Here is a 67,835-nt window from a genome sequence, read left to right as displayed (position 1 = left end):
ATAAAGCTTGCAAAACCCTAATCTAAACATGAAAATAATAAGAAAATTATGCAAATAATATCACAAAATTGTATTTGATGATTGAATGACCAAACTAAACATTAATATGATAAAAAAAATAGGGAATACATGGTTAGAATTTGATTTAGCCTTCGAAAAGAGAGATTTGACCCATTTAACAGGTGAATCTCATCTTTTAATGGGTTTAAATAGAAAAAACAGTATTTCCGCCGATTTGAATGGATTGGAATCATGAAGAATACCCTCAAACGGCGTTAGATCACTTTCTTGAATTGATTTTATGGTTCTTGATTGAAAACTATGCTTGAATCCAACAAATAAGGGGCGACTATGGTGAAAACTATAAAAAAAAAGCATGAAGAACTAATAAAATTGATGAAATAAGTTAAGTAAAACTCACCTTGGAGGTTGCTGCAATGGAGGAGGGCTTGAAGGTTGCTAGAGGAAAGAGAGAGAGCAAGAAAAGAAGAGAGAAAAGCCTAGGGGTCGACCCCCCCTTTTGCCCCTTTTTATAGTTTTTTGAAAAAGCTATTAATTAGGGCTAATTAATGCTATTTTGTCTTTTCAAAGTTTTATCTAAATCCACTAAGGGGGGAGGGGGGCAATTTTTATGAGGAATCCTAACCTAATCTAACTCTCATTAATTAACTTAACTCACCTAATTCAACTTAGAACAGTCACAAATCTGGTGCCACCTAGGCGGGCCCACACTTGTTTTTTTTTTAACTTTATATAAAACAAGTCTAAAACACTAAAATAAAGATGGATTTTTAAAATCGATTTTGACTCTTCTAACTCCTAACCTAATTAGGACATGGACTAACCCTAAGCTAACCCAAACACTTTCAAATGTGGCACCACCCAGAGTGAGCCCCACTTGATTTTTCAAAGACGCTTTTAAAACTTGAAAATAAAGGTTTTCAAAAGAGATTTAGATTGAGAATTGAAATTAAAAGTTTTTGAACCAAATAGAGTTCTGACTGGATCGAGACTCCACCAGATATGGCACCAACTATGTGGGTCCCACATCAGAGTTTTGAAAAAGTTGGAATAAAGATCAGAAATGGTTTTAAAACAGAGTTAAAATTACTGAATGAAAATCAGAGGTTTTGAAAATAGAGTCCTAAGCAAAATGAAACTTTAGACCAGAGTCCTAAACCAACTGAAACTCTAAAATTTAGATTTTTGAAAGCCAAATGAAGAAGTTTTTGAAGGATTTTCTCAAAACTAGTGAAAATAAGTCAAAAAATGCAGTCAAAGTTAGAGTCCTAAATCAACCAAAACTCCAAATAAGTCCTGAATCAACTGAAACTCTACGAAATGGACTAATTTTTGAAAACCAAGTGAAGAGAATGAAAATGGAAGTAAAAACAAAAATCAGAATGGAGTCCTAACTAGATTAGGACTCTTGGATAGAGTTATAATTGGACTGAAACTCTAGAATTTTGCTTTTTTTGAAAAACAGATGAAAGGATTTTCGAAAATAAATGAAAATAGAGACAAGCAGTGAAATCAGAATAGAGTTATGATCCGATCGAAACTCTAGGGACAGAGTCCTAATTCGACTAAAACTCTAGAATTTTGGCATTTTTGAAAGATAAATAAAAGAATTTTTAAAAAGTTTTCTCAGAATTTGATAAAATGAGCTGAAAATTGAAGTTAGGGTCAGATTCCTAGTTCAACTGAAACTCTTGAAATAGAGTCCTAAGTTATCTGAAACTCTACAAAATTAGACTTTTTTCGAGAAACAGGCGAAAAGGTTTTAAAAACAAGTGAAATGGGAGTTAAAGTAGAAATCAGAACAGAGTTCTGATCCGATTAGGACTCTGAGATAGAGTCCTAATTCGACTAAAATTCTAAGATTTTTTATTTTTCTGAAAACAGACAAGATTTTAAGTGTTTTTTGCAAAAATAGGTAAGAACAAGATGAAAACCGAAATTAGAATTAGAGTCCTGATTCAACTGCGATTCTAGGACAGAGTCCTAATTCGACTAAAACTCTTAAAATTTAGGGTTTTCTAAAAAACAAATGTGAGAATTTTAGAAAATAGATGAAAATAAGATAAAAATTAAAGTCAGGTTCAGAATCTTGATCCGACTAGGACTCTAGGGAAGAGTCCTAATTTGACTAGAACTCTAAAAAAAAATTGGTTTTCTGAGAAGCAAATGACCAGATTTTAAAAAAGACTTTTGAAAACAAGTGAAAATGAAGTAAAAAAATGAAATCAAGATAGAGTCCTGATTTAATTAGGACTCTGGGGCAGAGTCCTAGTCCAACTGAAACTCTAAAATTTTCACCAAAATGAAAGGTTTTCAAAGGTTTTCTCGAAAAGAGATAAAAATAGAAGTGAAAAATAGAGTCTTGATCCGACTGAAACTCTAAAAAAGAGTCCTAATCCGACTGAGACTCTGAAATTTTGGTCAAATTGACAAAAATGGACAATGGATAAGACTACCTCTGATTTAAAACCAAAATAAAATTTTCAAAAAGGTTTAAAAGGTAAAAAGATAGAGTCCTGATCTGAATTGGACTTTGAAAATTTAAGAAATCTGAATAATGAAGGAATCGAGAAGTGACACCACCTAGATGGGTTTCATCTAAGAACTAAGATTAGTTAAAAATTGATTTTAAAATGAATCCAGATTATTTTGTAAAGAAAATATTTTAAAATAAAAGAATATAAGATCCTGGGGGTTAACAAATGGCAAAATGTTAATTTTAAAACCCAGGTATTTGGAATTGATTTTGAAAGAAAAGTTTTAAAACTCGAATCTGGATTGAAAGATTTTGAAAAACTAGAGTGTTGGATCTCAAGAATGAGATGCAATGCAATGAAATCACATGCAATGACATACAATGACGTGAGATGATATGAAATGATATGCAATGAGATACAAAAGGCAAACCCTGGATAAGGAATTTGAAATTCCGGACCCCTGGCAGAGATAAGGATTTAAACATTTTTGTTCGCAAGGCAAGAATTGATGATTGAAATTAAGCCAAAATAGATATTAAATCTTGATTGCAAGATAAAGTATTGAAATTTATTGTAAAATTTGGGCTATGAACAGCCCTGGCTCAGATATTTGACCAATTGTTTCCCTGAAGGTTATAGAGAATGGGTCCCAGTGGCAAAGGAAAAGGCTTATGAATGAAGATGGAAATTTTGAGGTGTTTACAGATGCCCCTCTTTGCTACTAAGCCAGTTGAAAACCGAGCTTAGTGGCAAAGAAAAATACATGAAATTTAGGCTATAAAAATGCCTCAATTAGAAGATTTGACTAGATATGAAAGAATTTGTTCTGATGATAATGGCAGATATGAAATGGAGAATGGAAAAGAAAATTCACCTCATCGAGACGAGGCTTAGGCTTAGCCCTTAACCTGGATAGGATGAAAGGTACCTCATGAAAGAACGATGCTCAGGCTGGACCCTTGACCTGAACGAGAGAAAATAGAATGAAAAAGAAAATTCACCTCATCGGAATGAGGCTTAGGCTTAGCCCTTAACCTGAATGGGTAAAAAAAGAATGGAGAAGAAAATTCACCTCATCGGAATGAGGCTCAGACTTAGCCCTTAACCTGGATGAGATGAAAAATACCTAGTGGAAGAACAAGGTTCAGGTTTGACCCTTATTCTGAGAGGAAAAAAAATACCTTGCAGAAGAACGAGGTTCAGGTTTTGACCCTTGACCTGAACGAAAAAACAAAATTCTCGAAAGGAGAAACCATGATGAAACCTTCAGATTTTGCACAATAAATCCAAGAGGGGTTTGCAAAAAGAAGAAAATGGGGATCCCTAAAGTTTGAAAAGGGATTGATCTTGGGCGTCTCATTGTTGAGACTGAATGACTTTTAAAACAGATGACCTTTCGTGAAAAAAATTAGGTTTAACCCTTACCCTAAACGGGAACTGTCTATGGTGGGACAGTGGGGAACACGGGGAAGTGTGTGAATCTGAGAGCCCAGGCGCTCAGATTAAAACAATAAGGGAATGATCTTGAAAATTTCCGTTATCAAGACCTAAAGAGGGATAATAACAATGCCAAAATATATCAAAATAGACTTCAAGCTCTCACTTCATGTTGGAATAACTTAAAAATATTGTCAATAAGATAGAAATTATAGTTCAATGAAAATAATTGAAATGTAAGCACATTTGTTTAAAATATATTCTCTCTTCTACCTAGAGTACTAGCTCCAGCTGGGCTAACTTTGTAGAATCCAGAATCAAAATCAAATTTATTGTCGTTGGGTTTCTTCAAGGAAGCTATCTATTTCCTTGATATGAAAAGAAAGGAAATTGTTCTCAGTATCATAAAAGCAATTAATGAAAGGCTATTGATAACAGAATTTTACATGAATAAAGATAATTCTTGGCAGTTTGATATCTGGGGTTTACCCATGATGATCTTTTTGCACTCTTTTTAAGATATAAAAGTTGAGCTTTCCTGAGATTTGGCGAGAATTTTATCGCATCAGCCTTCAACTTGGTAATGTTCTGATTTTCTTTAGAAGAACATGTCACAAACTTCTTCAACTTAGAGATGATCTGAGTCTTCTTTGGTCCCAAGAATTGAATTGATAATATTGTCTCTTTATAAATCTCTTGATAATCTTTTGCGCTCTTTTAAGACATGAAAAGTAAGTTCTCTTGAGATTTGGCGAGAATTTCATCACATCAACCTTCAACTTGGTGATGTTCTAATTTTCCCTGGAAGGGCACGTCACACACTCCTTCAACTTGGAGATGATCTACGTATTCTTTAGTCCCAAGAATTATACTGATAAAATTGTCTCATTGAATTGAAAATCTCTTTATGATAATAGTGATCAAATATATTTTAGGGATTGGTGGGAGGTTTATCACATCAGCCTTCAACTTGACGATGATTTGAACTTTCTCCTGGAAGGACACGTTACATACTACTTCAACTTTGAGATGATCTGAGTCTTCTTTAGCCCCGGGGGTCTGACTCATCCATCAGTCTTCATCTTGACGGTGATTGAGAGACCCCTTTTACAAATAGTAGATTCTAGCTTTATTGATTGGAGAGATATTGAAATTGAGATTGAGTGAATTCTTTTATATTACCTAGGATGTTTTCACTGCCTTATTACCAAAAGAATGATTTTTAAAAATGTGTCATAGCTATGATCAATATCAATTCACTTATGACTTTTCAACATCATTGAATTTTTCCTTGGCCTGTCATACTGAGGATTTTTCTTCATCCTTTTGGTTGACCAACATACAAAGCCTGAATTTTCTTCTTTCTTCGCAAAAGTTTTGTCCTTTTGGAAGGAATACTGAAGATAATTTGAGGTAATTTTTTGTGCAATAAAGTTTTGAGATCAACAACTATTTTTCTTGACAAATTGGTAAAATATTCTTGAAATCCTTGGTGAAAGAAATTGCTTGAGGTCTAAATGACACATTCGTGGCTAAATTCTTCTCTTCTTTCTCCAAAGGAGAGACTCAGGCTTGACCCTTACCTGAATGGGTAATAAAAAAAAATACTCCTCTCTTCCCTGAAGAGAAGGTGTTTGCAAAATGAACTTTCGAAGAGAAATAAAGTTTGCTTCAAAACTCCCTATCTCTAGGCTTCTCTTATGGAAAGGTGACCGATAATAAAGATCAAAACAAATATCATAGAGGAGCAAGTCCATCACACTATCCCTGAAAAAGGGTCCTCGATGACGGGATGGCCTAACAAAAAATATTAAGGGCCATAAGGAGAACGAGCTTTCATCGAAGCTCTCCCTAGAAATAGGGTTCCTTGTGTGATAATAAAAAATTGTTTTGCAAACTGTTCACGAAACACGAGTTCCTTCAAACTCTCTTTAAAAGGGGTTCAATGAACCAACAAAAATGCATGCGAAAAGAATGAGCTTCTTCGAACTCTTCCTATAAGAAAGGGTCCCTCGCAAGAGAAATGATTGATAATTGATTTTGAGCCAATTGGCAGACGAGTTCAACACGAAAGTCAAATCTTGGATGACCATGATTGGCGGATGCAACCCGAATGTTGAAAAATAATGATTGACTTTGATAAAATTGATAACTCAAAAGTTTGCTTGATAAAAATTGATGACCAGAAGTCTGATTGACAAAATTGATGGAATGGGCGACCCACAGGTTTGATTAATAAACATTGGGTTGAGAAAAATCAATTGATGAAAATTGATTGATCCGAAGGTCTGAAAATGATTGATTTTGACAAAATTGGTGACCAGAGGTCTGATTGATAGACTGGAGTGACCCAAAGGTTTGATAAAGATTTCTTGGCTCGCAAATCTGAAGATTGGCATTGAGCCTGAACCCTAATGTGAAACTAGTGTTTGGATTGAATTTTAGAAGAGCAACCAGTATGAAAAATCAGATTTTGAAGAAGCGCCAGCATGAACACTGGGTTTTGAAAGAGTACCAGCACAAACACTGGATTTTGAAAAAGTATCAGCACAAACACTGGATTTTGAAAAAGGTACCAGCACGAACACTGGGTTTTGAGAATGTACTAGCACGAACACTAGATTTTGAAAGAGTACCAGCACGAACACTAAATTTTGAAAAAGGTATCAGCACAAACATTGGGTTTTAAAAAAATACCAGCACGAATACTAGGTTTTGAAAAAGTATCAGCACGAACACTAGGTTTTGAAAATATACCAGCACAAACACTGGATTTTGAAAAGATGCTAACATGAACACTGAATTTTGGAAAAGTACCAGCACGAACACTGGGTTTTGAAAAAGGTATCGGCACGAGCACTGGGTTTTGAAAAAGTACATGTTGATTGTGATGGGAGACTTTCAATCTTCACCATTACAATGACTTGGACAACTGTTGGGAGTTTCAGGATTTGTCCCTTATCTTGAATGGGTAAAAATTTGATGCAAATGTGCATGGATGCAAATAAATGCAAATAAGCGTAAGTAGATGTAAATGAATGATGAAAGATTTCATTTGATTCTGTCTGCATACAGGGTATTCCAAATAAAAGGCAAGTCTCATAACAAAAGATGCCCGAGTGTAGTCTGGGAGAAAGATGTTCAAATAAAAGAATAGTTGATCATTATTGAAGGAAATTTATTGAGGAACACAAAAGATAGAATAGAAGTTTTCTAAGTGTAGAATTTCTTCAAATGACGGACATTGATAGGATCGGGTAATTCTACCCCATCTGTATTAATTAAACGATATGAATTGTGTGGTAATGCTTCTTTGACCACGTAGGGACCTTCCCAGTTTGGTGATCATTTGCCACGTGGGCGATGCTTGAGATGAGTCATAAATCTAAGGACCAGATCGTTAACTCGAAATCTTCTTTCGATGACTGACTTGGCATATTTTCTAGCTATCCTCTGACGATAAGATTGAGCGTGCTCTGCAGCCTTGAGTCTTCTCTCATCGAGTAGATCAAGTTGTATCAACCTTTGTTGCTGATACTGGTCGAGTGGTAGCTCTAATAATGATGTGAACTTAAGAGTGGGTTTCTGAACATAAAGAGGCAGTACCACCTCGGTTCCATAAACAAGCTCTGAAGGAGTTGCATTAGTTGGGGTTCGAATGGTGGCTCGATATACCCATAGTGCATTATGGATTTTCTCATACCAATCACGACCTGTTTCAATGATTCTTTCCAAGATGCGAATCAGAATTTTATTTGTAGCTTTCGCCTGACCGTTCCCTTGGGGATAGTAAGGAGCTAAGAAATGATAATGAATTCTAAATTTCAAACAAAAGATCTTCATTCTCTCGTTCTTGAAGTGAGTATCATTATCTAAAACAATGTCATGTGGTATGCCAAAACGATAAAGAATATTCTTGTGGATGAACGAGACCACATGTTGGCCTTCCACTGTATGCAGAGTGATAGCCTCAACCTACTTGGTGAAGTACTCTGTTGCGGCAAGGAAATATTTGTGTTCGTTGGAAGCAGAAGGAGTAATTGGGCCTACAACGTCGAAGACCCACATTGAGAATAGCCATGGAGATACGATTGATTCTTAATATGTGGTTGGCGTATGAATGGAAGGTGCGTGCATCTGACATTGAACACACTTCTTTATGAAATGATAGCAGTCTTGTTGCATGGTTTTCTAATAATACTTTGTCTGAATGATCTGCTTAACAAGAGTTTGATGACCAACATGGCCACCACAAATACCTTCGTGCGCTTCTCGTACGACTTCCTTGGCTTCTTCTTCGTCTAAGCATTTGAAATACTCAGTACTGAATTCGTGACGATAAAACACATTGTCAAGAATAAAGTATTGAGCAGACATATGTTGAATCACTTTCTGCTCCCTCTTTGACAATTCTGGTGGAAGCTCACTGGTTTAGATGAAATTTTAGATATCATGGTACCAAGGCTTCTTCTTTTGCTCCACCTGATTGATTTGCATAAGTGGAATGAAGGCGGGCTGATCGAGTCTACCGATTTTAAAAGAGCGACAGGATTTCTCGTCTTTAAAAGACATAATGGAGCCTAGGGTGGCCAAGCCATCAGCTATTTGATTGAATTCTCTTTTGATATGATAAAGCTAACATTCATCAAAATTATCGATGAGGGCTAAAACGATCTTCTGGTAAGGGAGTAGCTTCTGATCTTTCACCTGCCATTCAGCTTTGACCTGGTTGATGATAAGCAATGAGTCATCGAAAGCATGCACTCTCTTGACATTGAAATCTTGCAGAATTCTCAGACCTTGTATTAAAGCTTCATACTCGACCATGTTATGAGTGTATTGAAAATCAAGTTTGAGGGAGAAGGGAATCATCTTCTTCTCAGGTGCGATCAATAAGATTTTGATCCCTATGTTGGCCATGTTCTTGGAACCATTGGAGAATAAACTTCAAATTGAAGACTTATGAATGTTATGGATGCGCTCATCAAGGAAATCATCACCGACCTTTACATCTTCTGACAAAGGAAAATCGGTTAGCTGGTTAGTGATGGCTTGACCTTTGATTGACTTCTGAGAGACATACTCTAAGTCATATTGCATTAACAAAACTTGTCACTTGGTGATCCGCCCACTAAGAAATGGTTGTTCAAGAATATACTTGAGAGGATTAAGCTTTGACAAAATCTTAACTTCTGATGCTAACAAGTAATGTCTCAATTTTTGACACATGACCAGTGCTAGGCATGTCTTCTCTATCTAGGAATACTTTTTCTCGTAATCAATGAAGGTCTTACTCACATAGTAAATGAAATGCTCTATCCGACTACCTTCTTCATATTGTGCCAAGAATCTACCACAAGCGATTTAATTGACCGAGACATATAACAAAAGAGGTTTTCCTAATTCTGGCAGGTCCAGAACAGGAGGATTGAGAAGATACTTCTTAATGCGTTCGAACGACTGCTGACACTCTGGTTTCCATTCGAACTTCACTCCTTTTCTGAGTAGATGATTGAAAGGTTCATACCTCATAGCCAAATTGGATATGAATCGTCGAATTGACTGCATACGTCCTTGAAGACTACAAAATTCTTTAAGATTGGTCGGAGGTGGCATTTTAATGATAGCCTTTGCCTTAGCGGGATCTACTTCTATCCCCCTTTTGCTGGCCATGAAACCAAGTAACTTGCTTGACTCTACCCCGAAAACACATTTATGAGGATTCAGCCTTAACTTGAATAAAATGAGTCGCTTGAAGACTTGACCAAGAGCATCAATGTTGTCTTCTTCTACCTTGGATTTGACCAGGATATCATCGACATATGCATCCATAATCTTATGCATCTGGTCATGAAAAATGACTGTCATTGCACGCTGATAAGTTGCCCCAGCATTCTTAAGCCCAAATGGCATGACTGTGTAACAGAAAGTGCCCCACGATGTGGTGAAGGACGTCTTGGACTGGTCATGAGTGGCCAACTTGATCTGATTATATCTGGAATATCCATCCATAAAGGAGAACATGGCATGACCATTCGTGTTGTCGATCAAGAGATCGATGTTGGGAAGTAGATAGTCATCCTTTGGAGTAGCTTTGTTGAGATCACAAAAGTCAATACAAATTCAAACTTTATTGTTCTTCTTGGGAACTGCTACAATGTTTGCTAACCAATCTGGACAATCAATTGCTCGAATGAACGCAACTTTGAGCAAATCTTTAAGTCCTTTCTTGACCTGTTGCTCGATTCAAGGATCCATTTTTCTCAACTTTTGCTTAACCAGTTTGACATACGGCTTTAAAACGAGGCGATGTTCAACCAAATTGAGATCTAAACCCAGCATATCCTTGTAAGTCCATGTGAACACATCTTGATATTGCTTGAGAAAGTCGATGAGTCTTTCCTTCTCATCTATGCTCGGACTGGTACCAATCTTGAGAATCTTCAGACTATCCTCTGAACCAATATTGATGTCTTGAGTTGGATCCTGAACTAGGGACAATGGCTCATCTTGCTTCTGAATTGTTGTGAATTTTGGCAATTCTTGAAGAGATGAATCAAATTCTGTGAGTTTTTCTGACTGCTTTGTTGTCATAATGTCTTATGTTCTTGCCTTGATCTGATAGATCTTTGTGGGCTTTGACACAATTGAAGGATTGACGACTAGTCTCCTTATTGATTGGGAAGACATTCTAAAATTTTGGGAAAGGAACAATATTTAGAGAAATTTGTCCATTATAAAACAAATTGCGCAAAGTAGAGAAAATAATAACAACGAATTTCAAAGATAAATTGTAGGGAAAGAAGAGAAGGATGGCATCCAGATAGATGAGAAAATTCGATAACTTTATTGGAGACTTGAATAAAATAATAACATTAAAGGAAATGAAATGAGATGGGACATCGTCTCTACAAAATGCAAAAATCAAAGAAATGAAGTAAAAAAAAAGAATGATGGCAGATGCTTTTAATGGATCCCCTTGACGAAGAAGAGTATTCTTATGATATCTCCTTCCTGTGAATCCCAATCCTGCTTTGCGTGGGTAATGATCAGTGATTACTGGCTCTAGCTGGTCATCTTCATTCTTGCCCAAGCCTTTGAAAGGTTGATAACCATGCTTCAATAAAAGTTTAAATCCTTTCTTGGCTTTTATGAATTGCGGGAATAAAGGATGATCTTTGAGAGTATTGTAATCAAGACGACCTCTGATCTTAAAAAAAATATGGTCCTTGCCATTGGACCATTGTTGCGGTATGCTCTGTCGATTGTGCTTCCTCGAGCTTTAAGATTTTGAGGCTTTCACTAAGAATGACCTCATCACTTTTCCTGATGATAGGGATATATGTTGTGTAGGTTGGCCTGAGAATCATAGGTTGTGGCAGCCTTTCTTCTGGATCTTCTCCCAAGATCGTGGTGATCATGCCACCTTTCGACCATTTAATACACTGATAAAGGGTAGACAGTACTGTATTTTCATTATCAATCTATGTTCGTCCCAATAAAAGATTATATGTTGGTGGCACATTGACGACATGAAAAAGAACTGTATGGACCGAATAATTGATGAATATTTCTAGAAAAATCTTTCCCTTAGAGGTCTGTCCATGGTTGTCAAAACCGTAAATAGTGATGGGATCAGGGAGATATTCTTCTTCCTTTAACCTCAAAGCTTTAATAGTCATCTCCGAACAAATGTTAAGGCTACTACCTCTATCAATGAGTACGTGGGGGACAATCATTCTCCTGGTCCGCACCACAATATATAATACATTATTGTGGAATGCATGAGGCTTAGGCAGATCCTCGCCTGAAAAAGTGATCAGAGAGTTGGTCATGGTCTGATTGACGATCATCTAGGCCATGTCTTCGGGAGTTGTGCTCAGTTTTACTTTGATTTTCTGCAACAAATCATCTAAGACCTGCTGGTGCTCAGAAGAGGCATGCGCCAACTCGAGGATTGATACATTTGAAAGAGCAGTGACTGATTGCTGGACTGAATTGGTGTTTTCTTTGACTATCTGTCCCTATCTTGAATAGTCTTGATGAAACACTTAGGAAATCTTGGAATCCTTCTGGCCACTTCAGGGGATGCCTTGGCAGGCTCCCTTGAGACATTCGGCTTACTGAAAGCTGAGACGAGGTCCATCTTTTGGGCACTGGATTGGGCCCACTATAGCACCAGGACCTAATGTTGAACATGGATATCATCCTTGGGACAAGACTGAATATGATTATGTGGCTGAAATGGATAGTCAGATATCACTGTTGTCGAGTGCTGAAGGAAGGGATGATTTAAGATAGTCATCTTTTCATCGTCGCCACCTTCTATTAAAAGGTTCTTGTCAATGTAATCTTGAATTATGTTTTTTATAATGAAGCAGTTCTCAGTGTCATGCCTCACTGTCCGGTGAAACTTACAAAATCTGTCTTTCATTTTTTCATGACAATGGGTGGATCGGCTACCTTTGAAAGCTTGATCATCTCACTGGTAAGCATATATTCGAGCATTGTTTCAAGTGATTGATCCAAGGGGTGAATTTATGGTTATAGCTCCACCCTTCATGCTTCACCTTTTGTTGTGATTTCGGTGCATGTTCATTGGCTGGCAGAGGTGGCTTGTTGTTCTGTGGGAATGATTTACCCTTCGGCTCATTCTTGCTAGGATTTGAGCCTGCATAACTGAATGATTTTTCCTCATTCTTACGATGATTCTTGCCACGACTCGCATCAGTGGAGTAAGTGAAATGAGACTTCTTCTTTTACTCTTGTTGGTTGTTGTTCTTGGTGAGGGTGATGCCCTCATATACTCTATTTTCATGCCCAGCTCAAGCCATTCAGCTCGCTCTGTCAATTCAATAAAGGTCTTTGATGGAGAGGTGGAAATCAGGCCCATTAGGGGTTATGAAAAAATATTCAGGATTAGCGACAATGCGTGTCCTTCTGATATTGAATCCCTCATTTTATTACAGGCAGACCTCCACCTGTGAATGAAATCCCGAGCCTTCTCATTTTCCTTCTGCTTGACGCTGCAGAGATGACTGAGGGTTGGTAGCACCTCTGTGTTAAATAGGAACCGCTCCATAAACAGATTGACCACCTTGTCAAATTTCTTCAACTCAAAGAGATTAATGTGTTATGAATACCACTTAGCTGTTGTTCCCTTCAGACTGCGAGGAAAACAAAGGAACAGAGCCCGGTTGTCTCTCTTGAACTTGGCACATTCAGCGAAAAACATGGCGAGATGCACTTTAGGGTTGCCAGAACCATCAAACTTGATAAACTTCTTGGGGAAATTATCGAGACTGCCATCTCTGTCTAAACCATCATAACAGTCTTCACTTGTGAAGACCTTCTTTCCCTAGTCATGGGCATGCAGATCCTTGACCATTTTGACCACGTCTTTGAGCTATGGCTTATCAGAGTCATTAACAGACTGATCCTTGGACTTATAGGCCCACCCTTGCCCCTGAGTTGACTTTCAAAGTGCATGTTGAATCTTATACTCTTCATCGGTGTCACCCATTGATTCAGCTTCGTCAGGGGTATCTTCGTGGTGATTCTGCTTTTTTGAGATCTTAATATGCTTTTTCATTACCCGACCCTTAGCCTTTTTCTTGGCTTTGCCTGAACTAGCCCCTGTTTGCTGAGTCAACATCTTTTTCATCATCTTCTTGAATAAAGCATACATCTGAGGATCAACATCATCATTGTACTGCTGGCTCTGACCCCTGGGAGATCGCGGAGATGACATTTCTTGTTCAGATGCAGATGACTGATCAATATGCTTGATGGATGTGGTTTTCTTGTCGGACCTTGTCTGAACCATGTAGGATTGCAAATGCTCTCTATAGAATAAAATGGGCAATTAGATTTGAAGAATAGTTTTTAGGACACGACAAATAGGGGAAAAATATTTGATGAGAGTTAGGTTAACAATTTGAAATATATCCCATTACCATAGATCGGGTTGTCGCTGGAATCATAACAATTGCATTGATATTCTTTATAAAAGAGATAAACAACTAAAATATGCCTTGTTACCTAGGCGAGGTCATAAAACCATAATAGAATGAGAAATGCTCGAGAAAAATAATTTTATTAATAATAAACTTGAGAAAGAGGGGGCAGACAAACAATTTGCCACCACTCATGGTAATCAGAAGACACTCGAAGACCAGGAAAAAGAGTGAGGGTAACAAAAGAATCACAACTATGCTTGGCATAATGGTATGTTCCAGACCACTGAGTAGACTTTAGATCAAATTATGGCACAATGCCTGACAATAATCGAGCTTCAATGCGCTTCTGTCTCTGTGAGAATTGTCTGACATATCGCTTTGGTTGGTAATAAACGGAAAAGAAAGGTCTGAGTAACTTGAATCTTTTGCCATATACATAGGTGTATCGAGGGAGTGACTCCTAACGGTCGAAGTAGTCCCACACGATTTTCTCTTCATGAAGGTTCTCGATCAAAAATTTATACCAAGAAGTAGGTAGTGACTTCTTGCTATTATATTTGAATGAGTTGGTGCGAGATGACACTTACCAAAGGAACCAAGACTGTAGCGCATAGATGCGCCCTTCTACTAAGATAGAATCTTTAAGCACGAAACAGGTCAATCTATGGTATAAGAAGGCAAGTGTGGCCATGGCGATAGATAGATGATTGGTCTGTCGATTTTCTCATCTTCTCAAAAGTTGTACTATTCTGATATCTGTATAGTTTTGTCCGTCCTGGAAGAAGGCTAGCCCTACGATACACAAGATCATTGCATGTTGAATCCTTTCTCACGCTACTTGGGATAAGGAGTCAACTTCTTTAAATGCTCCATAGTGTTGGTATAACTCAAACAAGTCAACATATTGGATCTCATATGCCTCTATCAGTGGCCAAGATTTGCGTCCAGTCATCCAGGCTAGAGCGCCTCGAGAGTCAAGTCCCTTGACGTTGATCAGAAACTACTATTCTATCGGATCCTCTGGCTGACTAGTTGGCTCAGGTAGACCCATAATATCTGAAAATTTGTCCAGTAGTAGAGTCATCTCTCCCCATAGAAACCAGAAGGTACAGATGTGCAGATTCTACCACTCTGCTAAGGCTTGAATCAAATTGCCATTGGCGATCTGTTCTCCCACTGCTGATGTCAGTTCCAATCCGCAGTCACTCAGATGGTCCGAGAACATATGAGAGAAGTTCTTGAGCAAAGAATAGTACCATCAGGGAATGAAAGGTCCGGTGATCTGAGTTCGATGATAGAAGAGACCTTGCCGCACCTCATAGGAGATATGGTTCTCAGAAAAGACTCAATCAAGCTGACTAGATGCCATCAAAATAGACTGAAAAATAAAGAAGAGATAAGGACAAAACTTTAAGAGTATGTGCGATTTTTTTGAAAAAGTTGCAAGCAGGATAAAAATAAAGCTGAAAATTCAAGATCCAGAGGAACGGAAGGATAGGAAATCACCAAGAGTTTTAAAGAAAATAGATGATTTGGGAAAATCGTCCAGGGTTTGATAAAATAAAAGGGAATGCTAGAAAATAAAAAAATAGGGTATTTTGAAAATCATCCAGTATTTTTAGAAAAATTATGAAAAATATGAGAAAATAAAGAGAATAAAGAGACATAACCAAAGTACATTCAATGACATCTTGTACGAACAAGTATGCACATACAACATTCCCTAAAAAGCTCACTCTAGATGCACAAATTTTAAAATAGTTGTAGGCCCCTAATCCTAACTCTAAGGCTCAGATCATCTGTGTCCAATCATGTTATGTCGTTATACTCAAGTCGAGGCTCGATGTACATGGCATAAAAGAATTTCTCTAGTTCTAGGCTCATGTTTTCCAACATCCTTGAGCGCCTGTCGATATACTTTGGACTATGGCCCTTGGTACGTGGCAGGGGGGATCAACCCAAATAGGTGGCCCAGTTGTGAGGCTTTGTCCCGAACTATGGTTCCAGAAGAAAACCCAACAACGTGGTGGCCAGGTAAAAGTAGGTTGGGTTATTTTTGAAATATGATCAACATGCAAGAAAACACTAATGACCTAAAGAAGTAAAATTTTGAAAAATTTATAAGTGGCAAATATTGTTTTTAATCAAATCCTAGATTGATGAGGATTTTATTAGACCTAAGTCTAAGTGAGCATGAATAATACCTCCTCAATTGGTCCTACCAAACCATGCCAAAGACTATATGAAATCCATGTCAACTGGGTTTGATTCTAAGCTTCTAAGTTCACAAAATATAGAGTTGACATTGTAGAGCACAATTTTGACAAGTTGAATAGAGCAAAGCACAAGATTGATCAGACGAAGATAGGTCCCATCACGGTCGCCAAACCTGTTATCATTGCAAAATTTTACTTTCGCAAGTCAAACTGACCTTTGAAAAAGATTTTGAAAATAACTCACCTCCGTTTTAAAATACAAGATAATTCTGAAGAATGGGACTCGCTTGTCGATACTAGATTCAACCATTTTTGGTACCATAACTAGAGGTAATTGAACCAAGGATCAATCTGGTGCTTTGCTTTATTCAACTTGTCTAAATCGATGTTCTATTCTCTAAATGCATAAAGAATCAGGCATGTGCTATGAATTTCAGAAAATGTTGATCAAAAATATGATATATGCTTCAAAGATTTGGACATACTTGTAAATATTTGCAGATGAAGACATCTTGAAAATCGTGAATCATGTTTGAGAAGCCTCTTTGAAAGTTGATTTCTGAAGAAATGATCAAATTTTGAGAAAACTTTGAAGATTTTTTTGAGAAAATCGATTTTTCTAAGTTCTGAACCCTTGAATTGATCAAAAGAATGGGTATATAGCCCTGTAAAAATCATTCATGATGCAATCTAAACTTAGATGAATGAATAAACGTAACTTGCAAAAATATTTTTTGAAGAATTCGAAAAAATCATTTAAAAAAGAAATTTATGTGCCTTATAGAATTTTGATGAAATAAATTCTCTACATATCCCTGATTATGGCCATGAATATGTATTGAATAATACCTCATTTGGTTTTAAAATGAAAAAATACTTGAAAAAACTTTGAAATATGCAATGATTTTTTAAGATGCTTAAGAGTGTAGGTTGATTGTGGCTTGGAAAAAGATGATAAATCTGAGTTTTATTCATATTCTGACTATAGCCACAAATACGAAACCCACCAAGTTTATCAACTCCTTAGAAGCTGGTGCATGTGCCATTCATGTAGACCATTATGAGTTCGAATATGCATGAATCATCATCCATTACACATTAACATTATTGAAAAATAAAACTATATGCAATGCAATCCTATTCTAAGTAGGAAAAGTAAATTCTTATTCTAAAGTTTGCATTTAATTTACATCACTAATTGAATTTAAAAAAAAAAAAAAAAGAAATACAGTCTTGAATATCCCTGCAAAACTAGAAAACTTTTTAGTGAAAATATGTCAGCTTTTCTGGATTTATCCAATAATATCTAGAAATTACTGGATTTATCCAGATATAAGCCTTTTTCTATGTTTCTCTGAGATAAACATAATAAAATATGATATGAAATTGAAGAAATAATAAATATAAATAAATTTTAAATTCGAAATTTAGAGAAAATGATAAAAATACCCCTAAAAACAAGACTATGGCTTTGAAATCAAGGTTTCCAGAAAAGATTTTGGTAAAACTTTGGATTTAGGACTCAAATGGATTCAAATCAAAGGCAAATCGGGTATGAAGTACCATAGCATGAATATAAACATGATCAAACATTAAAAACATCAAACTTTTTATAAAAAAATCAAAATATCACAAAAATAGTGATTTTCGCATGGGCTTTACTCCAATCGGGACTCCGTGGGCACCCTATTTTCATGAGTTAATAAAAAAATATATCAAATGAATTCAAAAATCAATAAAAATCAACATGGATGGTTTTGATAACCCTGAAAATAAATTTCATTCAAAAAAATATATTTTTGACATTATTTTAATGTAAAAATTAAATAAAACCCTAGAATACACGATTTTGCTTGTGGGCATGTACCTATCATAGTGTTGGACCCAAATTAGGAACTAAATCACCATGAAAATTTATAAAAATTTATAAAGAGATACTAGACAGAAAAATAGAGATTTTCTTTTTTACAAATCTAAAAAATCATCTTCGTTTAGAGAGATATCATTCCAACAATATATGCTCAATTCCGACTAATATATAACGAGTTAAAATAAGTACATCCGATTTCGGGTAGAAAAAAAATTAGCAAATCATATTAAAAAATCATAAAATTTTAGCAATGAACAACATATACATAAAGGAAGAGTTTTTATTTTACGGATCATCGATCGGATCTTCGGTGAGGAAGATACAATTGACACAAGTCAATCTAGGGTTTAGACAACGTATAACAGACTCTGTAAAATCGATTCTACTTTCTGATAAAGGAAAAATAGCAAACAGATGCATACAAATATGAAAAATTTATAGTAAATATTAGACATTAAGACAAAACCACTGCAACTTATGGATCGTCAATCGTATCTTTGGCGAAGCAGATATCGCCTCAGCAAGTTGTTCTCGAATCTATATAGCGATTTCACAGTTTAAAAAATAAGTTTCAGCTTTCTATTTTTTTGACAGAGTTTCAGAATCTAAAATAATCCAATTTTTTTATGGGAAGTCACTGACAAACCTATAGACCAACCCTAAAAAAATTGTATTTTTTTTACAGAAACTTAAACATGAAATAATGTGATTTCCGCGTGCCTAGGATTGAAAATCGCATATTGTTGATAAAACTTGCAAAACCCTAATCTAAACATGAAAATAATAAGAAAATCATGCAAATAATATCATGAAATTAGATTTGATGCTTGAATGACCAAAATAAATATTAATATAATAAAAATTAAAAAAATAGGGAATACACAGTTAGAATTTGATTTAGCCTTCGAAAAGAGAGATTTGACCCATTTAATGGGTGAATCTCATCTTTTAATGGGCTTAAATATAAAAAACAGCATTTCCAATTATTTGAATGAATTGGAATCATGTAAAATGCCCTCAAACAGTGTTAGATCGCTTTCTTGAATCGATTTTATGTTTTTTGATTGAAAACTAAGCTTGAATCCAACAAATAAGGGGCGACTATGGTGAAAACCATAAAAAAAAAGCATGAAGAACTAATAAAATTAATGAAATAAGTTAAGTAAAACTCACCTCGGAGGTTGCTGCAATGGAGGAGGGCTTGAAGGTTGCTGGAGGAGAGAGAGAGAGCATGAAAAGGAGAGAGAAAAGCCTATAGGTCGACCCCCCATTTTGCCCCTTTTTTATAGTTTTTTGAAAAAGCTATTAATTAGGGCTAATTAATGTGCTTTTGACTTTTCAAAGTTTTATCTAAATCCACTAAGGGGGGGGGGGGGTTATGAGGACTCCTAACCTAATATAACTCTAGTTAATTAACCTAATTCAACTAAGAAAGGTCTCAAATGTGGCGCCACCTAGGTGGGCACACACTTGGTTTTTTTAAAACTTTATATAAAACAAGGCTAAAACACTAAAATAAAGATGGATTTTTAAAATCGATTTTGACTCTTCTAACTCCTAACCTAATTAGGACATAGACTAACCCTAAGCTAACCCAAACACTTTCAAATGTGGCACCACCCAAAGTGAGCTCCACTTGATTTTTCAAAAACGCTTTTAAAACTTGAAAATGAAGGTTTTCAAAAAAGATTTAGAATGAGAATTGAAATTAAAAGTTTTTGAACCAAATAGAGTTCTGACTGGATCGAGACACCACCAGATATGGCACCAACTGTGTGGGTCCCACATCAGAGTTTTGAAAAAGTTGTAATAAAGAGAAGAAATGGTTTTAAAACAAAGTCAAAATCACTAAATGAAAATCAGTGGTTTTGAAAATAGAGTCCTAAGCGAACTGAAACTCTAGACCAGAGTCCTAAACCAACTGAAACTCTAAAATTTAGATTTTTGAAAGCCAAGCGAATTTTTTTTGAAGGATTTTCTCAAAACTAGTGAAAATAAGTCAGAAAATGCAGTCAGAGTTAGAGTCCTAAATCAACCAAAACTCATAAATACAGTCATGAATCAACTGAAACTCTGCGAAATAGACTAATTTTTGGAAAACAAGTGAAGAGAATGAAAATGAAAGTAGAAACAGAAATCAGAATAGAGTCCGAACCTCATTAGGACTCTGGGACAGAGTCCTGATCAGACTGAAACTCTAGAATTTTGCTTCTTTTGGAAAACAGATGAAAGGATTTTAAAAAATAAGTAAAAATAGAGACAAGCAGTGAAATCAGAATAGAGTTCTGACCCGACCGGAACTCTAGGGAAAGAGTCCTAATTCGACAAAAACTCTAGAATTTTGGCATTTTTGAAAGATAGATAAAGGAGTTATTAAAAGGTTTTCTCAGAATTTGATAAAATGAGCTGAAAACTGAAGTTAGGGTCAGAGTTCTAGTCCAACTGAAATTCTTGAAATAGAGTCCTAAGTTGTTTGAAACTCTACAAAATTGGACTTTTTTCGAAAAACAGGCGAAAAGGTTTTAAAAACAAGTGAAAATGGGAGTTAAAGCAGAAACTCTAAGAATTTTGATTTTTCTAAAAACAGAGAAGAAGATTTTAAGGGCTTTTCGCGAAAATAAGTAAGAACAAGATAAAAACTGAAATCAAAATTAGAGTCCTAATCCAACTGAGACTCTGAGATAGAGCCCTAATTCGAATAAAACTCTTAAAATTTAGGGTTTTCTAGAAAACAAATGAGAGGATTTTAGAAAATAGATGAAAATAAGATAAAAATTGAAGTCAGGTTCAGAGTTCTGATCCGATTAGGACTCTAGGGAAGAGTCCTAATTTGACTAGAACTCTAAGATTTTTTTGGTTTTCTGAGAAGTAAATGATGAGATTTTAAAAAAGACTTGAAAACAAGTGAAAATAATGTAAAAAAATGAAATTAGGATAGAGTCCTGATTCGATTAGGACTCTGGGGCGAAGTCCTATTCCAACTGAAACTCTAAAATTTTGGTCAAAATGAAAAGTTTTGAAAGGTTTTCTCGAAAAGAAATAAAAATAAAACTGAAAAGTAGAGTCCTGATCCAACTGAAACTCTGAAAAAAAGTCTTAATCTGACTAGGACTCTGAGATTTTGGCCAAAATGACAGAAATGGACAATGGATAAGACTACCTCTGATTTAAAACCAAAATAGAATTTTGAAAAAGGTTTAAAAGGTAAAAAGATAGAGTCCTGATCCGACTAGGACTCTAAAAATTTGAGAAATTTGAAGAATGAAGGAATCGAGAAGCGACACCACCTAGATGAGTCTCATCTGAGAACTGAGATCAGTTAAAAATTGATTTTAAAATGAATCCAGATAGTTTTGTAAAGAAAATATTTTGAAGTAAAAAAATATAAGATCTTGGGGGTTAACTAATGGCAAAATGTTGATTTTAAAACCCAAGTATTTGGAATTGATTTCGAAAGAAAAGTTTTAAAACTCTAATTTGGATTGAAAGATTTTGAAAAACTAGAGTGCTGGAACTCGAGAATGAGATGCAATGCAATGAAATCACATGCAATGACATACAATGATGTGAGATGATATGCAAAAGGCAAACCTTGGATAAGGGATTTGAAATCCCTGACCCCTAGCAGAGATAAAGATTTGAACATTTTTGTTCGCAAGGCAAGAATTGATGATTGAAATCGAGCCAAAATAGATATTAAATCTTTATTGCAAGATGAAGTAATGAAATTTATTGTAAAATTTAGGCTATGAACAACCCTGGCTCAAATATTCGACCGGTTGGTCCCCTGAAGGTTGCAGAGAATGGGTCCCAGTAGCAAAGGAAAGGGCTTGTGAATGAAGATGGAAAATTTGGGGTGTTTACACCCTACAAATCTCTTTAGTGCATTTCTAGCTAAAATTTAGAATTTGTAATTTATCACATAATAATTCAAATGCCAAGATTCAAGAAAACCTTAAAAAAATTTGGGTATTACAATATTACTAATTATTAAGTTAAGATTGTGACAACCACACGATGTGTAAAATGTCCTAGAATTCAAACCTAGTATTCTTTTTCGCTTACCTTGATGTTTTCTCTTCATATTAGATCTATTTTCATAATGTTGTCCTCTTACAATATTAATATCAAGTCCAAGACAGTTTATTGCATTTATTAGTTCATTAAAAAAACCTTGTCCAGATGTGTCCTCAATATCTAAAAAATCTAAAATGAACTCTTCTGTTTATATTGGAATAGTGGAAACATCAACACATCTTAAAATAAGTGTTAGTTGTTCTTGATGACTTGCATCGGGTGTACAATAAAGTATTATTGAAAATTATTTTGCTTCTTTAAATTTTAAAATAATAACATTTTTAACATTATTAGCTAACAATAATATCAATTCATTTTGTATTGTTATGTTCAAGATTATAGTGTTAAAATTGTTATTATTTCAAAATTTTGGTAAGGGTTGAGTCAATTTTTTTATTGATATATCTTCTTATTCCGTCCACGAAATGCTAGGTTATTTTTTGCAAGTCTTAAGAATGACATTAATCCTTACCAAATTTTTTTCTAATGTTCTTTATCTCTATTAATTTTTTCTTGAGTACTTTTGTCAATTGTCTTTTTTTCTAATAATCTTTTATGTACCTCAAACCAAGCATTCATGTTAGTAATATGTTCACTTGTGTTTCATGACTTTTTAATATTCTACTAAGTTTCTTTCAATCTTCACTTCCTTCATTAACTAATTGAATTTTATCAAGTTTCAATATAAATAACTTATAACAAAAACAAAACACTTAATCAACATCTTTTGAATAAATTAACTATTTTTTATCATGTTTTTATCTATTTGGTAATTCTCAATAATAATGAAACATAGAAAAATGTCTAGAGTCTTTATCAAGAGAAAATTTTCTTTTATTTTCTATAATTGGGCCTCTTTCAACTAATAAATCCCATAATTTTATATCTATATTTGGCCAATGTCCTCAATCATAAATATTGATAGAATAATTAGCTATTATTTGTGGTTTCCCTTCTAAATATTCTTAAATTTTCTCATTTACTTTTTCATGCTTTTTCTCTATATTTTCATGAATTTCTTATGGTATTATTCTCCGTTCTTCTAAATTATTGACAATTTTCTCACTTTCTTTGGTTTCAACATCTTTTAAATTTTTCTCATTGTGGGTAATAGTATCATCATTCAAGTAATTTATATTTTTTTTATTAACAACAAACTTATCAAGAGCACCCTTTAGAGAAGTAACTAAATTTTTAGTTTTTTTTTCACATGTTTTTGTCCAAATTCAAATTTTATAAAGGACATAATAATTTTAACATGGTAAAAATAAAAGAATAATAAAACTTAATAATTTTTTGAGAATGGATCAAATAGTTGTTAGGCACACCACACACATGAGACCTAGTAAACCTGAACATGGAGGATATAAGATTAAAAAATTTATTTTTAGCATGAGCATCAAATTAAAAAAAAAAACACTTGCGTATACATAAACTAATGAACAAAAATTTTGTACACTATTAAATATGAATCATCTAAAACTAAAAATAGAGGAGAATATATTGCAAAAAGATTATTGGACCAATATTTAGGATGAGTGTTATAATTCAATTAAAGGTCATGCGAGTGATCATATTGAAACTTGAAAGATGTAAAAAAAAAAACACATACTAATTAGTAATTATTATGATACTATAATGTCAATGAACATAAAACAAACAAAAAAAAACATAAGAAAATAACTTGCAAGATTAAAGTTGGAGATGTTGATCGTTGAGAGAGAGAGAGAGAGAGAGATGTTTGAATCAGATTTTGAATAATTATTTAGGAATGTTGATCATTTAGATAGAGATATGCTTTAGTTTAGGCTCTTTAGGTTACCGATTTTGGTTAGGTTAGAACTTTTAGTGAGTCTAATTAGCTGTAAAAAGTTAATAAATTATGTAAAAAAATATTACTATTACTTTAAAGGTTTGAAATTTTGAGGATTAAAAAAAATTATTACTAGGTTTAGATAATTAATAAAATTGCCTAAATTATAGTTTCTGGATAATTAATAAATTATAATTTAATAATTACCTAAATATTTCTATTAACCTTATTTAGACACCAAATTTTGTAAGCCCTCGATATGTGTCATGTGTCTATCGTATGTGAACACCAAATTTTGAAGGCCCTTCTAAAATAAGAGGCCCTAAGCGGTGACCTAAAATCTCAAAGTGGCTAGCCGACCGAGGCGGAAGGGGAAGATGATGCCCTAACCCATTGAGTCCTCAACAGTCGACCCCCTCTTTTCACTTTTTGGGTAAAATTTCACCAGGGTGGGCACCATCTTTTTCTCCCATGCTTTTGGGAATAAGTTCTCCACGAATTTTGGGGAGAACTCCTGTGTTTGATTAAGACATGGGCCCAACACAAAACTGGAGGAAAATTCTCAGCGGGAGAAATTCTCCCCCACTATCAAACACTCCCTTAATATATGGAAAAGATTTACCCATACCACATAGCTTGCATGCCAACCTATTGATCTGTCACAAGAAATAGGTGCTTTGTTGTTACGTGTATAAGTCCAAATTCATAAACATATCTATTTATAGCATATTTATTGCGGTAAATATGCTTTTGGTGTTGAACCTATATATTTCCTAAAAAATCTACTAAAAATAGGTATTGTGATTTTGAGCAAATACCATATTATTTTACCTTTTTATTCCATTTTTTTCCCAAATTTCAACATATGGATTAAGCAAGAGGCCATTTTTTTAGGGATTCATTTTTTCACTTTGTTATCTTGTTTTTTTTTTTAGTTTTACATTTTAATTTGTGAACTGGTCCTTCTTGACTGCTTGGAGAAGCCCACACCTTCAGCCTTCTTCAACTTCTCACCAAAAGTTAACCAAGATCTCAATCATTTTTTAGATTGATTTAGAAACGATCAACGCTCTTAAGAACCATCCTCTTTAAAAAACAAATTCTAAGAACCATTTTTTTTTTACAGGACTTGTGACTTACAAACCAACAAACTTACATCCTAGAAGCAAAATTCAAAAAGAAAAAGAAAAGAAAAGAGAACACTTGTGAAAATGTGAAATCAAAAACATGGTTTTCTATAAATAAAACAAAAACTCGCAATGTAAAAGAACTAGATAAATGAATAAAAATGTTTCAATTGTGAAAGAAAATGAAGGTCGAGGTCTTCTGGCCTATGGCCGGTTAGAAATGGGGCAGCCAGCGGCCCTTCTGGCCAACTAGAGACATTGAAAGAGTACGCTAGAAAAGAGCCACACTATTTTCTGGATATCCATGCACATTAAGAAATCTGACCCCGTGGCCCTTTTCCGGATGGTTAGACACACTGCCATTCTCAGGTTCTATTATGGAGACAACACAGATGACATGGCAATGCTCTCATCTCGTTACGAAAACAAAAACGCTAATGACGATGGGTAGAACACTCCGCCGTGGAGACGAGAGAGATAGAGGACCTGAGGCGGTACTCTGCCTCCTTCAGCAGGGAATGGAAAGTTGAAGTGAGAGAGGGAGTGGAAGAACGGGCAACGACCAAAGAGATAGAGAAAAAAAGAGAGAGATATGCTTGGGTCGTGATCATGCATACATTTTTCATGTTTATTTATCTTAATTTATGCATGATCCATGACAAAATCACATTAAAAACTCATATTTATCGTTGTTTTTGAGAATCCACTTCGAAATTGATTTTTTGAGAAAAATCACAATTTTTTATTCGGCCCTGCATTTTTTGTATTTTTATTAGATAGAATTTTTCTACTTTTATAATTTAGATTAGATTAGGACTTCATTAATTGTCTTTAATTAGTTTTAGGAAAAACCCCTTTTGAAAAACTTGTTTTTCAAGAAGAGACTTTTTTGAAATTATTGAAAATTTATCGTATCTCTTTTGAAAAGCTGATTTTTAACCTAATGGGGACTATAAATAGAATTATTGAAGACTGGGAATACGTTTTTCCAGCAGCCCTTTTTCTTTCCCTCCTTCTTGCCTCCCTCTTCTCTCTCCCTTGCTTTTCCTCTCTCTTTTGCCGAATTCTTTCTCTCCTTGTTCTCCTCTTCTTCTTTTTCTTCAAGCTTCAAACCCTCTCATCATCGGCAACTTCTTCTTCTTCATCGGGGAGCATGGATACAGATGAATTGACCGTCTTCTCTTCTCAACCCCTCGATCGGAGGCAAATCACACGGTTTATTTCTTCTTCCCCGTTTCTTTACTTATTTTTGCATAAAGTTTGGTTTAGATACTTTTATAGCATAGATTAAATATGATTTTATTGCATATAGCGAAGATTGGTTTGTTGTTTTAGCATAAGATAGAATAAAATATATTTGTTTTTGAGCATATCGTATGGTTGTCCCATTGGTGTGAGATAAGGACCAGATTTGCCATTATCGAAAGATTTGGCCATTGATCGTTGACGTGAAGCTCACTCTGCAGTCGAGCCGTGTTGCAACCCAGAATCTTTTCTGCATGTTGCAGTTCGGTTTGATGTTAATGAATGACTATTTTTTTTGTGTTGGCAACAAACATTAATCAGGGGTTGGTAGCTTAGTATTTTTACATGTGTTCTTATTTTAGTGTTTTGTTAGCTAGACGAGACCTAAACGTCTTTTGTTATTTAGTATCATATCAATGGTTTTTTATTTAGTATGCAGCAGTACGTTAGTTTACTTTAGCATGGTTAGTATTATTTAGAGTGTCATAGTTTAAAGTTTTTTTGTTGTTGTTTGGTAGGAAATAGCTGAATTTGTTATTCAGATTGACATTTGCTATAGTTTAGTAATTATTGGTTTTTCTTAGGTTAGTTGATTAATTGATTTCATCAATGTTAGTTCATTAGTTTATTTCACCAAAGTTAAGTGTTTTGTTAACATTACTTTTTAGATTAGTTTTATCATTATAATACTTTTTGCAACCGTGTTTAGTTGTGCTTCATTCGACGTGATTGTTTTAGTATTTGTTTTCATTAATCCAATTGATTTCTAGAATCTTTAGTTAGTTTAGAGTTTTTTTAATAGAGTCAATTAGTACTTTCTTTTTTTATTCGCGTCTATTTCCCATTAGGAATCGTATTCAGCCAGTCCTTGTTTAGTGCATTCAATAGACTTAGGTATTCATATTACATTGATTGACTAGGTTTATGTTATCCTACTTGAGTGGTTTTACATTCAGCCTATTTTTTTAAGCTAGACACCGAGCAATTATTTTAGTGGTTGAATTTGGGTAGAGTGTTAAATAACCAAGTTTAGTGTACGCTCCCTTTCTTGGATTAATATTAAGTAGTTTGTGAGTTAGATTATAGTTAGCTAATGCTGATCACGTTTTGTTTATTTCATGATTAGTTTGTTATTTGATTAGTTCATGTTATTAAATTGATTAGATTTCCATATTTTTTTTGACAATTATTTAGTTGGATTGCTGGAAGTTTTATAGATGGTTATTAGTTTGTTACCTTGGTTAATTTCTTGCTTGATTAGTTAGTCAGTTTCGCTGTTTTGTCTCATAGTAGTTTGTTTCTAGTTAATTTAAATCTTGTTTTTATTGATTTTTAAGCTTAGATTTGGTTTCGTTTTCATCATATTGTTTTGTTTTGTTTTTGTATTTTGCAGGAAAGCGTTGGAAGAGCCCATTTCATGCCCTCAAAGTACCCTCTGAGGTTCCCTCAAGGAGCCTTCAGAGGGTCCTTAATCAAACCATACAAAAGTGTTCAACCTAGAAGAGACAGAAAGGAACCACAAAAGCCTCAAGCACTGAAGACTCTTGCTTCTCTTTTTAGACTAGGCTTTTATTTTATTTAATTCAATTCATTGGGTTGTAATAAGGCATTTTTATTCTTTTATTCTTTAAGGCCTCTGCGTAGGGCAATACTCTTGAGTGATTTAATTATTTAATTATTTAATTTTCTTTATTTTGGCAATAAAGAGTAGCATAGTTGTGTGTTTGGATACAAGTATTTCTCGTTCCTTGAGATCGACCCAAACTCCACCACTCATGCGAGCAAATTTTTATATTTTTTTGTGTTTGGCTTTCACTGGATTTTAATTAAAAGCTATCATTTTAAAAAGGGTTTTCCAAAACTTACACCAGGCCGCATGGCTGAGAAGTAGATCAGGTCATGTTGAACATGAGCTTTTTTGCTCATGCCAACATCGTGGCCCTATTTGCATTTTGGACGAACTAACTTTTCAAAATATGAAAGGACGGCCATGATGTTGGCATGAGCAAAAAAGCTTATGTTCAGCATGACCTGATCTGCTTCCGCCTGGTTGTAAGTAGAGCGGTGAAGAGGGGACCGCATTACAGGTGGGGTTGCAGGGATGGCAGAGGGCGAAAGGCCGGAAAGAGAGTTTGAGGGAGAGAGAAAGAGAGAGGGTGGGAATTAGGGATTTAGCGGAGATTCGGGTAAGATGGAGGGATTTGGTGAAGGGAGGGGGAAAGGTCCTGGGGGCAACCTTTGGGTTGGGCACGGCCCATGTCTTCTACGGGTTTGGGTGGACACCTTTTGTGGGGTTTCTCCAGGTTAAAGCCTCTTAACGTGGCTCCATCCCTATATATATATATATATATATATATATATATATATATATATATATATATATATATATATATATATATATAAAAGTGACAAAGGATAAGTTGCCGATACATTGTCTTTTGACCACGCTTTTGATTACTTATTTTTGAACACATACTCGATGACCCAACATTGCGTACGATAGCTAATTTTTTTTTATTGCATAGAAAAAGAAGTATTTACAAAAATATACTTCACTTTTGGTTTATGTACAAACACGCCAAACTTTTGAGATATTAACAATGCATGCTTAATTAACAAAGTAATTCTCAAAAGTTAAGGGTGCATTTTGTAATATTTTAAAAGTTAAGCTATGTTTGTAAATTGATCAAAAGTTAGGCATGTTTTTATAAAATTTTCACAGAAAAACTACATGTACTTTTTTTTTTTGGGGGGTGGGGGAAAGGAAATAACTTTAATAACGAAATTTAGTGATGTGAGCATGCACGCAGCTCTCGAATGGGCCGACGAGGGATCGGCCAGCAATAGAGAAGACTCCAATGACATAAAACTTCGTGGGCAACCCCATCGGCTGATTGCAAGCTCCATTCTTTAAAACGATCAGTTACGTAGACGACAGAGTTTTGCAATAAATCTTGATGGACGGACAGTAAGGTAAGAGCTAAATTTCTGGATATAGTTGTAATTTTAATTTTGAGTAGTATAGACAGTAAATCTAAAATAATCATAACTTTAGGGGCTACCTGTAAATTTCGATCCAGAGAGCGAGAGACTGGGTACAAAGAGCTGCAGAACTTGATTTGTGAGTAACCTCCTGTTTTCAGGCCAAAAACAGTTCTCAGATTAACGAAAATCACAAACTTGTTCACAACCCAGACCTTGCCCACCCCACCTCCGCGGCCTCTTTTGAACGAAAACCAGCACCACCACCCGAAACTCTGCTCGGGAAAGGACGAGGGCGGGCACGAGAGCATGAGGACTTTTCCGGCAGCCATACCGAAACCGGCCATGAAGTTCCGAATGTAAATGAACTTTCTCTCCTGAAAACCTTTCTCCATTTTCTTTTTCTGTTACTCCACGATGATGAACGATCCGAACCTAGCTCTCTCACTCACTCACTCACCCGTTCCTTCCGAACGAGAGTCTGTTGTGAGATCGAATTGAGGGATGCGCTTGCTATTTCTCCTGTGGTGCTCGGTTTCCGTTCGAGCCCTTTGGTGAAGGTTGGGGCTTTTTTTATAGTATCAGTTTTGTTGCGTAAGAGAGCGCAAAAGAAATATACCGACACGACCCGAGTCAGAGGCACTTTTTTTTTTCGAAAAGTAGGACACGAGGGCACGGTTTCTTTTTTCAAAATTTTCTAATCTTTTTATATTTTACTATGTATAATATAATCTTATTGAAATACTATTAAAAACTGTTAAAAAGAAATCAAATATTTTTCGCAATGTCATAACGTGACACGTGGTCTGTCTACATGTCCTGTCGTGTCCCCTGGGCTCTGAACCCTAAATGTCTGGCGTGTCCCTGTGACGTAGCACGGAAACCCTCTGCTGCTTCATTTTGCTTCTTCAGGGTTGCTATAGGAATCCTTTGTGGCTGTGCTTGAAAATGCTGTCTTGAATCCAGGCCGACGTCAGAGAATTTAGTTCCTATTCGTGTTGATGTTGAAGTTGAGGGGCAGCGTTTCAAGGATGCCTTTACATGGAACCCTACTGGTATGTGCTACTTTAGGTTGTTTCTTGATTCATTGTTATGGTTTTTTTAATGTTCTTTGATTGGTTTGTTGTACCAAATTGCAGTAGATGTCTTTGGTTGGTGCATTGTACTAAGTTGCAGTAGATGTCCTGTAGTAGGAGACCGATATTCGTCTTATATTCTTGTCATGGATGGTGCTTTACAATTTCCTTCAAGTTAGTCGCACCATATTTGCAGTGGTAGCAGTTTGTATCAATCATTCTTCATATAAGTTTTCTTCCGGGAAGGAAGAGCGATTATCTAGCTTCTTTTAAGTAGATGAGAGAGAAGGAAACAACCCAAAAGGATTCGACGAGCTGGGTGTTCCTATTAATAAAATGGTGTTGTACAATATCTCGTGGCTGATAAATCTATTCAGTATCAAACAAACCACTATTTCTTATGAGAAAAGAAGGCATTATAACTTGCAATGTGATCAATTGTGAAACAATCCATCAAGCCTTTGCCCTTCATTTAAGAGAAGAGGATGCATTTTTTTTAATTTCTCTTTCTTGCTAACGTACAATTAACAATGCCATCAGCATAAAGTAAAGAATAGCAGGCCTAACTTTTTGGCTTGATTAAAAAGGATAATCAAAAGAAACTTCGAGCAATCTGATGCTTTCTGACAATAAAATCACTAAAAGCTAGCTCCTTCTGAAAATCATGACAAACATTTGCATGGCTCTGCTTAATTTCCATTTCTTATGAACATTATTGGGTTGTTGCTACAAGGATAGGAATTTAGCCTCTATCAAGAAGATGAACTCTAGAAGAGAGAGGATGAGAGGAAGCACAAAATGAAACTTCATTTTTTTTCTAAAATGAGAGAGTTACAACAATTAAAGATATGTATGAAGGAGTAGTAACCAATGTCCGCACTTGTGAAGGGGTGACAACCAATTTTCCTATAACGGTTGGGTTACATCAAGGATCTGCTTTAAGCCCTTTCCTATTTGCTATAGTGATGTATGAGCTTACGAGATCAATTCAAGAAAATGTGCCGTGGTGTATGTTGTTTGCTGATGATATTGTTTTGATTGATGAGTCTAGAGCTGAGGTTAATGCTAAGTTAGAATTATGGAGACATACATTGGAAGCAAGAGGTTTTAAGTTGAGTAAGAGTAAAACAAAATATATGGAATGTCGGTTTAGTAAGCAACAAAGTAGTGATGGGAGTGTAGTGAAGCTTGGTGAGCAAGAAATACTGGTGGATGATTGTTTCAAATATTTGGGATCTATCATTCAAAAGTATGGAGAAATTGATGGATATGTAAATCATAGGATAAAGGTTGGGTGGATGAAATGAAAAAGTGCAACTGGAGTGTTGTGCGAATGCCATTGCGGTTGAAGGAAAAGTTTTATAGGATGACTATTAGGCCTGCTTTACTATATGGTACAGAATGTTGGGCTGCCAAGAGACATCATATTCAAAAAATGAGTGTAGCTGAGATGCGTATGCTTAGATGGATGTGTGGAAATACAATAAAAGATAAGATTCAGAACGAGGAGATACATAAGAAGGTAGGCGTTGCACCCATTGAAAATAAGATGAGAGAGAATCATTTACGGTGGTTTGGACATATTCGGAGAAGGTCTAATGATGCTCCAGTTAGAAGGATGGAGAAATGGGAAAATATATTAGTTAAAAGAGGTCGGGGTAGGCCTAAGAAGACATGGATGGAGATGATAGGAAAGGATATGAATGCTTTGAACCTCACCGAGGACATGACATTAGATAGAAATGATTGGAGGAGAAGGATTCATGTGGAAGACCCAGAATGATTTTCTTTTTTGGTTCATATCGCCGACCTCAATTGTTTTGGGATGAAGGCGTAGTTGTTGTTGTTGTTGTAGAGAGAGTTACAACAATATATGGGTGACATCCCCTCTGCCTCACTACAATACAAAAACTATTGACTTTACACTAATTGAAAATGTATAAGGATACCCCTAGAAAGAATGAAATGTACACATATATACAATAAAGGGGTAACATTTAAGATGGCCAAACATATGATTAAGGCTGTCAACTGGTTGGGTTTACCCAGACCTGTCCCAAACCAAACCCTATAGGGTCCGGGTATGGTGATAAATAATAAGACCCGGGTTCGGACCCAAAGGTTCGATTAATACAAGAATCCATGTATAGTTTGTGAAATTTTATACAAGACCCGGGCCCGACCTGAGTTCCGATTAAGACCTGCAAATTTTCAATGTAAAAATGATAAAAAATATTATTTTACTGTGTATGGTCTGGGTCTGGTTCATTAGTTCTTATCGGGTTCGGGTATGGTTTCTCTTATAGTGGACCCGATTAGACCTAGGCCCATACCCGATACCATACCCAAAAATCAGGCCAAAGTCTGGTTCTACTTGGGTCCAACCAAACCCGACCCGTTGACACCCCTACGTATGATACACAAGTCTCAACACTCCCCCTCAAAGTTGAGATGATGTAAGAGGAATCATCCCAAGTTTGGAAAAGAATGAACTAAAATGTAAAAGGGCAAGACTCTTAGTGAACATGTCTGCAATTTGATCTTTAGAGCTCACATGCTCAAGAGAGATAACTCTATCTTCATAGGCTCTCCTATTAAAGTGGCAATCTATCTTAATATGCTTAGTCATTTCATGAAACTTTGGATTTCTTTTCAATATGAATGGTAATCATTGTCACAATACAAGGAGGTCACTCCTAATTCTCCTAATAGCCACCTAATCCAAACAATTTCTGCTGCAACTTGAGCCATAGCCCTATATTCTGCTTCAGATGTGGATGATGCAACTCCCTCAAAATCTACATCACAAAAGGCTCTAAGAACTGTGGAGTATGAAGAGAAGAACATCTCATGCATAATGTCTCTCACATATCTAATGATTCGTCACTTAAATAAAGAAAACAAAAAATAAAAAAAGAAAAATTACAAAACAGTCCCTAATGGACTGTGTTAATTACAAGAGGTAAAAAGATAGAAATACCCTTGATTACAAAACTGTATATATATATATACACATTTTAACACCCTCTTTCAAACTTACAGTGAGATCACCAAAAGTTTGTTAAGGAGAAAAATAAAGTTAGGTGCATGAAGAGCTTCGATGAAAAAATCGGCAAGATGGCAATCGGCAAGTTCCTTTCAGATACTCATCATATGCGTATTGGTAGTCCATCTCAATATGCATTTTTCTTTCATGGAAGGTGTGGTTGCTTGCAATGTAGATTGCACTTTTGTTGTCACAACACATCTTCGAAGATTTGGAGATGAAAACTCCCATGTCCTGGAGAAGAGTCCGTCGCTATATAATCTCTATTGTTGTCATAATCATGACTCGATATTCTGCTTCAATTAAAGATAACGAGACCTTCTGCTGTTTCTTGCACCTTCAAGTAATTAAGGAATTCTCTAAGAAAACAAAAAAACTAGTAGTTGAGATTCTATCATTTGGATTACTACCTCAGTCAGTATCAGTGTAAGCAGTTAAATCTAATGAAGATGAGGAGGATAAAAAAAGCCCTTTTAAGATTGTATTTTTAATATAGCGAATAGTCCTCATAACTGCGCCCATATGTACTATGGTAGGAGAATGTTGAAACTGACTTGCTGCATGAACCACATGAGCGATATCAGGTCGGATGATAGAAAGGTAGGTGAGCGATCCAATCAATTGGCGATAAGGAGTAGGATCTTCGAGCAATATGCCATTTTCAAGTATTAATTTAACATTTATGACTTATGGGGTCTCTACTTTATTTTCATAAAATAATCTTGACTTAGCACATATATGAGCAGCTAATTTCATTTGGGAAAGGATATATCCTCTAGGTGAGTAGGCAACCTTGATTCCTAAAAAATATCTCAAAAATCACAAGTCAGACATATTAAAATTTTTCTTTAAAACAATTTTAATTTCACTAACTCCTTTGTCATTTCCTGTAATGATCATGTCATCAACATATAGTAGAAATATTACAATATTAGTACCTGTTTTCTTGACAAAGAGCACAATGTCAGCTGTATAACAAGAAATAAATCTCAATTTAATCAAAACATGACTAAATTTATCATACCAAGCCTTAGGTGTTTGTTTAAGACCTTATAAGGCCTTTTTTAATTTCAGAGTGTTACCATTAATATCCACTCTTGGTGAGGGATCCATGTAAACTTCCTCACATATTTTTTTATTTAAAAATATATTTTTAACATCTAGTTGATAAGTTGACCATTTTTGGATAGAGGCAATGACTATTAAGGTATGGACACTAGTCATCCTAGTGACATGAGCAAAGGTTTTTTCATAATCTACTCCATATTCTTGAGCATAATCTTTGACAACTAACCTTGCTTTATACCTTTCTAGGGATCCATCACTTTACTTTTGGTCTTTACTTTAAACATCCATCTATATCCTATAGGTTTCTTGCCTAGAGGAAAATCAACTATTTCCCAAGTGCTGGCTTTCCTAAGGTCATCAAGCTCTATTTTCATTGCTTTAATCCAATGAAAATATTTTTTGGCATCTTTATAATGGGAAGGTTCATTATAAGAGTGAGAAGCTCTAAAGTTGGGAGAAAAAGAATCATAAGGTGCAAATCTATTAGGAACATTAGAAATCCGATTAGATCTCTTAAGTTGAGATTCCTCTAAGGGTATATTTTTGTGTGAACTTGTCAAGAGCACATGGTTGATCACTTTGTCCACACTGAATATAAACATGCATATTTTCAATTGGTTTTTCATTTTGATGACATATTTCATCAACAATTGGATGTTCATTACTAGAAACATCATTCAAGCAAAGTTCAAAGACATCATTACAATCAAGTTGGTTAGATTCAAGTCTCGGTAAAATATAAAATAGAAATGTATAGTTAATTTCTTCTTTAGTTTCTTTATTATCAAATCCACTTTCATTTTCTAAGAAGGTAACATCTTTAAAAACATAAAGTTTGTTGTTCTTTGGGTCAAAACAACGATACCTTTTTTTATTTTTCCCATATCCTTGAAAAACACACTCAATAGTTTATCATTTTTATGAGTAAGCACAAAGCACTTACACCCAAAGATTCTCAATCTTTTAAAATCAGGAGTCATTTTGAAAAGTTTTTCAAATGGGGAGACATTTTGCAAGGAAGATTAAGGTATTCTATTTATTAAGTAGGTTGAAGTTAACATGGCTTCCGCCCAAATTTTTTTTGGAGTGTCCTTAGAAATGAGAAGTGTCTTAGCAGTTTCTATTATATGTCTATGCTTTCTTTCTGCTAATCCATTTTGTTGGGGAGTTCTAGGGCGAGACTTTTGATGACAAATGCCGTGTTGTTTCAAATAATTTTGAAAATCATTTGTCATATATTCACCTCCCAAATCAAACCTAAGGATAGATATGTTACTAAGAAATTAATTTTTAATCATTATATGAAATTCCTTAAAGAAAAAAACACTTCAGATTTAAAATTTAAAAAGTAAATACATGTATATTTAGTGAAATCATAAAAATAAATAACATAATAGGAGTAACCTCCTATTGATATGACTGATGAAGGACCCCATACATCCGAATGCATTAATTCAAAAGGACAAGTAAAAATAAAAGTTCGTTGGGTAAAAGGAATTGCTTTCATTTTTCCAAAAAATGCAATCTTTACCAGATATATCCTTTACATTACAAATATTTTTCAAAAAATGAAAGAGATACATTTTTGAAAAACTAGGATGCCTAAGTCTCTTATGCCAAGTATCAATGCTTTTATCTTGAACATAATTACAAAATGACTTAGGTGGATTAATAAAAAAACCCATGAAGTAAAGATCGCCTTTCTTATGGCCTTGCCCAATCAGCTTCTCTGACTGAAGATCTTGCATGATGCAATCTTTCGATGAGAAAGAGACTTTGCTTCCATGGTCGAAACTTTAAGAAATGGAAAAATATTTAAATTAAATTTTTGAACAACCCTTATTTTTAGAACAACAATTTTTTGAATCAAGAGTTCCCATACTATTTATTTTTAAAGAAGTTCCGATAGAAGTTCCATCGGCGGTTGAGACATAAGATGGAATGGAATTATAAGTTCTTCCTTATTGGGCGTGGTTTTTCCAATAGGAGCAACTTCTTAGTTGTCAATGGCGGCACCTAGGTGCATCCCCACTGTGTGGGCAACCAGGTTTGGGCGGTGGGGCCTTATATTACCGCCTAGGCACCTAGGCTTTTTTTTCTGAAGATTTTTTTTTGAAATATCATTTGTTTTCTTCTTCAAGGAGGAGAAGGAGAAAACATGTTATTTGTGTATTGCTTGTATTATGTCTATTGTTGAGAAGAAGAAGATGAAGACATTATTTGTCTATTGCTTGTATTATGTCTATTGTTTAAAAGAAGACATTATTTGTGATTTGCTTGTATTATGTTTATTGTTAGTGTTAATTTTTTGTGTATTGTTCATTCACATTGTTGTATGGTTTGTTTATTCAATTGTTAATTTATTCTTAATTTGTTTGAGAAGGTTAAGGTTACGTAATATAATTGCTTTACAGTGTTCAACGACATATTATTTGTCTATTGCTTATTGTTGATTGATTTTATGTTGTATACATGTTTCTTATTATGTTTTTTAATTTCTATTGTTGAGAAGAAGAAGATGAAGACATTATTTGTCTATTGCTTGTATTATGTTTATTGTTGAAAAGAAGACATTATTTGTGATTTGCTTGTATTATGTTTATTGTTAGTGTTAATTTTTTGTGTATTGTTCATTTACATTGTTGTATGGTTTGTTTATTCAATTGTTAATTTATTCTTAATTTGTTTGAGAAGGTTAAGGTTACGTAATATAATTGCTTTACAGTGTTCAACGACATTATTTGTCTATTGCTTATTGTTGATTGATTTTATGTTGTATACATGTTTCTTATTATGTTTTTTATTTTATTTTATTTTTTTTATTTGGGGTACTGCCTAGGCTCCATGTAGGTCTTTTTAGGGGTTCAACGCCTAGGCTCCTTCTAGCGCCTATGACAACTAAGAGTGCCTTTGCCCTTAAGTTCCTTAAGCTTTGGGCAAACTAGTTTAATGTCCCGGTTCATTATAAAAACGATAAATAGCACCCTTCCTATATCCACTATTATAGTTATTTTTGTCTTACAAAGTGAGGGGGTCTACAAGCCCTTACATTTAAGCCCGGACTAGTAACGGCCAAAACATCTTCACTTTTAGTAGTCATGCCAAGAAATGTTTCTTCTTGGCATACCTCGGCAAGAGCATTTTCAATAGGCATGACCTTAGTCATTTGAAGAAGAAAGGATCTCACTTGTTAAAATTCCAGTCTTAGACCATCAATGAATTGAAAAAGTGTGCTTTCTCAATTTGCTTTCTTCTTAATTCAATATTTTCGGGAGCCACCCATTCTGGTTTAAAAAGTGCTAATTCGTCCCAAAGAGGAGACAAGGTACTAAAATAATCACAGACATTCATGTCTTCTTGTTTCATGGTTCTAATCTTGTCTTAACAAAAATATTGTCTAACAAGATCTTTTTGGGTATACATATCCTTAAGAAAGAACCATGCTTCATTGACTATTCTAGACTTAACAATATTGACACATATTTTTATGTCAACATTGTTTATGAACCATGCTAAAATCTTAGCATGATTGCTTTTCAATCTTCTACCATAAATTGATGTTCGTGGATAGCCTTAGTATGATCCTCTCTTTCAAGAGTTTTTCAACACCTTCTTCGACTTTGGTGAGCTTCAAAGATGGTTCGAGAGTAGTGCCTATCGCAAATCTCCAAAGTTTCTTGCCTTTGAGGTGATTTTTCATTGCCAAAGCCCACATCATATAGTTGGATCCGTTGAGTTTGAATGAGAGCTCAACTCTTGATTCATGCTCCATGAGGAACGACAAGAGAACTGGATAAAGTAGAAAAAGGCTATCTAAAGAACTTTTATCACAAACATGTTCTTTGATCACCACAGACAAAGCCTCCAAGATCAAACAAACTCAAAGGGTTCTGATACCATGTAATGAAATCTTAAGTGCACAAGAGAGATGCCACAAAGGAGAATAAAAAGTGCACCACACAAATACAAAGCCACTAGTAGGCAAGATACAAAGAGCCAACTAAGGGCTATACACAATCCTCACAAAGAGGAACAAGAGACATAAAAATAATATTTGTGTTATTGATAAAAAGTTCTCGAAAGCACTACATTGAAAGGGGCTGTTAGCCCCTATTTATAAAACAAATGGACCAAGGAGGAGGATCCCATAGAGTTGTTGGGACCTCCCGATGGTCATATTTATGACAGTTAGGATGAGGTTCCAACGACCCTATGGCTTAATGACCATAGAGCCCTTGGTCATTTAAATAAAGAAAACATAAAATAAAAAAGGAAAAATTACAAAACAGTCCCTAGTGGACTGTGCTAATTACAAGAGGTAAAAAGATAGAAATACCCCAGATTACAAAACTATTATATATATATATATAATATACAATAATATATATATATTTAACAAAGCCTTCCCTTAAGGTATTTTCATACCTGAGGGTGCCGCCATGTACACTTCTTTTATAAGATTGCCATTTAAAAAGACATTTTTAACATCCATTTGATATATGGACTAATTTTCAATTGAAGCAACTACAATGAGGGTTTTAACTATGGTCGTGCAGGCAACTAGTGCAAAGGTTTCTTCATAATCTATACCATATTTTTGTGCATATCTTTTGTGACTATCTTAGCTTTGTATATCTCAAGGGTCCCATCGTTGTTGGTTTTTATCTTATATATCCATCTACAACCCATGTGTTTCTTTCCTTATGAAAGATCTTAAATATACCAAGTATAAGCCTTTTCTAATGCATCTAGTTCTACCCTCATGGCTTTAACCCATTCAGAGTGATCTTTGGCTTGAGCATAAGACGAGGGTTCTATATATGAATGTATTAGAGTTATGCATGCTTGATACTTGGAAGAAAAAGAGTCATAAGATACAAATTTTGATGAAGGTTGTGAAACTCTAGTTTGCAGTTCTTTTTTATTCAAGTTGGAAAAATTTTCAAGTGCACATGGTGTTTTTTGATGTTCCCGTCTAGAGTATTGTATACAACTTTGATCATCATGAGATTCTTCCTTAAGAAGCTCACTATCTTTTGATTCAATAACATTTTCAAAATCATATTCACAATTAATCATCATCATCTTTGTTGGAACCAAGATGAAATAAGAACGAATACTCAGTTACTTCCTTAGATTGCTCTTTATCAAAGAATTTTTCTTTTTCCAAAAAAGTTACATTTCTAGAAATATACAATTTTCCATTCTCAAGATCATAACACCGATATCCCTTTTGGTTATCAGCATAACCAAAAAAAGGCATAAGAAAAATTTGTCATTTTTGTTGGTTAATACAAAACATTTGCAACCAAAGACTCATAATCTAGCATAGTCAAAAGAGAGTTTAACAAGTTTTTCAATAGGGAAAATATTTTGTAAAGAAGAGGATGATATACTATTTATAAGGTAAACAAAGGTTAAGACAACTTATGCCAAAAAAGTTTTCGGCACACGATTAACAATAAATAAGCTCCTTGAAGTTTCAATGATGTGCCTATGTTTTCTTTCAGTTAAGCCATTTTGTTGTGGTGTGTGAGGATAAGATCTTTGATGTGTGATGTCGTGTAGATTAAGATAGTTTTTAAATTCATTTTGAAATAAATTCTCCCCTAAATTACTCTAAAATATAGGGATTTCTTTTTCAAGCCTATTTTTAACCAATTTATGAAAGTTTTGAAAATGAAAAAAGACTTCAGATTTATGCTTTAGAAAGTATATCCAAGTATGTCTAGTAAAATCATCTATAAATATGACATAATATGCGTATCTACCTACCTTTAGATAAAACATGTGTTGGATCCCAAACATCTGACTGTACAAGCTCAAGTGGTCTAGTTGAAACAAAAGTTCTATCATTAAATGGTAATCTTTTCATAAATTACAAATATTTTCCAAATTTGGAAAGTATTGGATTTTAGATACATTTGGATGTCCTAATCTTCTATGCCATATATTTAAATCTAATTTTTGAACATTACAACAAAAAACATCTTTAAATATCTCTAAAAATCCATATAGTAGAGACCTCATTCTCTATAGCCTTACCCAATCAGCTTCCTTGGCTGACGATCATGCACCAAACATTTATTTGAAGGAAAAAATATTACAACTATAATCAGATATTTGAGAGACTGATAAAAGTTTTTTAGTTTAGTTAAGGGATCTGATGAACCTTTAGAATAAAAAAACTTTTTTAGTATGAAAGATCCTTTTCAAAATTCCCTATTCCTTCAATTTGAAGAGATGTACCATCAACCGTAAAAAACATTTGACACACTTGAGTTATGATATTCAGATAAAATATCATTGTTTAGGGTCATGTTAAAAGATACACCATAATAAAAAAGTCAAGAAAATTTACCAAGGTTGGAATAAGATGAAACAATAGCTGTAGTTGAAGAAGACACTCCCTTGAGAAATGGATGAAGAACTTCCACTAATTGAGCCAGCGACATGCTTCCAATGGATGAATCTATGCAAAAATATCACTTGACTCTTGTGGAGAGCCTACAAAAGCAACCTTCTTCTCATATGCCCCTCTTAGTTTAGGACATTGGGGCCTAATGTGTCCCGGTTCATTGCAATGATGACAAATAAATTTTCTTTTATTATAGTCATTGCCTCGTCTTTTATAATGAAGTGATTTATATGCACATATATAATTTCTCAGTCTTGAGACGGCCAAGACCGAGTCATCCTCACTTTTAGTTACACGCCTTTTCAATTTATTTTCCTCCATACTCTATTCTTCTATAACATCATCAATAGGAAAAACTTTTCCTCTATGTCGAAGAATTGATTTTGTAGATTCAAATTTCGGTCTTAGGTCGTTGATAAATTGATAAAAATGCTCTGTATCCATTTGTTTTTGACAGAGTTCTATATCTTCGGGACAATGCCATTTTGGCTCTAGAAGAGCTAATTCTTTTCAAAGTTATCTTCCATTCCTTCCACTTCTTCTCATAAGTGGTTATAGTTTTGGTCTTCTCATTTTTCGTTAAAGGTACCTCTTTCTCACCTTATACCTTGGTGAAAACCAGCTTAGGTTTCGGGTCAGATCCATCTACTAGTTCCTACAACCCTTTTTCTAAAATAATGTGCTTTATAATAGAATCCCATGTTACATATTTAAAACCATTGAGTTTCACAGGCTTAATGGTGACATTTTCATTGTCATCTATTTTACAAAAATAGAGAAGTGAAGAGATAAATAGATAGAAGGAAGGAGGAAGCAAAAGAGGAGAATAAGAGCATTCCACCAATGTGTCACGCGAGCACTTGAAAACTTCAAAGATGCATGATCGCAATCCACAAGCACTTGCACAATCACGATCTCACGAACACTCCACCAATGACTCACACAAGAGCACTTAAATGAGAATCACAAAAAGAGCCAAGCTCCGATACCATATAAAGAGAGGTATGACACCTTTAAGCACAAAAAAAGTGTCTACTAACAAGTTCAAAGTGCACAAGCATAAATGCCACTAAGGGCACAATCACAAATGCTACAAAGAGCACAATCACAAATGCCACAAAGGGCATACACAAAAAATATAAAAAATACTAATTTTATTGAAACACAATCTGCAAGAAAGCATAACATTACAAAGGGGGAAGATCCCTATTTATATACACAAGAGAGACAAAAAGAGCTAAAAGAAAGAGAGAGAGAGAGAGAGAGAGAGGGCAAAGGAGAGAGAGGACCTCTCCAACGACTAGATTTCTAGCCATTAGACATAGTCCAACGGCTAGAAATTTAGCCATTGGATCAAGTCAACTATGGTTAACTTGGTCCAATATTATATATATATATATATATATATATATATATATATATATATATATATATATATGAGTCACTAGAATATGAGAACTAATGTGTGAACCACATTTTTTATGAATTTTTGTTATTTTCTCTTGAATCTAACAGTACAGATGTGATCTACATACTTGGTTTCATAAGAATACACTCTTGAATCATCCAATTTCGATGCATAAATGAGATTTTTTTAAGTCTTTAAAATCAATGGCTCATATTCTTCATAAATATTCAAGCATTAAAAAATCATATTTTTTCATCTAAAATACACGATACAATGATTGATTCCTAGCAAATTCATCATGCCAAGCACATCCACATGGTTGGATTTTCAAAAAAGGTGTTGGAAATGGCTATATTTCCAGTTCTCATATTTCAGTACTCATATTCTAGTGATTCATATATATATATATAATATGTATATATATAAATACATATATATGTATATATATGTACAATACATATACGTATACTATATTATATATATAAAAATATATACTATTTTATGTATACATATATGTACAATTTCCCACCTATCAGCGCCATCAGATTGTTGGGTGGCTGTCCGCTGGTGGTGGCTACCTGAAACCAAAAACAAAGAAGAAAAAAAAAGAAACCTATCTCAGGCAGGCAGGCAGCCATCAAGGGTTGGATGCTAGGAGCTGCCAACCGGTGGGTGGCCGCCGATGATTAATTACCTAACGACCAACCAACAACAGCCCACTGGCGGTGTGAGATTGTTCGGTGGCCATCCGTAGGTGAAGACAAAAAAAAAACACGTAACTCTGACGGCCAGCCATGTGTAGTCAGATTCTAGGAGGTCGATTCCCAGACACCTACACTGGTGGTTGGGCCCTGGCATGGTTATTGAGGAATGACAGAGGGAGAGGATGGGTGTGGGTTCAGCTGAGAGAGAGAGAGAGAGAGAGAGAGAGAGAGAGAGAGAGAGAGAGAGAGAGAGAGAGAGAGAGAGAGAGAGAGACCATCCAGATTGAAAAAATTGGGATGGTACAAAAAGTTTTGTAGATTTTGGATGTTCCCCTTTCTTTAAATATTGGCCTCCTTTTGGGTCCCAAACCCCCTATTTGAAACTCATAGAGGGAGGTTGTTTTGACCAAATCTGACTCTCATGGATGCGTCAACATAGTCAAAATTGTAGGCAATGACCTTTGGATCAATTTTTTTGACATAATTGGTCAAATTTGCAACAATTGCATGCTCATTTTTTCTTTTTGATGAATGCCAAAAAAAGCACTTGAAGTGACAAACATGAATATTCTTCGTATTTCTAGATGAATTCCTTTGTTGTATCAATCAATTATATATATATATATGTATGTATGAAAAAATATTGACTCCCTTGTGGGTCCCAAACCCCCTAGTTGAAATTCATAGAGGGAGATTGTTTTGACCAAATCTGACTCTCATGGATGTGTTCAACATGATCAACATTGTAGGGATTGACATTTGGATCATATTTTTTCGACATAAAAATTATGATTTTTTGATGATTGAATATTTGGTACATTATAGGTCACAAAATTTTCAAACCCCAAAAAATCCGACACACTTTGGAAAAACATGATCTAATGCCGGTTTATACTAAACCAAACATGCAGATCACATCCGGAGGGTCAAATGTGCAAAGAAGAAAAAGAAAGAGTTTCTTTAGGGGGTTTGGAACCCACAAGGTAGCAAATATTATCCTTGTGTCTGTTTGTATTGCTCCTATCAACTTGCTCAGATATGATGTTTGATCTAATTATCCATACTTTTCTCACCCTAGGAGCCTAGGGTTTCTCTTTTCAAACCTTCTTCCACTTCGTTAGCTGATCGGGGGTTTGAGTCCACCAAGGTTAGTGTTGGCTGCCAGAGATGTTGACTGCCTACGAGTAATGGTTTTGTAGGTCATAATTAGGGGAGGCATCAATGGTGTTAGCCTCATTACTCTTATCTCTGCAACACCAACACAGGGCCAAGTGGTAATTCCAATGTCAATGGTATCAACCTCATTGGTTTGAGAATGGGGCTAGGGCTCTTGGAAGGGAACCCACACACCCTAGGTTCCAATTTAGATGATCGCCGACTTCTACACATTTGGGGGCTGATTCTTGCGCAAGAGAAATGGCTTTTGCAATTTTCTCAAGTGAGAGTGCATTTTCACCCATTTTTCCATTCAAGTGGGTTAAGGTAAAAAATCCCTATTCTTTGCTTGTTATTGAGTGTTTTTGAGAGAAGATGGCATCGGAGGATCCGACATGGCAATGGTGCACTCAGGTAATGAGTGAAACCGATTAAGAATTAAATGCAACTATTGCCAAAATATTTTTTTGGGTGGTATATCTCGGTTAAAGCATCATTTAGTCGGGACACATCATAATGTGCAAGCATGCACGTCAAGAAAATTGCTAGATGCCGTAAAATGGCAATGCCGTCAATTACTTGATGATCTGATTGGAAAAAGACAAGAAAAAGAGATGATTGAGTTAAAAATGAGGTATTACTAAGATGAGCTCCCTACTTCTGATCCTCCACCCCATAACTTACGATCAGAAGTAGGAAGTTCTCCAGTGAAGAGACAAGGTGTGGCTTATGCCAATAGTAGTGCCGCAGACACAAAAAGAAGAGGAGAAGGAGTGAGTTCTTCGAGAGGAGGACCAAGAGGTAGAGCTAAAGGCTCTATTAGGAGCTTTTTCCCTCCTAGGACTACCTTGAGAAGGCCTGTTTCTGTGGAGAAATGTTTCATGTGGAATTTGTCTAATATGAGGAACAAATAAATTAGTTATTGTACCAAGGATCTCTCTCTCTCATGGATGTTTCCAATCATTATTGGACAAACCACATTGATGATTAAGGCTCTCTTTTCTTTGACATCCTTCTTCTTGTCTACTGTAACCAACAACAGAGATAAGGTTAGGGTTAGTCCTCATAATTGTTTTGACCTCAGATTGCCAGAGATAAGGTTAGGGTTAGTCCTCATAATTGTTTTGACCTCAGATTGCCAGAACTTGTGCTTCTGGATGGTGCAAAGTTAATTGTCACTGTATAATTGGTAAAATCTAAGGGTGAAAAGCTCAAAGTCCTAGCTTGCTGTATTCCCCCCCCCCCCTTTTCATTTACTTTGTAGATGTTAGTTCTTCATCTTGGTTAAACACAACTTTGTTCTTTTCTTAATTGCTAAGATTCTTCTGAGGCTCCTGTAGACGTTTTGATGTCATGATTTTAAGAAAATAAATGCACAGTTATGATAATGCTAGTAATATGCATTGCTTGGAAAACAAATCTGCAGCAAAATTTGATGTTTGGCCTTGAAATTATTTTGCTATCAATCAAAATTTTAATTTTTTGTCAAATATTTCCCTAATTCATATTTTGGTGTTTCTATGAAGATCCGGATTCAGAAGTGGTGGTGTTTGCAAGGAGGACGGTTAAGGATTTGAAATTGCCTCAAGCATTCATTACACCTATTGCACAGTCTATTCAAGTGGGTGCATGATTTATGATATAGTTGGAATTCTAGTTTCTTACTTTCTTTTCCCTTTATGACTAATTTTGCAAATGTGATATATATTCTTTTGTGTTTTTATTGACTCAAGCATTCATTACACCTATTGCACTGTATTCAAGTGCATGCATGATTTATTACGTAATTGGAATTCTAGTTTCTTACTTTCTTTTCCCTTTATCTCAATAATTTTGCAAATGTGATCTATATTCTTTTATGTTTTTTATTGACCATCATTAATATGTTCATCTTATGATGAAAATCACTCATCTGAATTGGATTAAAAGTGTGAAACATTGATGTTGTCATGTTCTTTTGTTTGCTAAATCCTCGGTCACACTTGGATGCTCCCATCTATGTTTCTATCCCATGTCAAGATGATAGGATATGGACGAGTATAGGACATTCTATGACAGGTGACGTGGTAAATATCATGTCCAACAAAGTCTATCCTTGTTCAGAATGAATACTTATTTTCTTTATTTGATGTTATATGTGTAAATATAAAGATGTATTTCTTTATTTGATGTTATATGTGTAAATATAAAGATGTATTGATAATCGTGACTTGAACTGGTTATTCATAAGTTGCGGCTTTAAGATAGCAATTTTCATGATTTAATTTCTGACATACATAAAAGAGTAATAACCGTAGTATATGTGCATGCCAATGTTAAATGTATCGTTGCACTTCACATTTAGAAGCTTGTACTTAGTAATGTAATGATGGTTATAAATTCTTAGATTTGCCAAACATATTCAATCACATAATGCATGAACCATTTTTAGCATGAAAAAATAATCAATCTCATAGTGTGGAACATATGTTTTGAGAGAGAAAAAAGTAATTGTATTCATGCAAGTGGAATAGAAATATTACAAACCATAAGATGACGAGTCATCCTCCAACATTAGCCAAATAAAGTGACACCAAAGAAGAATACATGGGACCGAACCATGATAGGTTGCTCTTAGGCCACCTAGATGCTGCACATAGAAGAACTTCGAACTGGATAATTTTGTGAACTAACAAAATATTAGAGAATTTCTTGTTGAAGGTGTTTCCAAATAGCCCTCCATGAAGTTAGAAGCCATCATTTCCATACTTTCTCCCAATGCTTACTTCTGTTTACACTCGCTGGCTCCATTGTTAGATCCCTAATGCAGAAAAGTTTATGAAGACATACTTGTAGATCGGGCCATGCAAGTTTCAGTAGGCTTTGGATAGTCTCACAACTCCAAATCACATGGTCCATTGATTCCACCTCCTTGACTCACATGATACATCTATTAGCTCCTTGAATTCCTTTTTTCATGAGCTTTATCTGTGTGTACCTTGTCTATGTAGATTACCAAGTGAAAGTAGGCGCTGTAGGAGAGGGGCTTGGTCCCCAGTGGCATATTAGGCCACAATATCACACTGTTCCAGCTGAGATCTGTAAAAAATGTGACTGTGATTGTCGTAGATCCACTGCAACACCATAATGCCTCATCCATATCCTGGGTTGGACACAACAAAGTGCTGCAATAGGTTAAGCTTGTCTTCCATTGCATTTTCTTTAAAGTCTCTCCTGAACTGCCCAGACCAATCTTCATCCTGCTGCCAACATTCGCTAAGAACTATCCAAAAAGTTCCATATTTTAGGTAAGACATAAAGGTGGCATTAAGGCAGATGTGGTAAGCCAAGAATCAGACTAAAACTTCAGGGCATTCCCATTGCCTAATTGAGTCCTAATATGACTCTTGAATTGTTTTGCCTAATTGAGAATTATCCTAGAACCCTCAAACATCAAGCAACATTCTAGAACTGCATTTCCATTTATTACTCATCTTCCACCTTCAAGAACCCTCTGTAACTTATATTTTTTTTTCATGCGCATGGTCCAGGGTTTCCTTCCATGCAAAGAAACAGCCAACATTTGGCCAAAAGAGCATGATTCATCATAGACGTCATATTCCTGGTCCGCTCGATTCAATGGGGAGAGTAACCATATTCCAATTAACCAAATTGGCTGCATTTTCATTTTCTACACCTTTCGACATGAATAGCCACATCTTCTAGATGTCTTCATCTCAATTATTCTAGGAATCTTAAAGGAACACAAGAAAAGAAGGTATACTTGTCAGCACATTTCTAACCAGCATCACACTGTTATGACCCTACACCATGATATGAGAGTTTAGTTCTGTAATTGATGTAAAGGGAACATGGGTCTAGGAAGGTAGATGGATCAGGCATCTTGGGATCCAGATCTGTAGAGTGGGCCTGTCTTCTGTAAGTTTGCTATGTCAACTGTACTGACCCGGAATGACTAACAACATAATCTGCTGGTTCCAGTCACAGCTGACAGAGTTTCGATCATATGAAGGACAAGAAATGAACATAGGTGAAAAAATCTTGCCTCTCAAGGTAAGGCTGGTTATTAATAACTGTTCTTTTTACTGGTGATTTTCCATTTTGTGTAGTTTGAATTTTCCCAACTACATCTTTTATTTTTGTTCTAATTTTTTTTTCGGGTGCTTCTGTAAATGCAGCTTGACCTTCGTTTAAATAACACAGTCATACGAGATCAGTTTCTCTGGGTAAGAAAGATGACATCTATGTGATGCATTGCAGATTATCAGAATTGAATGGGCTTGATACTATTTTAGGATGTTTTTTATGTTTCCGTTGTTTGTTTGTTTGGTGAATAGTAGTATAAGTTGCTGGAATCCCCAGATCCAGCAATGCCGCAGAGCAGGATTACGACTCTGACTGAGTGTGTCTTCTAGGATTTTTTTTCTGTATATTTTGAGCTTTCATCTGTTTGCCCATTCTGCAAAATCATTCGTGGTTTTATTCTACACCTTTTTATAAATTTCAGGATATTAACAATTTTGAGAGTGATCCTGAAGAGTTTGCGAGGACATTTTGTAAGGAATTGGACATTGGAGACCCGGAAGTTGGGGTAATAATTGTTCATTGTGCTTTAAGTTGGACCTTAGTTTCTCTCGTGATGCTTGTAGTTCCTTTTTGTTGGATTGAAATAAAGTTTTTCAATGGTAAAGTGCTCTCTCTCTCTCTCTCTGTGGCACACACACTCACAAATGCATGAACACCTATGTCACATGGGTGCGGGTGCGGGCGCGGGTGCGGGTGCGGGGATTCGGCACTTCCAAAAAACCCGGGTGCGGGGGTGCGGCAGGGGCAAAAATGTAATAAGTAATATATATATATAAAGGGGGTTGGGGAATAGGCGGGGTTTTTTTTTTAAACTTTGCAGCTGTCAGGCAGCTGCTGTCAGCAGCTGACAGGCAGCTGCTGCAGCTGTGCTGACCGCTGCTGTCAGCAGCTGTGCGTGAAAACTGAAAAACTTACTTTATGCTAGGCAGCTGACAGACTAGCATAAAGTTTTTTAAAAAAAAATTCGAAGCCCATTTGGGCAATTTTTTTTTTTTTAAAAATGGACATTAATGATCCTGGGTGCGGTCAACGCACCCAGGATCGAGTTGACCGCACCCGGTGCGGCACCCGCACCCGCACCCGCGTCGAGTCGCGTCGACGCGGGTGCGGCACCCTCCTAGCCGAATCCCTGTGACATAGATGAACACATACATGTACATGGTGGTGTTTATGTCTCATAAAAGATAGACTGCTATTTTACTAGACATTTCAGTTATATTATAATTAATTTGTTATGTAGAACCTATCTCGCCAATATTGCTGAAATTTTGAAAATATCATGATTTTATTGTGATATTTTTGAGAGTCAATATAATGTCAAAAGAATGTGACATTTTCAAAATATCTCCTATTTGAAAAATATTGCTTTCTATCACAATATATTTGCGCGATAAAAACAGTTTCTGTAATATATATGTATATATATATATATATATATATATATATATATATATATATATATATATATATACTTTCCGAATTTTTCCAAGAAGATTTTTTTTCCTAAGGGCACATTTGGAAGCAAGAAAAATTCTCACAGGAAAAGAAAATTTTTCCTATGAGAATTTTTGATATGATAACTTTTCTAAATGAAAAATTTTCACTTGTTTGTGTAGAGAGAGAGAGAGAGAGAGAGAGAGAGAGAGAGAGAGAGAGAGAGACCTGGAAATGGTGGTGGGTGGGAGGAAGATGAAGATGGAGGAAGCTCTTCTTGTGGCAGCCCATGGGATGAAATGTGTTGCGGGTGAATGGTTGCCCTAGTCAAAAAGAATTTTTGATAGGAAAAATTCCTCCACCTTTTTCCTTCCAGCCCCCAGGTGCAAGAATTTTTCCTATAAAAAAGCACACTTTTTATAAAAACTTTCCTTTCAAATTTTTCTCTCGTCTGGAATGGTTGGAAAAGCTGCCATTTTTTCTTTCCTACTTGCATTTTCCTACCATTTTCTTGTTTCCAAACATGCCCTAAAGTCACGAGTTTTCCCCTTAGGATTTTCTAGTGAATGAGATTTGTGATATTGATAGAAGCATCTCTTTATCAAGAGTTATGTCTCCATTTATGTATAATGAAATTTGAGTTATGTCTCCATGTTATTATTTTAAAATTTTAGTAAGGGTTGAGTGATTTTTTTTCTTGATATATCTTCTCATTCCGTCCACGAAATGCTAGGTTATTTTTTGCAAGAGTCTTAACAATGACAATAATCCCTACCATTTTTTTTTCTAATATTCTTTTTCTCTATTAATTTTTTCTTGAATACTTTTGTCGATTGTCTTGTTTTCTAATAATCTTTTACCTAACTCAACCCAAGCATTCATGCTACTAATATGTTTCACTTGATATTTCATGATTTTTTAATATTCTACTAAGGTTCTTCCAATCTTTACTTCCTTTATTAACTAATTTAATTTTATTAAGTTTCAATGTAAATAACTTACAACAAAAACAAAACACTTAATCAACATCTTTCGAATAAATTAACCATTTTCTATCATGTTTTTCCTCAATTTGGTAATTCTTGGTGATAATGGCACATAAAAAAATGTAGTCTTTATCAAGAGAAAATTCTCTTTTATTTTCTCTAATTGGGCCTCTTTCAAATAATAAATCTCATAATTTTATATCTATTGTTGGCCAATGTCCTCGGTCATAAATATTGATAGAATCATCAACTTTATTTGTGGTTTTCCTTCTAAATGTTCTTAAAGTTCCTCATTTACTTTTTCATGTTCTTCCTCTATATTTTCATGATTTTTTTCAGGTGTTATTCTTGGTTCTTCTAAATTATTTATAATTTTCTCACTTTCTTTTATTTCAACATCTTCTAAAATTTCCTCATTGTGGGTAATAGTAACATCATTCAGGTAATTTATATTTTTTCTATCAATAACAAACCTATCAAGAGCACCCTTTAGAGAAGTAACTAAAATTTTATTTTATTTTACGTTTTTTATGTTCATATTTAAATTTTTTAGAATACATAATAATTTTAACAAGGTAGGAAATAAAAATATAAATAAAAGAATAATAAAACTTAATATTTTTTTTAGAATGAATCCAATAGTTGTTAGGCACACCACACACGTAAGAGACCTAGTAAACCTAAACATGGAGCATATAAGATTAAAATTTTTATTTTTAACATAAGCATCAAATTTAAAAAAAAAACACTTATGGTCCATATACATGAACTGATGAACAAAAATTTTGTACATTATTAAATATTAGTCATCTAAAACTAAAAATAGAGGATAATATATTGTAAAAATATTATTGGACTAGTATTTAGGATGAGATTGTTATAATTAGTGGTGGCAAAATCTGACCCGACCCGCCAACCCGCTTCTTAGCCGGGTTAGGGTTTGGCTTAAATGGGTTTGTGTCATAAACGGGTAAACCCACCTAACCCGTTCATTAAACGGGTTGTGTTTGTGTTAGGGGTATGCCAACCCACCAACCCGTTTGACCCGTTTAATAAACGGGTTAGGCGGGCGAGTCAATTACCCATTTACACGAACTCGTCAACCCGCAACCTGTTTATATATATATATATATATATATATATATATATATATATATATATATATATATATATATATATATATATATATATATATATATATATATATAAACTTATCTAACCCTAACTCCTAACTTTACACTTTAGTCACCCACCTAACTCCTTCCTACCCAGCCGCAGCCGAAAGCCCGAGACCTCTCCTCTCCAGTGGTGGTGTGTGCCTGTGCGGTTATCGTGTCTATGTTATCGGGTTGACCCGATTAATAAACGGGTCGCCGTGTCGTGTAATTGTGTCATGTTGACCCGACCCATTTATTAAACATGTTAACCATGTCATGTCGGGTTACCCGTTTAATAAATGGGTCATGTTCGTGTTTGCCACATCTGACCTGTTTAATAAACGGGTCGTGTTCGTGTTGAGGTATTCTGACCCGCCAACGTGACCTACCGACCCGACCCGATTGCCACCCCTAGTTATAATTCAATTGAAGGTCATACGAATGATCATATTGGAACTTGAAAGATGTAAAAAAAAGAATATGCTAATTAGTAATTACTATGATCCAAGTTGATCAATCATCTTTTACACCGATCCTAAATGGCTATTTCTAGTTTGTACTTAAACTGACTTAAAGCCACCTATTTTAATTTATGCACATTCTATACTTACTCGATTTCTATACCAAAAGCCAAATGACTGTTCACTTTGCAACCAGACCAAGCTTTACACGAACTCATTTTGGTACCAATCTTAGATTCAAACCGATGGGTACCAAAATCATTTTAATAGTGGGTTTACATCATCATTGGTATTAACAAAATTAGTTTGCTATATGATAAATACCTTTCTTGACCAAGGAAAAATAAAAATCATAATAAAATCAAATATTTCCATCTCTAAGTTAGTGTGTTCCTTTCAATTTACCAGTGCTTAGTGCATAGAGTGAAGTTTCTTAATGTATAATCCTGTTAGAAGATAATTATCAATTTATATTTGAATCCACTAACTTGATGCAGATCTACAACTTGTCATACTTGGGACTCAAACTCAGATCAAATTGGGTTGAGATCTACTTGTTATATAACATGCATCTATAATCATGTTTGGATCTTGGTTCTCCCGACTCATTCTCATTCAAGCTATGTGCATTAATTTTTAGATGCAAAGGGTGATGAATTCTCAACTTTTTAGGTGGCTAGTAATATAAAAGTAAATATTAATCTATGAATTTTACAAGGTTAAATATCGTGGTAGTATTATAATAAAAATGTGGCATTATAAATCTTAGATATATGCTTACAAGATTATGTACATATATTTCAAATTCAGATTCATTTATACCTCGTAATTTGAATTTAATTCCTAATAAAATGAAGAAAAAAAAACAAAATTGCTAACATTATAGAGGGCCCACTAGGTTGGGACGTCCCACGCTAGGGATGCCTCTTTTCCAACTATTTTAACTTGAAAGAAATGTCTAACTTTCATTTCTTATGCCAAGTAGTCAATGTTTTATTTTAGGAAACTCTTTTTTTTCCTTGACTTTAGGTTCAAGGAGGTTCTTTATAAAATTTCTAAATTTTACAATGTAGAAATTGTTTCATTGGATCGGCCCACATAGGGGGGCATCCCACCCTATGGAACACCTACTTTTTATTAAATGTGATAAGTTTCTAAATTCCATTCCATAACCTTTCCAAGTTTCAAATTTTTAAATGGACTTCCATTTTGGATTTCAAGTCTAATCAAGATCCAAATCCAAATTGGACTTCTAATAATCTAAACCTAAATTCACCTTAAATTTAATTCAAAATAAATTAAATTCTAAATACAAATTTGCTCGAATTAAGCTAAATTCTAATTCTAATTTAAACCCAATTTAACATTGAATTTAAATTTAACACTTATTTTAAAATATCAAATCATATTTTTTATATTTATTAATTATAAAAAATTATAGGTATTATATTCAACTTCAAATTCAAATAAGATTCAAATTGATGATTAAGTCAAATTTGAGCTAAATTAAAACTCAAAATTCAATTCACAATAAACTCCAAAATTAGATCCAAATTAAATTCAAATTAAATTCAGATTAAATCTGATTAAAAATCAAACTCAATTAATTTCAAATTCCTAATTTGAAATTCATTCTAAATCCAAATTAAATCTTGAATTACTCTTTAATATCATCTTAAGTTCAAATACTATCTTAACGTTAAATTTGTCTTTAGTCCTCATAAAAATATCGAAAATTCGCGGGGTTTACATGCTTCCCTCTTTAAAAAAAAATCATCCACAAAATTTAACTAGGGTTACTTACTGAATAAACAACACACGGATGCCTTAGCCTCGCATGCGATTGAGCATATAGCAACCCCATGGAAACAACCCCCAACATAACCTCACCACCAAAGGGACAAGGTCTTTCGAACCCCAACCCAAAGACTAGTTGATGATTGCATACCATAGCGAACAACATGATCGAGACTCGTTTGTCAGCATCGTGCTTGCACTCGCACAACCCTGTGCCACCATGCAAGGTTGACATCGCGCCATGGGCCACCTCCCCGTGCATCCAAGGCCATTGCCCACGTCCCATGAAAGATTTGCACTACACACGGACACCACCATGCACTCTCAATGCTACCTGTGAGATATAGGAGGTGTATGTGCCAAGACAAGCCAACCAACTCAAGCAAGAGATCCCTTATATAGGTGTTTTGGGAGCTGAGTGCCCGCTGGTCGGAGGAACCCGAATAACGCTTGGAGAACCATAAATTTTTTTGACTCTCAAATCATTCAAATTCGACTTCACCAATGTGTTCCTCATATTCCATTTACACGGTGTATTTTCAATCTTGGCCCCAAACAACTCCAAATGCACAATAGACTTTTGCCTTCAAGATTTTGTGCATGTAGTCGTGCGCACGTGCCACGCTCGTGGTGATGATATGAACCCACAAGGAGGACTAGCCAGACCCCACAAGCTTTGGTGCACATGGGCCATGCACAACGCCCAAGGAGGATCCCATGCATGACTTTTATGAATATGCATTTTTGTCTTAGCTGTTGGGGATGCTTTTCCTCTTTTTTGGTGTAATTAAGTGGATTACCAACATGACACCACTTAGCTTAGTTAGGCAACATCTACTTTTTGTTTGCATGTTTATCATGGGCCAAAAATAGCAATAGGCACCCCATGCTCGAACACTTTTGTGACTTTTTTATACTAGCCCAAAAAGGGCCTTTTGAAGGCTTAGGCCTTAGGGTTGGGAATGACATTCTCACCCTCTTTTGTATGAGACATATAAAAGCCTCTAAGGCAAACTCACCCAACTAATGAAATAGAATTTTGAATTCTCCTTGAAGGGCGACTCACATTTCTCCCTATATCTTCTTCCTCATTTGGCGTACAACCATTTCAGCAGTGGTTCAGCAACTTCATTGTTGAACCTTAAGCTTAAGACGTGGATCTTTTTAAGCCTTGATGTAGTTGTGTGGTTCTCAACTCCTCACCCACCACGATCAAGGAAGTAGTAAGCGTTCGTGCTTCCAACCTCCTTCATCGGTAATTGTCATGGATCGAGGTAGGTGGCTGCTTCCAGTCTCTTCCTTGTAGCATCTGGTTCAACCTTTTTAACCTTCCCAGACTTTGGCTCGTCACAAGGAGACTGCAACCTCCATAGGTTGTTGGCCTTCCCTGTGACCCTACGCTTGGTGCATCGGTTGTGCCATAGCCGCATGCGCCCAGACCCTTGGGAGTAGGGCTTGTTCTAGACGTGCGGTGGAGCGTGCTCTCACACGCACACACCTTCACACAGTCACCTCAGCTTGCACGCCTCCTATAATAGGCCACTCATGTGTAGCTTGATCTTTTCACATGTATCGACCAGTCCACACGTACCACGACCTAGAATTGACTCTCCTTAAGCCTCCTTCAATCACGTGAAGACCTTCCTAAGGGTGAAAGTCCTATGGTAGGGTGTAGAGAAAGGAGAGAGAGGAGCTTGAGAGGGGGTGAGAGAGAGAATGCTTGAGAGAATAATATTTGGCAAAATAAGGGGGGCGTGAGCCCCTTCTCTCTTTAAATAGAGCAAAATTTAGGTCAAGGACTAGGGCTAACCTCAGCCTTTGATCTAATCTCAACGGGGTTACTAAATCTTAAGGTAATTTACTTTCCTTTCTTCTCTTTTTTTTTTTTTTTGTCTTAAAATTTGCATTTTATTTTTTCTAACTAGTGTAGCCTATAATATGTATATTATAAAGTATACTACATATTATATATATCTTACCTTAACCTTAGAGAGAGGGTGGGTCGACCCCCATGGTTGACCTCCCTTTCCATTTCCAAAATTCACATGTTTCTTCTTTCTTTCCTTTTTCCATGTCTTTTTTTATTTACATAACTTAGTTTAATATATATATATATATATATATATATATATATATATATATATACATACATACTATGTAATAGTCTACATGGGGTGGTCAACCCATGTAGTCCAACTCTTTTCTAATTTAAAAATGCCAACTTCCTTGACAAGCAAGCAAGTTGACTATTCAACTTCTTCTTTTTTCCTTTTCTTATGCCTTGCACTATAAGAAAAATGCCAAATAGCGACGGACTTTTGTGATGAAATTTTTTCGTCGCAAAGTTACGATGGATTAGCGAGAAAAAAACATTTGTCGCTAAGTTCGTAAATATTTACGAAATTAGCGACGAACAAACATTCATTGTCAACTCCCTTGCTAAGTAGTGACGGATTAGCGACTGAAATTTTATGTCACAAAACCCAACGCACTTAGTGATGGAATAACTCTGTCGCTAGTTAGCGATGAAGTTTGCGACGGAAAAATTTCATCGCAAAAGTTCGTCGCTAACTGTCGATGTAAATCCCCATAGGGCACGGAATCGATTTTTTTTTACTCTCACTCACACCGCTCTCTTTCTCTCTCACCCGCGCCGCTTTCCGTCCTCTCTCTAGCTACTGCCCCCTCCCTCTGTCCAGCTACCGGCAAAATCCCCCCTCACACCCTCCAACTACCGCCCCGTCCCTCTCTCCGGCTACCAGCGACCGCCCCCCAGTCTCTCAGGTAACTCCCTACCCCAGTCTTCTTCTTCTTCATCATCTCCTTCTCGCTTTTTCTCTTCTTCATCTTGTTTCGGCAGGGACGTCACCCCTACCATCTGTCATTTTTCAGCAGACCGGCAAGGGTGATGCCCCTGCCGCCTGTCATTTTTCAGCAGACCGGCAAGGGTGATGCCTCTGCTGCCTTTCTCCTTGGTCAAGCAGGGCCGAGCCCTTATGCATCCTGCCTCTCTATCAAGCAGGGGCTTCGCCCCTGCCGCCTTATTTTCCAGCAAGGGAGATGCTCCTTCCCCTCTCATTTTTATGGTAGGTAGGGGCAGAGCCCCTACCTGTCTCTATTTTTTTTTGGCAGGCAGGGACAATGCCTCTGGCGCCTTTGCAATTTTCGGTAGGGGTAAAGCCCCTGCCTCCCTTATTTACCAAACAAGCAGGGGTGAGGCCCCCTGCCACCATGGGATGTTTGGCAGGGGCCCTGCCCCTACCCATGTTTTTTCTCGTCTGGCAAGGGCGATCCTCCCTGCCGCCTCTGGATTTTTTTGGTAGGGGCCTCGCCCCTGCCTTTGTTTTCCTTAGGCATGCAGAGGTGAGGCCCCCTGCCGCCTTTGAATTTTCGGCAGCCCTCTGCCTCTTTCCTCTTGGTCAGGCAAGGGCTTTGCCTCTGCCGTCTTGTTTTCCGGCAGGCAAGGGTTCACCCCTTGCCTCTGCCACCTTGTCCTTTGTGAGGCAGAGGCCTTGCCCCTCCATCAATTTCCAGCAAGGAGGGCGAAGCTCTGCCTCCTATAGTCTGCCAGGGGCCTCAGCCCCTACCGCTCGGGTTTTTTGACAGGCAAGGGGCAAACCCCCTGTCTCTGTGTGTTTTTGACAAGCAGAAGGGTGCCTCGATTTTTGTTTTGTTTTGTTTTAATCTGTTTTAACATTCAACTAAGTTTCTTGTGTGATTTTCAACAGGTTTTACTGTTTTTCAGTAAATATAAGGAGCTCTGAGCACTGTGCTTGTAAAGGATTTTTGGTGAAAAGCAATTCAAATCGGGTAAATACCTGAGGTGAGTAAGTGATGCAAGCGCATTATATGTTATTTAATTTATTAGATGCAACACTTTTTTGTTCACACACTCACTTAGTTGTGGATATCTAGGACTACTTTGATGGAGTTTGGAGATCATGTTGAGCATGAATTCAATGTATGAGAATAGAAGTGTTCTTATTTTTGGAGTACGAATTTCATGCTAGGCATGATAGTAGTTAGTAGGATATTGGAGTGTGTTTGTTGTCGGTACATGTTTGATATTGTTTTGATATGAATAAGTTGAATGTATTGCAATGTTTGATGTTTCTATATCCATGCTTGCATGAAGTTATTTTCCATTTGATTATGCCTTCTATGTGAAATTGTATCCTAAATTTTTTGTTCAAATGAATATATTTGTGTCATTATAGCATTATTAAGATTTTTTTAACTAGTGATGAAAATATCTGTAATATTTTAGGAAAAAATGGATGCAAATCGTGAATGAATGTATCGTAGGATAGTTGATAATGAGGTGTCGCATGAATATATGAATAGTGTTGACAGTTTTATTGAATTCACAACGACAAATGTCAGTACAGTGGATCCTACCGATCGGATCAGATGCCCTTGCACGATGTGTAAGAACAATCAATTTGTAGAACCTCATGACATTAGACATCACCTATACATGAAGGGTTTTGTTAGTGGTTATCAAAATTGGACGCTTTATGGTGAAGAATTTTGAAATAATTATGACGCGAGGGTGGATGTGGTGCATAATAATTCATATGGGGACCTCATATTTGATGTCGCAGAACCAGAAATGGGTCCTACTTTGGGACATAGTGATGCATCAACTGGGGTAGAGAAAAAGCAACAAACGATGCAACTAGTACATTCTATGACTTACTTAAAGATGTTGATGAACCACTGTGGAATGGTTGCGAGAGTCACACTATCTTGTCTGTAGTTCTTTAACTACTGAATTTGAAGTACGAGTTTAATTTGCGTTAATCATGTTTTGACCGTTTGTGCTCTATTGTAAAGAGTATGTTGCCCAAAAATGAAAAAATGTCACAAAATCTCTACCGTGCGAAGGTTATGGTAAATGCTCTAGGTATGGGGTATCAAAAGATATATGTTTGTCCCAATCACTGCATGTTGTATTTTAAAGATCAAGAAAAAAGCAAATCATGTCCATCATGTAGACATCCTCGGTTCAAGCAAAAAACAAAGGGAAATGGTATCACAAGGTCAAAAGAAGTGTCGTATAAGTCACTCTACTACTTTCCTCTCATCCCTAGATTGCAACGTCTTTATATGTCTTCGAGGACAGCTAAACAAATGATATGGCATGCAAATAAAGTTCGACATGATGAAGACATGATCACACATCCTGTTGACGTAGAAGCTTGGAGGCACTTTAATCGTACTCATCAGAACTTCGCTTTGAAAGTAAAAAATGTTAGGTTAGGTTTATGTACATATGGATTTAATCCATTTGGGGGTAGATCAACCCCATACTCATATTGGCCAGTATTTGTCACCCCATACAACCTTCCTCCAAGCTTGTGTATAAAGCATCAAAATCTTTTCTTGTCTCTATTGATCCCTGGTCTGACATCTCCCGGACAAAATCTTGAAGTATATTTGAGGCCATTGATTGATGAACTGAAAATATTGTGGGATGACGGTGTTCTGACATACGATACCCATAAAAAATAAAACTTTAATATGAAGGTTGTTGTTCTATGGACAATCAGTGACTTCTCTGCATATAGTATGTTATCTGGTTGGAGCACACATGAGAGGTTAGCATGTCCGTACTGCATGGAGGATATAAAATCGTTTAGATTGACGCATGGAAGAAAGTCGTGCTGGTTTGATTGTCATCGTCGATTTCTACCCAGCGATCATCTGTTCTGACAATAAAAGAATGTGTTTCGAGCAGGCACAACTAAAATGGAAGGTCAACCAAAAAGGTTGTCTGACATAAAGTTTAAGAAGATTGTGATACTTTCTATGTGAACTGACAGATGCCCGTAGGGCAACGCCCTTTATTGGATTTGGGAAGGATCACAATTGAACAAAAACATCTATATTTTGGAAACTACCATATTGGCCAACCTTATTGATACGACATAATTTAGATGTCATGCATGTGGAGAAAAATGTGTTTGATAATATATTCAATACAGTAATGAACATGAAAGGAAAAATGAAGGATAATCTGAAGGCACTTATGGATTTAAAAGTGATATGTAAAAGATCAGAATTAGAACTCAAAGAGTACAATGGCAAAGTACTGAAACCAAAGGCAAGGTATGTGCTTGGTACAGATCAAGTAAAGCTGGTATGTCAATGGTTGAGACAGTTTAGATTTCCAGACGGCTATGTTTCTAACATTGCTCGGGCTGTGAAGATAGACGATGAACAGTTATATAGGTTGAAGAGTCATGATTGTCATGTCATTATGCAACGGTTGATACCCCTAGCATTCCATGATATGTTAGACAAACCTATATGGAGGGTACTGTCCGAGTTGAGTAGATTTTTTAGAACATTGTGCACATCTGAAGTTGTAGTATCTGAGGTAAAGAATCTAGAGAAATCTATCGTAACTACTATTTGTCAGCTGGAGAAGATATTTTCACCAGCATTTTTTGATGTTATGGAACATGTGGTCATACATTTACCATATGAACTAAGGGTTGGTGGACCTGTGCAATATCGGTGGATGTACCCATTTGAAAGGTATATATTTATTTAAAATTTTCTTTTAAATACTATTGAGAAATTTATTGTAATCTGAGATGTATATTGTTGACAAATACATGTTTGACCTCAAAAAAAAAAGGTTCGGAATAAAGCAAGAGTAGAGGGCTCTATTTGTGAGGTGTACACCTTGGAAGAGATTTCAAATTTCTCATCTATGTACTTTGAACATCACATTCCAACACGTTACACATGCCCACCTCGTAATGATGATGATGAATAATTAACTGGAACTGACAAATTGTCTATATTTCAACCACTTGGACATACATTTGACAGTTGTCGGTCAAGACTCTTGGAAGATCGAGAGCAAGACGCAGCACAAATATATATCCTTTTCAATTGCTCAGCAATCAACCCATATATTGAGTAAGTATAGTTAATATGTAACATTAAGTTTACATGGTTTGGTAAAATATGTTTATGTTAAGTGTAGACGATTTTATCTGGAATTGCGAAAAAGCTTTCACAACTCACTGATGAAGAAGTACAGAAAGAACGTGAAAATAAATTCGTGGCATGGTTGAAAGAGTTGGCAAGGACGATTGTATACATTTTTCCCTTTATACAACAATAAGATACTTGTCGTGATCATAGTCCTTGTTTGTGCTTGTAGGTCTACCATGGTGATGTTAAAGATCAAGGAATATGTGATTTACAGAATGGTCCGTCTAAAGTTGTGCAGTGTTACAACGGGTATATCATAAATGGTTATCGTTTTCATACAAAAAACTACAATGTCAACAAGTCAACGATGAATAGTGGCGTGTGCATCAAGGGTAGCAGCTATGGTGAAAATGAACATGACTACTACGGTGTTATAGAAGAAATAATGGAGTTGACTTACTTAGGAACAAATAACAGGTTAACTTTATTCAAGTGTCAATGGTTTGATCCCACAGCAACTAGAGTCGACAAAGTCTCAGGCATTGTAGAGGTGAATGACAAGTTAAAGTTTGGAACATATGAACCATTTATATTAGCCTCACAAGCTCAACAAGTGTACTATACATCATATCCGACTACAAGGAAGTCAGATAGAAATGAATGGTGGGCAATTTGTAAGGTGAAGTCAAAACTATACCCCAAGTATGATCAGTTACAGGAAGACAAGATTGATAAAGAGGATGAATACTACCAATCAGATGATATGTATGACTTCTCTTATGGTCACGATGTCACACATGGTATGCATGTCATATCTCTATTGGCTTATGACACATGCATGGAAGAATGTGATCCAAATGATATATGAAGTGGATGGACGCTAAATGAAAAAGAAGAAGATGATGACGAAGAGGAGGAGGAGGAGGAAGAAGGCTATGAAAGTCAGACAAGTGATGATGAGTCATTCACGAGCTAGTGAAATACAACTTGTAATATAATTTGATCTAAATGATTAGAATAATTTAAATGTATGGCAATGTATTATATTGATTTGAATATATTAAAATGTGTTGCAATGTTTGAATGTCTTGCATGAAGTTTTTTTCAATTTCATATGAATAATTTGAATGTATTGAAATGTATTATATTGATTTGAATATATTGAAAAGTGTTGCAATGTTTGAATGTCTTGCATGAAGCTTTTTTCAATTTGATATGAATGATCTGAATGATTTGAATAATTTGAATATATTGAAATGTATTGTAATGTTTGAATGTCTTACATGAAGGTTTTTTTAATTTGATCTAAATGATTAAAATGATATGAATGTATTGAAATGTATTGTATTCATTTGAATATATTGAAATGTGTTGCAATGTTTGAACGTCTTGCATAAAGGTTTTTTCAATTTGATCTAAATGATTAGAATGATATGAATATATTGAAATGTGTTGCAGTGTTTGAATGTCTTGCATGAAGCTTTTTTCAATTTCATATGAATGATCTAAATGATTAAAATGATTTGAATATATTGAAATGTATTGCAATGTTTGAATGCCTTGCATGAAGGTTTTTTCAATTTTATCTAAATGATTAGAATGATATGAATGTATTGAAATGTGTTATATTCATTTGAATGTATTGAAATGTGTTGCAATGTTTGAATGTCTTGCATGAAGTTTTTTTCAATTTCATATGAATAATCTGAATGATTAGAATGATTTGAATGTATGAAAATGTATTGTATTGATTTGAATATATTGAAATGTATTACAATGTTTGAATGTCTTGCATGAAGTTTTTTTCAATTTCATATGAATGATTTGAATGTATTGAAATTAATTATGTTGATTTAAATATATTGAAATGTGTTGCAATTATTGAATGTCTTACATGAAAGTTTTTTCAATTTGATCTGAATGATTAGAATGATTTGAATATATTGAAACGTATTGCAATGTTTGAATGTATTACCAGTACATTTTAATTTGTTAGAATATGGTTCGTGGAGGACACAGTCATCGAGCAACCAGTGGTAGTTAGTCCAAGTCTTCTTCTTCACGGGCTCCTTCGATAGGTATATCATTTAAATAATTGTATATTTGATTAGTTGAAATTTACATTATATGAATTTCTAACTCATTGTTCTGTAGATGCTGTTTCGCCTACACATGACCCACATATGCCAGATGCAAGGTCTTCTCCGTGTGACCCACGACAAGTAATTCAAATAGTGTATATTGATGGTCGACCGTAAGTATTTCATTGTCACTTGTTCAATATTTAACTTATAAAAAATATATATTGGTGATCGATTATTAATGTGTATTTTTTCATGTGCAGTGCAAGGTTTGAGCAACAAGAAGTAATACGAGAAATTACGAAGTCATTACTGCATCATCTTTCAAGACCGGTAGCACAATGGAAAGAGTACCCGAGAGAGGTGTTGGATAGCTTAATTTTTTCATTCATGGCATGTAATCATTTATCATAACAAGCAGTGTTTTATTAAAATATGTGCTAACATTCTGAAAGTATTTATAGGCCTCCCATCGCTTCGTGAGTGAAAACGAGGAGAAGGACACAAGGGTAGTGTGGCAGAAGGTGGCTGTCAATCGATTTGCCGACATGCTGCACAATATGAAGATTGCAGTAAAAAAAGCAGTTGGTGGGATAGATGATCCACTGCAGTGGAAGGGCCATGGGCCGGCTACTGTCAGGAGAAATTATTGAGAGGGCATGTGCGACAAGTGAGAGAGCAATGATTTTTGAAACCGCTCAGCAAAAGCTGCACAAAACCGATCAGCGATGCCCGATGTGCATCTACACACAGGTGGATCTAGGACTTTTGGGAGCCAACAGAAGAAAACGGTAAGTCATCAATATATATATTATCAAATTTATGAGTATTTCTGCATACTTATTAATCAATTTTTTATATCATGTCACATTGCATGAAGCAGAAAAATGAAGCATTGTGCCTTACAAGGATGTGTTTGTTGAAACACATAAATGTAAGAGCACGAGAGATTTTGGATCAGAGAAGGCGAGACTGACAACGGTATGCATTTATTGTATTAATAAACATTGTAATATACAAGTTACTTTAAATTATGTTATCATAAATATTGTAATTCTTAATTATTAATTTATATTCTAATTTTTATTTTGTAGGAGTCATACGAGCAGCAAATGATACAACGATATGGTAATGACTCCACTCAGCATCTGTCTTTTGATCTTGCAGCATGGGTGACTGCTACAGGTGAGCCAAAAAAGGGTCGTGTTTTCGGGTTTGGGAGTAACATGAACACCACACCAGTTGTTGCCTCCTGCAGCCCGGGCTCACAGAGTTCTCTCGCCAGCATCAACTCCCAACGTCCTATTGACCCTACTGTGTCTTGGGATGGTGTTTATCAGTATCTTGAAGACAAATGCAACACTTTTTAAATAAAGTCATTCCCAACCTTGTCCGTAATGAGTTGTGCAACTTTTTTCAAGAAAGTAGAACTTCATCTGCATTCAACATGAGCTCAGGTACCCGTCAGATATGCATGATTGAGTTGCTATAAATTTTTTCTTATAATTTTTTTAATGTCTTTCAGTTTATTACTAGTCTATTTGTCATTCAACCATTTACTTTGTTGCATTAGATTAGACGGATTGCATATAATTTATTTCATTATGTTTTGTTTATAAATACTAACATTTTGGTTCTCTTTTGTAGGATGATGGAGATGATCAATGTAGAGAAACTGATTGAGGCATGGAGGAAGGGGCAGATCAAGAAAATGAAGAGGATGATGCCCAAAATCTTGGCGAGGATTAGATTTTTTTGTTTAATTTGTTTGACAAACTTGTAACTAATTATAACTTCGTAAGGATTGTACTTAGTAGTTAAAGTTTGCTTAACTTAGCATTTTTGTTTAATTTGTATGCATTTTTTATTTGTATTGTTTTTTTATAAGCAGGATATATGAATTATACGAGAAATTTTTCTCGATTTTCAAAATATTTAAAAAAATTATTTAAAATTTTTATAACAAATTAGCGATGGAGTAGCGATGGATAATATCTGTCATTGTTCGGTCGCCAATTTGAGGTAGTCGTTGGTTTGTGGAAAAATTCAAGCCATCGCTAATTAGCAATAGAAATTAGTGACAGATAATCATCCATCGATAAATGGTAGTGACAGAAATAGCGACAGATTAAATTCTGTCGCTTAACCAAATCGATCTTAGTTTATCGATGAATTCACGATGTACATGATCTGTCGCTAATCCATCGCAACATAGCGATGGATTGGGGGTAGATAAATTCTGTTGCAATTTAGCGACTAGGGTTATGTGACGGATGATATCTGTTGTTAGTCTGTCGCAAAATTCATCGTAAACATGTACAACGATGGATTAGCGGTGGATAGCATTTTTATTGTAGTGTTGGTTTCCTATTCTATTCATGGGTCCAGCCCTTGCTGGACCCTTTTAGGTCCCTCTAAAAATGGCGCCACCCCTTATGGGGTTTATTTTTGACAAATATTAAGTTTTGACTTTTTTCACTTTTACCTTGTTTTTGGTAACTTTCAAATTAACCTCAATTTAATTTTTTTTTTATTATTTTCAACTTTAAATTAGGATGCCACATAGGATGGGTTGCCCCACCTATAGACTCCTACCATTTTATAAATTTTAGTTAATTTTTAAAAATCATTCCATGAAATTCAAATTAAATTTATTTTAAATTCAATTGAAATGTTTTACAAATTAATTTATAATTTACATGAAATACTAAAGCATATAATTTAGTTAAATTAACACCCAATTTACATGAAATGCTAAAGCATATAATTTAGTTAAATTAACACCCACTACATTTTCATTAATAAAATTCTAACATTAAAAATATTTAAATTATTTATTTTAATTTGTTCCCTCGAGACTAAAATTCAAATTTTACCAAAAGTGTGAATCGAAATTCCAAAAACTCTAGGCATGTAAGGTTATATACATTTTTTTTACTTTTTAAAATTTTCAACAAACCCTATGTTATCATTGCAAAATTTTACTTTTGTAAGTCAAATTGACCTTTGAAAAAGATTTTGAAAATAACTCTCCTTCGTTTTAAAATGCAGGATAATTCCAAAGAATGGGACTCTCCTGTCGGTACGAGATTCAACCATTCCTGGCACCATAACCAGAGGTAATTGAACAAAAGATCAATCTGGTGTTTTGCTTTATTCAAGTTGTCTAAATCGATGTTCTATTCCCTAAATGCACAAAGAATCAGGCATGTGCTATGAATTTCAGAAAATGTAGATCGAAAATATGATATATGCTTCAAAGATTTGGAAATACTTGTAAATATTTACAAATGAAGACATCTTGAAAATCGTGAATCATGTCTGAGAAGCCTCTTTGAAGGTTGATTTCTGAAGAAAAGATTGAATTCTGAGAAAACTTTGAAGATTTTTTTGAGAAAAATGATTTTTCTAAGTTTTGAACCCTTGAATTGATCAAAAGGATGGGCGTGTAGCCTTGTGAAAATCATTCATGATGCAATCTAAACCTAGATGAATGAATGAACGTAACTTGTAAAAATATTTTTTGAAAAATTTGAGAAAATCATTTGAAAAAGAAATTTATATGCCATATAGAATTTTGATGAAATAAATTCTCTACATATCCCTGACTATGACCACGAATATGTATTGAATAATGCCTTATTTGGTTCTAAAAGAAGAAAATAATTGGAAAAAACTTTAAAATATGCAATGATTTCTGAAGATGCCTAAGAGTGGAGGTTGATTGTAGCTTAGAAAAAGATGATAAATCTAGGTTTTGTTCGTATTCTGACTATGACCACAAATACGAAATCCACCGAGTTTATCAACTCCTTAGAAGCTAGTGCATGTGCTATTCGTGTAGACCATTGTGAGTTCAAATATGCATGAATCATCATCCATCACACATTAATATTATTGAAAAATAAAATTATATGCAATGCAATCCTATTATAAGCAGGAAAAGTAAGTTCTTATTCTAAAGTTTGCATTTAATTTACATCACTAATTAAATTTAAATAAAGAAGAATAAAAAAAATACAGTCTTGAATATCCCTGTAAAACTAGAAAACTTGTTTGTGAAAATATGTTAGCTTTTTTGAATTTATCTATTAATATCTAGAAATCATTGGATTTATCCATATATAAGCCTTTTTTCAGGTTTTCCTAAAATAAATATAAAAAAATATGATACAAAATTAAAGAAATAATAAAGATAAACAAATTTGAAATTCATAATTTGGAGAAAAATGATAAAAATACTCTTGAAAACAAAACTATGGCCTTGAAATCAGGGTTTTCAGAAAAGATTTTGGTAAAACTTTGGATTTAGGACTCAAATGGATTCAAATCAAAGCCAAATCGGGTATGAAGTACCATAGCATGAATATAAACATGATCAAACATTAAAAATATCAAACTTTTTATAAAAAAATCGAAATATCACAAAAATAGTGATTTTCGCTCGTGTTTTACTCAAATCGGGACTTTGCGGGCACCCTATTTTCAAGATTTAATCAAAAAATATATCAAATGAATTAAAAATCAATAAAAATCAACATGAATGGTTTTAATAACCCTAAAATTAAATTTTATTCAAAAATATATATTTTTGATATTATTTTAATAACAAAATTGAATAAAACCCTAAAATACACGATTTTGCCTACGGGCACATACCTATCACAGTGTCAGACCCGAATCAGGAATCAAATCACCATGAAAATTTATAAGCATTTATAGAGAGATACTAGACATAAAAATAGATATTTTCCTTTTTACAGATCAGAAAAATCATCTTTGG

The 67,835-nt window shown here is 35.1% G+C and overlaps 1 protein-coding gene across 1 annotated transcript; it reads left to right on the top strand.

Annotated features, from left to right (window-relative positions):
- Positions 1-29,391: 29,391 nt before the first annotated feature.
- On the top strand, positions 29,392-64,735 carry LOC149826700 (chromatin structure-remodeling complex protein BSH-like). The gene is made up of 7 exons (XM_090018366.1): positions 29,392-29,583; positions 30,191-30,279; positions 45,626-45,720; positions 48,081-48,152; positions 48,278-48,325; positions 48,607-48,690; positions 64,700-64,735. Exons 1-7 carry the CDS (start codon positions 29,534-29,536, stop codon positions 64,733-64,735), a joined length of 474 nt encoding a protein of 157 aa, XP_089874492.1. The 5' UTR covers positions 29,392-29,533.
- Positions 64,736-67,835: the final 3,100 nt, after the last annotated feature.

This window comes from Nuphar pumila, chromosome 10 (genome assembly GCF_984573655.1).
Source record: "Nuphar pumila chromosome 10, dmNupPumi1.hap1.1, whole genome shotgun sequence".
In the NCBI taxonomy this organism is placed as follows: Eukaryota; Viridiplantae; Streptophyta; class Magnoliopsida; order Nymphaeales; family Nymphaeaceae; genus Nuphar; species Nuphar pumila.
The sequence above is the reverse complement of the archived record's forward strand: the minus strand, read 5'-3'. Positions and strand labels throughout refer to the sequence as shown.

Excerpts from the sequence above, each read along its gene's own strand:
- LOC149826700 (XM_090018366.1), top strand. The coding sequence starts at position 29,534 with ATGAGGACTTTTCCGGCAGCCATACCGAAACCGGCCATGAAGTTCCGA. Across the intron at positions 29,584-30,190 it reads CCGGCCATGAAGTTCCGAAT|GCCGACGTCAGAGAATTTAG; the intron begins GTAAATGAACTT and ends TCTTGAATCCAG. Across the intron at positions 45,721-48,080 it reads CTATTGCACAGTCTATTCAA|TCACAGCTGACAGAGTTTCG; the intron begins GTGGGTGCATGA and ends TGCTGGTTCCAG.